General features: G+C 38.0%; 5 protein-coding genes across 5 annotated transcripts in view; 1 reads left to right on the top strand and 4 right to left on the bottom strand.

Moving 5' to 3' along the window:
• vat1l (vesicle amine transport 1-like) overlaps positions 1-4879 on the bottom strand; it is a 55372-nt gene extending 50493 nt beyond the window's left edge. Inside the window, exons 1-4 of the mRNA XM_079597836.1 lie at positions 4563-4879; positions 3715-3844; positions 3222-3437; positions 812-954 (exon numbers count right to left, since the gene is read on the bottom strand). Coding sequence (XP_079453962.1) covers positions 812-954; positions 3222-3437; positions 3715-3844; positions 4563-4771 — 698 coding nt within the window. The 5' untranslated portion in view covers positions 4772-4879. The remainder of the gene's footprint in view (positions 1-811; positions 955-3221; positions 3438-3714; positions 3845-4562) is intronic.
• A 125-nt stretch (positions 4880-5004) lies between these two features.
• bola3 (bolA family member 3) lies at positions 5005-9332 on the bottom strand. The gene is made up of 4 exons (XM_079597849.1): positions 9124-9332; positions 8785-8914; positions 8614-8702; positions 5005-6144 (listed from the first exon to the last, which is right to left on the bottom strand). Exons 1-4 carry the CDS (start codon positions 9151-9153, stop codon positions 6079-6081), a joined length of 315 nt encoding a protein of 104 aa, XP_079453975.1. The 5' UTR covers positions 9154-9332; the 3' UTR covers positions 5005-6078.
• Positions 9333-10251: 919 nt separating this feature from the next.
• Positions 10252-20754, bottom strand: bco1 (beta-carotene oxygenase 1). The gene is made up of 11 exons (XM_079588835.1): positions 20184-20754; positions 17413-17541; positions 17098-17227; positions 15697-15844; positions 14903-15044; positions 13056-13276; positions 12690-12941; positions 12396-12498; positions 11536-11630; positions 11253-11364; positions 10252-11094 (listed from the first exon to the last, which is right to left on the bottom strand). The coding sequence occupies exons 1-11, from the start codon at positions 20245-20247 to the stop codon at positions 10940-10942; spliced, it is 1551 nt and encodes a 516-aa protein (XP_079444961.1). The 5' UTR covers positions 20248-20754; the 3' UTR covers positions 10252-10939.
• A 3983-nt stretch (positions 20755-24737) lies between these two features.
• Positions 24738-34307, bottom strand: bco1l (beta-carotene oxygenase 1, like). Its single transcript, XM_079588824.1, has 11 exons — positions 34105-34307; positions 32734-32862; positions 32458-32587; positions 32229-32376; positions 31973-32120; positions 30639-30859; positions 30247-30513; positions 27771-27876; positions 27589-27683; positions 27353-27464; positions 24738-25392 (listed from the first exon to the last, which is right to left on the bottom strand). Exons 1-11 carry the CDS (start codon positions 34166-34168, stop codon positions 25235-25237), a joined length of 1578 nt encoding a protein of 525 aa, XP_079444950.1. The 5' UTR covers positions 34169-34307; the 3' UTR covers positions 24738-25234.
• A 4068-nt stretch (positions 34308-38375) lies between these two features.
• On the top strand, positions 38376-71590 carry pkd1l2a (polycystic kidney disease 1 like 2a; the record flags this gene model as incomplete). Its single annotated transcript, XM_079605009.1, has 42 exons — positions 38376-38694; positions 40588-40746; positions 41154-41345; positions 42407-42517; positions 44417-44564; positions 45920-46146; positions 47599-48006; positions 48743-48858; positions 49762-49924; positions 50512-50620; positions 50721-50829; positions 50947-51111; positions 51708-51843; positions 52946-53467; positions 53933-54078; positions 55360-55542; positions 56904-57041; positions 57131-57286; positions 57371-57495; positions 57898-58018; positions 59340-59471; positions 59560-59785; positions 59872-60062; positions 60386-60616; positions 60745-60846; positions 60934-61112; positions 61210-61356; positions 61475-61674; positions 65703-65947; positions 66032-66245; positions 66434-66888; positions 67056-67152; positions 67234-67374; positions 67444-67629; positions 67736-68066; positions 68282-68415; positions 68842-68969; positions 69056-69216; positions 69347-69557; positions 70331-70432; positions 70520-70651; positions 70743-71590. The coding sequence occupies 42 exons, from the start codon at positions 38376-38378 to the stop codon at positions 70866-70868; spliced, it is 7824 nt and encodes a 2607-aa protein (XP_079461135.1). The 3' UTR covers positions 70869-71590.
• Between the last annotated feature and the right edge of the window lie 499 nt (positions 71591-72089).

The following is a 72089-nucleotide window of genomic DNA, read 5'->3' as shown; positions in this document are numbered from 1 at the left end:
TGGAACGAAAATGATTATAAGTCTGACGTTCACAATGTAATTTCTGCCTATTTTGCGTGAAATCGGTCTGTTTTGAGCTAAAAAAAAAAGTATCAGCAATGCCGCATTCTAATCGTTGTTGTACGATGTACGATCAATAATGAAAAAAATCCCATAATGTACGATAATTTCAGAATTGCCCGCAAATCTGAATCTCTCGGAATCTAGATAGAGCGAGCAAGAGCGCGCATGTGTAGCGCGCGCACAGCCAGAGAAAGGGAGCGAGAGACCTTGCGTGTGTGTGCTAGTGTGCGTGTGTGTGCTAGTGTGTGTGTGTGTGCCTCACGAAGCGCATGTAAGGACCCAACCAATCGAATTATTCAGAAAGTCTAGTTTATTATGCAAAGGTTTTAAGGTTAACTGTTGTTTTATGAATTGCAACTTGCTGCAACCTGTCAAACCTAAGCCCATTTCCAATACTTTTTAACCTAAATTAATTTATTAAAGACTACTTTTTTTCTTTCTTTTTTTTTTTTTACTAAAATTGACTAAAACCTTTTTGTGTTTTCGTCGACTAAAACTTGACTAAAACCTTTTTGCGTTTTCGTCGACTAAAACTTGACTAAAACTATCAAGTTTATAAGTGACTAAAATGTGACTAAAACTAAAAAGCATTTTCGTCAAAAAGACTAAGACTAAGACTAAAACTAAAAGGGCTGCCAAAAACAACACTGTCTCAGACTTGCACTGGCCTCCCAGTATGACTCATTTAGATCACCAATCTACCATTTATGTTTTGCCCCTACGTTTACGTACTGAGATTTGTGCTTACTTCTTAACTTCTGGAACGTAGTCAAGGTTTCTGTCAAAGAGATGAGTAACTGAATGCTTTATGGCTTCGTGTTTGAAGGGCGAGGCGGTGCCAAACACAGTGACGTTGGGGACAGTGGAACAAAGTTGAGCGACTGCTTGACCCTTATGTGGAAAAAGAGGACAAACAGAACAGAATGTGATTAATGATTTCTGTCCCTCTATTAAGATGCGTTTTGGTCGATCGGATCACAAGTGGACGACGCTAAATACAGCTGTAAACGGGGTCTAAAGCGTTTTGAGCTTGTCCACTTTTGACCTCTTCTGGTAGTGGAAAACACATTTGATCAGATTGCTTTCGTAGTGTAAACGCTCATGTGGTCGAATGTGTTCAAACCGCCACAAAACACCGTCTTCTCTCCGTCTACTGATCTAATGCGGGAACATTATGGGAAGAGCTCTAGCCAGACGGGATTTAAACTTTGTCGGCTGAAGACTCAAGTTTGGTTTGAAGATGAAAAACGTACCGAACACAATGTTCTCTCACCATTCCTGATTTCTAACACACACTCACAGCGTTCGGCTTCTGCTCTCCGTATGTTTTTCTGTCGTCTCTGGTCGCGATCATATGTAAATTACGTGAGCTTATTTCATTCATTCGATCGAAAGATCTGAAAAAAGTGGTTGAAGAAGTGGTTGAAAGTGGACAAAAGAGACGGATTAAAACACCAGGTGTAAACGGGAATGTGTCTTTCTCGTCTGCTTGTGATCCGATCGACCAGAACGCATCTTAATACCAGGTGTAAACAGGGCTTTAGGGTGTGTTCACTCTTGTAGTTCGGTTCTCTTGTTTCATTTGGTCCGGACCAAAAAAGAAAATGATACAGTTAGTCCTGGTTCGCTTAGCGTTCACATCATAATTTTTAACACTAAACCTAAAGATACAAATCAAGAAAACGGCATTTATGATGTATATTTTGCGACAGAACTTAACAAATATCCAAAACAATGCTGTGTGCTAAACGCTTTAGTTATATGTGTGAGTACATATGCTGGTATTCTGACCAGCTAGGAACTTGTGAAAAGCTTATAAAATGTGTAGAGGAGTCAAAAGAGCAGCAGGACTATCCTTCTATCACTCACTCACTCACACACACACACACACACACGAAGATCTGCTGCAAGGAGACGTGGTTCTGATGCCTGTACCGAACTCTACCGCGACTATGATGAGAAAAACAGGCATGCTTGAGCATTCTTGTGACTTGTGACTTCATGTCTGTTTTTTGGTTTGTTTACATGTCTTTGGTTTGGTCAGTCAAACCGCACTAGAGTACATTGGAAGGACAGGTGGGTCTCGGTCCGCTTGTTTGTTGCGCACCAGGGGGCTGTGCGATATTGAAGAAAAATGCGATATGCGATAACTCCTTAAATAATGCGATATTCGATACGATAATGCTTAAAGTGTGTAAAATAAACTTAAATTATCTTCAAAATATATTTAAAATGATATAACCTACATGTTTCACATTCTTTTTATGACAAGAAAACATCCTTTTAACTTCTGAAAGTGAACATCAGCGTTTTACTGTAGCATAAGAAGTGTTATTTTAACATCAGTGTAAACCACAGGGTTTCAGGTTATCCTACATTAGGTTTATTAAATAAAATATACTGAATCATAAAATATAAAAATAAAACATTGCTTAGTTTTCACTGTATGAATTAAATATATCCTGATACTTATTAAAGCTAAAAAAAACTGTCTTTTATTCATGACCCCATTTATTGCAAGCTGTTGCGATATGCATATTGCGATATATACATTTGCGATATTTCGATAAATTGTGCAGCCCTACGGCAACGTTCAAACTTATTCAAATGAAGCACACTAACAGAGCAATCACACCAGAATTCGTTTTAATCAAACCAAATCTGCACAAGTGTGAACACACCCTTAAACTCATTTAGATATTCCACCAAAAGCCATATAATGAAGCTGTAGATTTGCATTTGTTTAAAGGCCCGTTTACACCAATGATGATAACTCTGAATGTAAAAGAATAGCAGAGTCCTACTACGATAACGGCACAGAGAAACTATACCGCTGGATTCACACTTTCAGAATGGATTTTACCAGCTGATGAACAATAAAAACAATGACAGCCAATCAAAATCCATCAGACTTTAAAGAGCTCGAGCATTTAAAGCGGCAGACGACAAAACTGCATTGCGCACTTATAGTAAACAGAACGATAATGCTGGTGTGGACGCTAATATAGGCTAGTTATCGTTCTTAGTGTGAACGGGCCTCAATATGGGATCAGATATGTTTGTCCAAATTCCAATTTTTGTATAAGCTAAAGTAAACATCAGGATATGCTACTTCAAATTTTCTTTACTAACCCCATCGCTCAAAGCAACAGACTTACCACCCCACCTCCTGCTGAGTGAACTAATACAGACATCCCCTCCTGGAGATTGGCCACTTCAAACAGCATCATGTAGGCAGCCACAAAGTTCATAGAGAAGGCAGCCGCCTCTGAGAATGTCATGTCGTCTGGGATCTTATACACGAAATCCAACGGTGTGCAAACCACCTCTGCCCAAGCATTGTAATTCACAAAGGCCATCACTCTGTCACCTATCTGAGAGAAGAAAACACACGTTGTTAAACTCCATTACTATTCAGTTTCAGATTAAATGTGCTGATATTGGAAGCATATAATGTCAGGGTTTATTCTTTTCCAATTCAAACAATGAATTATTTTTTCATGCCAGGTAACAAATCTTTCCCACCACCCGCAGAACGATACATTCTAGATTGGAGCTCTATTATGTCCACCAGAAAAGTAAATAATGGCCATCACCGTCTGAAATTCTTGAATAAGTGCACAACCGACATAAAAACATTTCTGCACATACCTCAAAGCCTTGGGTGTTTTCTCCCATATTCTCTACAATCCCAGAACACTCAAATCCAGGCACAAGAGGTGTTTTTGGAGCATTATCGATATTTCCTTGTCGTACCATTAGATCAAGAAAGTTCAGTCCACTGTAAAATTAATTAAAATGTAATTTTTCCATTCTAGCTCATTTCAATTATAAATATAATATGGGAAAATATGCTGAAATGCACCTATTTTATCAAGTTCCCAACTCAAAATAAAAATATAATAATCACATATATAAATACACATATAGGCTATATTATGTAAACAAACTTTTGTTAAATGTGATTTATCGATTTGACAGCACACACACACATACAAATATATATATATCATTTTTAATCAAAGAATTTTAATTAATTTTAATATAGTTTTATGATTCAATTTATCACTATTCCCACAATAATAGGCTACACTATTTAAATGTCCTAAGCCGTCAAGCACATCAAGAACCAACCAGATGGATCTGCTCGTGTTACAAAACTGTTAAATAATGTTTTATCATCATTTAATAAACCAAAGTCAACCTTTAAGTGTAGCCTAATGTTTCAACATAGTCTGTCAGATATCATAAATCTGTCAGATGCAACAAAACACGCGTACAGCAAAACGGATTTACTTGCATCTGCATCTAACCACCAAATCCACCGAGATTCATATCATAAAGTGCTTTAAATCCTAGATAAATAACTAATATGTATTCTAGGTGAAAGCACCTGTTCTTCTTGCTGCAACATGTTGCTGCGGCTGCAAGTCGCGCGGAGTCTCCGATATGACATGGCATTTTGATAAATAAATGACTATTTAAGCAGAGATATTTACCATGCTTTCACGCGAATTTTGACTTCTCCTTCTTGAGGCTCTGGCATTGGTTTCTTGGTGACTTTGAGTTTGTTTAGACCACCAAAGCCCGTCAGCACAACAGCCCGCATTTCTTTCGGATCTATTACCGGAGAAACGGGATTCTCCGGCTCCTTCTGGTCCATCATTTGGTCGGTCTCCTCCGCAATCTCCGTCCCCTCCTTTGCCATGTCTGAAGATGATGTGAACAGCTGCTGAAGCCCTGCTGGAAACTGCGCTCTCTTTGCTGCTCCTGTCGCACCATCCACCACTAGTGATGTCCGAATCCTTCTTTTGAACCGCTCGTTCGAACCGATTCGCACAGCATTTATAAATCATTGGACTGTTAAGGAGAACATGTGACAGTGTAGGAGTCATTTTAAAGGGGAAATTAGCTAAATAAAAGTATTTAACTACTTATGTACGCACCAACAAAAGGTTTATGTCGTAAAATGTTCTTCGGTACACTTTTAAGTGGCTGAGGAGAGACGATAGATTAGTTCGTGAACAGGCTCGCTGAAATCAGAGACGGTATCGTCAAGCGATGTATTGGTATTGGTAAATACAAATACAATGATAAATAGCTATATTTAACTAAACATTTATGTCGATACAAGGAATTACACCGACATTTGGACTCTGGCATATCAATGAATCACAGTTTGAACCACTGAAACGAGCTATCCGAACGAACCGATTCGCCTAAAGGAATCAGATCGAATGCTTTCATCCACACTGGAAAGCAGTGCATCATGTCACATACGGTACACAAATAAACTACAGTACCGTAAAACTAGTAATAGCATACGTAATGTAACTAAACTTGAGGGGAAGGAGGGTTCAAATAAGCACTTCCAGTAATTAGTTCATAAAATAATTATACATGTTGAGTTAATGCACCTGTATTCAATTGGAGATACAATTCAAAATACTTTTAACACTTTCTGTGTTAAACACACAAATTACATCTAGTGGTGAAAATGGTTTCTGTAGATCTAATATTAAAGAAGGATTTGGTCATTTTAAAAGTACAATCAGTGAATCAATTACATATTACATAATAATAATTGATTTGCTTGTCCCTACAATCAATCTTGTGCCACACAAGTTTGCTAAGGAAAGGGAAGTGACATAATTGAATGGATCAACAGACTTAAAGACAGAACAGGAAAAAATGGATAACTTCAAGTGCAATTTTACACAAACAATGAACGGTGACTGAAGATTCAAACAATTCACACGTATTTTCTTGCACACTCATTTATAGGCAAAAACAATATTATTACATTCTTTTATCTTGTGCGTTTACAGCATTCGTGAACCATACCTTGTATATCTTTTTGTAACTGTACAGCTTTTATTCATAACATCTATAAAGTATTTTCCTGCCACTGTTATAACTCTGCTTTATTTATTAAGGAGACAGACAGATGTGTGTGATACAATATTGTAGTGAGACAGCAGACTGACACAGTGTGAGAATGAAGCTGAGAAGCTCCTACTTTCTAGGAACATCAGTGAATATGCGTAGACCGTGCATGGCTTTAATCTCATCTTTAAGAGCCTGTTGAAAGACAAACCACAGATTATAATTTACACATAATAAATACTACTTTAAAGTGCCCCAATTATGCAATTTTAAAGATCATGATTTTCACCTCTTTTCTGATGCTGCGTCCACACCAAACTTATAACGAATTAAACGTCTGGAGCGAGCGAGTGATTTCCATGTTAAGTCAATGTAAAGATGGTCCTGCGGCGTTTTGAGCGTCTGGCGCGATACGTGCAAGTGATTTTAATTGGTGCTTTTGAAGCGTTTGAAGCGAATTCGCGTCTGACACCCGAGTTGAAAAAACAGAACTTTGGCGTCTGTTCGTGCCGCGTTAACCAATCAGGAGCCTGCTTGCTGCGGTCACGTGGTGAAGTGACGTGATAAACGGGTGCAGGCCCGGCCGGAGTCCCTCATTCAACAACTCAGAATGACAATATGGCATGTAAAGAACAACATATTAATACAGTTATTTGTTTTATTGGGAAAATGCCATATACATAAAAAGAAGCGGGCTCAAGGTAAACCAAATTTTCCACATTTTATAAATGACTTTATATTACATCTTTTGGAACAAACTAAAAACAAAAAAGCAATAAAAACATGTAATGCTTTGAAAGCACTGGATTTTATGTAAAACATGGGATATAATATGTAATACCTCTCGTTCTTGTGGCATTGAATAAAGTAAAAAAAGTCACTCATTCAACATGAGCCCCTTTCACACAGCGCGTTAATCCCGGGAAATTGCCAGAGTGCCTTCTGTGTGAACGCAAACATGTCCCAGGATTGATGTCGGCATCGATCCCAGGTTGGGGACCTAGTAGCATTGCCGGGATCAGTCCCAGAACGTGCTCTGTGTGAACAAAAGCCAGGATCAATGCCGTAAGGGGTGTGTCGTAGTGACGCACGTGCCATCGCGCGACTCTAGAAAGTTTGTGTTCGTCATCAACAAAGAAAGAACGAAAGAATCTCTGCAAACTGGAACGAAGCAGAGACCAGGAGCTCCTCACTATCCGCGCTGAAGCTGAGATCGTTCGCCAGCTTTGTGGAACGGTACGCGATGCGTTAGTGTACATGTTTTCGACGCGTACGTGTACTCATCCTGACGTCACGTGTCTTTACGGGATCTTACCGGGATGTGTGTGTGAAAGGGGCTATGGAGGAACGACTGGCAGTGAGCAGTCATACAGAGCTATGTATCTCCAGAGCGGAGACTCTCTCGATGAATGCTAGATCAACATCAGCCATCTTGTAGACAGGCAACCGCCTATCACTTCCCCTTCCCACAAGAAGTGAATTTCACCTCGAACGCGCAAACGCTCACTTTATACGCGCATCCAATTTGCTTTGGAGGCACGAGTTGATCAAAATTTTCAAGCGTCCAACTAGACGTGATAGACGCAAAATTGACCCTCAAAGTGAACGCAGCATCAGTATCTGAAATGGTTCAATAAAGGATTCGGTTTCTCTAAACCCCTCCTTTCCAAGAGCTTCCTCTGCTCTGATTGGTCAGATAGCCCAGTCTGTTGTGATTGGTCGACTGCTTACAGCACGTGGAAGAAACGAAACGGCCATTACCATATCTGAATTTCAGTTCTTCCTCAGCACTAGTAAACACAGCGATACGAACAGGCATGAGTGCGTCGGTTTTACCATATCAATGTGAGCCAGAGTCTCATCCTTTTGAAGTGCATCAAAGTGAGTGTCTTCTCGACACATTGACAACATGAACCAAACTCTTCCAGTCTCAGATACAATTACAGTGTTTGAGGGTCAAATTAGACGTTGTTCACTGGCAGCCAATGAAGACCATAGGCTGGTATTATGCAAATGTGTTACAAACCTAGTAGGTTCATGCAGGAACAGCAACTCTATTTATCTGCAATTTGATCTTTGAAACTTTGAACACTGAAGCTGAACGCTGAAAATTATGCTTTTCCATCACAGGAATCAATTACATTTTAAAATATATTTAAATATTAATATATTTTAGCTTTGGTGAGCAGGAGAGACTTCAATCAAAAATATGAAGAAAAAAAAACGAATTTATTCCAATCTTGTGACCGAATATTATATTATAAGAATATTAGGCAACACTTTAGTTTAGGGTCCAATCAGAAATGTTTCTTGAGGGTAAAATCAGCTTTTTGATCACAGGAATAAATTACATTTGACATATTTGACATATAATAATATTTGACAATATAACAGTTTGTTTTGTTTTTTTTAATCAAATAAATGCAGCCTTGGTAAGCATAAGAGATTTTATTTATTATTTAAAAACATTAAAAAAAAAACTTAGATTGCAAACTTTTGAACGGTAGTGTAAACGTAACTTACACACACACACACACTTTTATGTTAAGTGATATTAATCGATTTGACAGCAGTATAAAAAGCTAAAAGATACTAAAAGATAACTAATTACTGCTCTATTATACAGTATACTGAACCTAATTATGAATACTTCATTTAACTTACCTGATTGACTAGTTGGTGCTGTTGTACAGTTCTCTTTCCTTTAAACTCGTCAGACTCGATGTGTATTTCGTACATGGCACCACAGCCTCCTGAAATGAGCCCAAATATATTAATGCACATTACCTACCTGTCTATAAACACAAGATCAGATCATTTAAAGTCAGGACTCACCTGATATATCCACAACCTTGAGCGCCGAAGCCTGAGGAAACTTCTCCTTTAAAACTCGTTTGATTCGCACCTCTCCATCAGTCAGACTGGACGAAGACCGCGAGATTACATGTCTACACAACGTTTGAGACTAAAAACACAGGGAAACATAGCGGTAAACTATTACAATATGACATTATGTATGCCTGGTATTTGACAAGGCAACTTTAGCTCACTGCGTGTGTTCACAAACGAGTCTCACATAAACACATTGCTACTAAAACTGTAATCGTGACGTAACGTTATAGCAAGCAAAATATACGAGTTAAAATAAAAACAAGACAAGATTCAGATATTTACGTTGTATCTGAGGGCTCTGAGCAGAGACATGTTGGTGTCAGACAGGTCCTCAATTCATCAACGTATTAATAAAATATAAATATACTAGCCTACTAAGCTGAAAACACACTTGACAAAGTCATGTCCTGTTCAATTCAATTCCAGCGCGCGTCTCAGGAATATGCCGTCATCACGTTCAGGTTCTCACCTCTGGCGCCCCCTAGCGATCCAAATATTAATAATCATATACTGGATTTATGTTTTTTTTTTTTCATTTATGGCATTACTACCACCACCAGCATTTATTATTATAATGGGAACAATAATATGCATATTGCAAATATACACAAATAACATGTAATCAAATAATTGTGTGTATATATATGCTTTCAGGTTCGTTCGTGTGTATAAAAGAAAAAGTATATTCAGTACAATAAAAAAAGCTAAATTTTTAGACACTTGAGGGGGGGTTGCGAGGAAAAAAGTAAAATAAAATTGAAGCACGTACAAAATCTTAGAAGAAAAGAGACTCATACACGACTTTATACAATTCACCAGGGGATTGATTATCTTTGGCTATGTATTATATGGATGATAAATAATTTTTACATTCGTTTCTAAAACAAGTTAAAGAGGGTTTACTGTTATTTCATTTGCTTTTATGTAGGCTACATGATATTTACCCAATAAAAACGTGTAACATCAATTACAACTTTTTTTGAGAGACCATCTGCATAAACCAAGACCTGAAATAAATTTAGTGAAGGAATTTCAGGACAAATATTTAGCGAGGTGTAAAGATCCTGCCGGGCAAGAAGAAGAAAAAACATGTTCAATGGTTTCAGGCTCTTCTAAGCAGAATCCACAAAAATCTTTAAAACTGCAGGATAAACATTATTGATGATTTTAAACTGAATGCACTTCATTTTAGGTACAATTTGCCATTTAAGATAATAGCAGTGTTTGTTTCTAAATGTGTCATTATCACACACATTAAATGTGTAATTATCACAAAAAAGAAAGTGCTGGTGTGTACATTTTAATGCATTTCCTATTACTTTGTTATTGCACTTTTTTAATCCCCAATGTACACTTCGCCAATCTTCAACTCGGGCAACTTAAATGCATTTGAATATGTAAGAGTGTTTTGTATTAGATGTTTTAATATAAGACGGATTGCTCTACATACTATTAAATTCTCTAAAGGATTACATTTCTCCATAAATGAATTATACTGTATAAATTTGCCAGCTTCATGTATCAAAACAACATATATATAATAAAAAAAAATATCATACCACTCTTGTTGAATAATGTATTCCTGTTTATAGTAAGGGTCATGTTATTTATAAATGGGGAACAAAATGGTGAGAGGAAGAAACAAAAACAAAAAAGGGCTTGAATCGTCCTATTGATTCAAATCTTTTAAATCGATGTCCTAAAAAGATTCATACCGGCTGGTATCTAAACCACCCTAAAGTTCTCACAATTCAAACACTGGCTAGCACCATAATTACAGAATAATATCTTCACTTTATGATTGCTTTAAAACACAGCACAACAGTTAACATTTGTTTGTTACTAAATGCAATTAAAGACATTTCAAGCAGTACATTTTTTTTTTTTTTTTTTTTACACATTTATATTATTCACAAACAAGCAAAGCAAAGCACGATTTGTAGAAACATTTTTACAGTTATATATGCATGGTCCACTTCACAGCTGGTAATACAGAACATTTTTGACAACTTTGTAACTAGACCATCAAAATATCAACATTTACAGGACATTCTCCATCTCTGTCATTACACCTAGACAGCCGGCAGACATGAAACTCTTAACTACTGTCTGGGATGAAGTAGCCATGCATGTCCATGTGAATCTCTACATCTACACAAGCCCGGGCAACTTCTTTGAAAGACTTGCCATCAAGCATCAGCAGAAAGCCACCCACCCTTGGTTTGGCGTTTATGATAACGGTCAGGACTACACCTAAAAATTAAGAAGAAAAAAAGAGACAAGTTGAGCTAAAAATGTATAAAGCATTTAAAAAAAAAAAAAAAAAAAAAACACCATTAACATTTAATTGAGGCGTACATTTTTTTAGACCGTTGAAGCGGACATATTTATTATGAAAGGCAGTAACTAACCATCATCTTCATCAACTGCATCAGGTCTGGGAATGAAAACGGGCTCTGATGCAAATATGTTCTCTTCAGTCCACTCAAGCTGCTGCTTTGTTTCAGCATCAAACTTTATAATCTGTAAAAAATTAAATAAATAAAAAGGAGCTCAGTGCTCAGTTCTGATTCACAAAAATGTGTTCCTGTCGCTAGGCCTGGGTTTGACTCTCATTGAATGCTTTTACTGATAAAATGTTTTAAAGTCCTGCCAAGTTTATAAATGTATTGTAAAAATGAAAGAGAGAAATACCTTTGTGGCCACCGGGGATAAGTCCACACAACACATGTAAGAATATCTGTACTTCTTTCCATTGAAATTGTAATTAATTCTTGGAAGTTCGACACCTAAATGCAAAACACAAGTTTAGAGGTTAAAAGAGTATAACAAATAAAACTGAGACAGACAGACAGACAGACAGACAGACAGACAGACAGACACTGTGCACAGACAGACAGACAGACAGACACTGTGCACAGACAGACAGACAGACAGACAGACACTGTGCACAGACAGACAGACAGACAGACAGACAGACACTGTGCACAGACAGACAGACAGACACTGTGCACAGACAGACAGACAGACAGACAGACACTGTGCACAGACAGACAGACAGACAGACAGACAGACAGACAGACAGACACTGTGCACAGACAGACAGACAGACAGACAGACAGACAGACAGACAGACAGACAGACAGACACTGTGCACAGACAGACAGACAGACACTGTGCACAGACAGACAGACAGACAGACAGACAGAGTGCACAGACAGACAGACAGACAGACAGACAGACAGACAGACAGACAGAGTGGCATGGGTTTGGCGGGCGGGTAATTGAGAATTAATGGGGAAAAGTCAAGTGAGAGATGGCAATGCCTCCATCATGCTATGATTGGCCTATTACGTTGTTTCCACAATAAATCCTGCCTTTCAGTTTTTGAATGCAGATTCTGCGTCCATAAATTGGTCTGAATAAATAAAGGTTGGTGTTAATGGGAAGACTTATTAACAGGCAAGTAAGAACCCATGTCACGTCAAAAATTACACTTGACAGAGAGAGACACACACACACACACAATAGTCACCCCAGTGTCATTAGCTTACCATCACAGAGTACTTCGCCCTGACACAGAACTTTCCCATCTTTCTCCATCACAGCACTTGCTCTTGTGTATTTAAGTTTGACCAGATCTTCACCTGTCTCGCCCTGAGTGTCCAAGAAAAAAATATGTTCATTGTCTATGATCAGAGGCTTTAAGTACAACATAATAAAGTAGATTTTACATTGATGGAAATGCCAGTGTTTGCATGGCAGCTTAAAAAACAAACCCTAACCAGAATGTTTGACAAACATGAATACACTCCTGTCTAGCAAACACCGTTACCAACGTAACGTACCTTGTCACTAAGTGGCAGCACAAATCTTCTGCACTTGGGCTTGATGTACATAGCACTATTGCCAACCGGGTCCTTCAGCTTGTCCAGGTAAAACATATCATACAAGCTGTTGTCATTATAGGCGATCACGTCGAACACAACATGTCCATCATCTTCAAAGGCATTGACATGATGGAAGACGGCCATTGTACCCGTGTAGAATTTGGTCCCAACTTCCTTCTTTGTCTTTCGGTCAATAAGATGAATCAGCGTCTAATGAATAGAAGAGGTAAAAGCAGTTTAGAGATGCGAAGTAAACGTCAACATTGTCCAGCTGACAATCGAGTGACCAAACGTGCATTCGAATGTGAAAGGGTTTGTCCTTACGCTGTCTTCAGGATGAAACTTCATGCAGCTGGCCCAGCTTACCCTCCTCAGGTAAGCTGTGGCCATTTTGAGGATATCCAGCTTCAAGGGCTGTTCGATGAAGATGAAGTAGTTATCAGTCATGCCAAAGCTGTGGTAATAACTGGGTGTGAGGAGGGAGCGGCAGGGCACGGTGCACATGATCTCAGCGTTTTTCAGTGGTGGAGACCCGTCTGAGCTACCTGAGAAAAGAAACAATTGTTGTGGGTTGGTGGTTCTTAGCATGTCATATAATGAGTCGTATGAAAAACTGAGCTTCTCTAAACTCAGAGCAAGTGAATAATTTTGCGAAGCAATTGACCGTTCGCAAAGACCCGCCCGCCTTAGTTACTGTCGCTATGTCCGACAAGCTACGCTGCTCTCACGCCACACCATATTCTCACGCAGTGAAAAATACACACGGAGCAGAGAGGACGCTGACAGACCAGCTTACTCTTCAGTTACTTTTGTAATTAAACGTATTAAACAGTCTCATCTTTCAAATTTGGTCATTTTTTTAAAGAAATTTAAACAATAAATACCGTTTTGTGGCTCTTTAATGTGTCGTGACAGATCGCTGTAGAGCATCAGTTAAAGCTGCTCGTGAACCGATCATCTCTTCCTTCTAGTTCATTTATAGCATCAAATAAACATGAATGAACATAAGAAGGAATGTTGTTTTAATCGCGGAAAGACGTCAGTACACTCCGCTTCTCAAGTTCAAATCCTCTCATGTTAATCTACTAACTCTCCTGACTGCTTTGTTGGACAAATTGGCGGATGGCGCAGTATGATTGGTCAGATCACCTGTCAATCAAGCTCCCTGCGAAGGGTCAATTGATTCGATTTATTCAAAGTTTTTGAAGCGCATGCTCGACACCTTTTACAAACCAATTGTGAATGGGATAGTTCACTCAAATGAAAATCATATTCGAACCAAAATCAATTATGAAAATTTTCATAATTTACTCCAAGTTCCAAAGCTGTATGATTTTCTTTTTCTGTTATATTTTAAAGAATGTTGGTAACCAGACAGTTGACGGTAGCCATTGACTTCCATGGTATTTTTTTTCTCTACAATGGTAGTCAATGGGTACCAGACTTCTACCAGACTCTCGTACATTTCATTTGTACAGAGAGTCTGGCTTCTCTCCATTGACAAGCGTTAACTTCCTTCATGTAAACGTCGCTCGCAGCGGTGTGAGTGGCTTCATGATGTTTGCTAACAGCATACCGCTGAAAAAGGCATTTTAAACTTCTTTTCACCCCTAAGTGAAGAACCAAAAATAACAGGCCATTATGGAGGGATTGACTAATTACACCAATAAGAGACAATTAACTACTACTACCTTTTATTATTCAACAAATGTACTATTAAAAAAAAAATAGTCTACACTATCCAAGATCAGGTAAAAACCATAAAGACACAAATTCTGAAATCACCCCTAGTGGCAAACCATTTAAATTGACATATTTATGACAAAGCCATGCTACGTTTACTGAAATCATGTGACTATGGCAGTTTGATACATTCTCTGTAGCCTACTACTGGTTTAAAGCAGTGTTTTGAAAGCTCCCATCACTGTAATGCTTAAAGATGAGGCATGTCATGTAGCGGTCACTGGTAGCATTAAACGCTATTGCAAAAACAACCATTTTACATGCGAGCCATTCTTGCCTCTGCAAAACTCAAAATTAGCTACTCCCAAATCTCTATGAAACAGTTAAGTTTAATACTTGGGGTTATGGATTGGAACAAACCCCTGAGATGAGCAATAGTAATGTGTACCGTGAAATAGAAAATGTAGAAATAATGGCAGCATACTTACTTCCTCCTGCAACCTTAAACAAAGTGTATTTGGTTTTGCCCTTCTCTGCAATGCATGTTCCCATACTGTAGCTATTTCCCTCTTTATCATAATGCGTATGTGATGCCACAATATTGACAGGAAGGTGTTTCAGGTAGTCCACCTAGAGGGGATAAAGCAACAACAATATCCTCTGAGAACGTGTAAACCGCAATGAAGAATAGCAAATAATAGTTTTAGCATGTTAATGGTTGTTTACACTGTTAACGTATTTGCTCTTGGACTAGATACTGATGAACAAGTATTGATTTGCTACTGCCAATAGATACACAGACACTGCTGTGAGCATGTTAGATATGCTGCTGCTACATTAATAGACATACATAAACCCTATAGCAGATCTAGGCAGGTGGAGCTGGAGGATTTCAGAGGAACTCTGATGGCGCTGTAGGACTTCCATAAAGCTAACACTGAACCAGACCATTTAAAGTCCCCCTATAGTCGATAATTTTATGCCTTAAAACTCATCTTTGATCACCAAAATGACATATTTAAACGTTTTTTCCTTGTAAAATTCTTCATACACTGTAGTTTTAAAGAGAAAATACTCAGCAATGGTGTTGACTTATGAATTTGCACATGGTTTGTCTTAAAGCATATTAAAGACACCACACAAACAAACAACATGTTGAGCAAGAAATCTGATTGGCTGCAGATTCAACAGAGGCCAATCAGCTTGTGCGATGTACTGTAGAGTGATCAGCCTGTGCCAAGTTTCAAGACTAAACTAATATATTTACAAGCAGTATTTTTACCTTTTCTTGAGTCTCTAAAGTGATGGGGTCAATCTTACGAATATAATTGGTTTCAGATGTAGCATGGTAGTCATTTCCATATTTGATTATGTTATTGGCACAGTTGTCAGTGAAGTCCGGGATGGTGTGGCTGAGGAAGGTGATCACTCTAAAAAGAATTAAAAAGAACAATTAGTTAACAAATAACACAGTGCTTATACACACATAAACCTAGCCTGGGAAAACCCTGACGAACTTCAGGCAAATTTGAGATTTGCTCTGCAAGTCCGTCTGGCCAAGAGTCCATTTCCAAATTTTTCCAAATCGAGGCACCAATCACAAACCTTCGCTCTGACGATCGCTCTGATTGGTTTTAGCTCTATCCAATAGCACCCCAAGGCATTTGAGCGACATCTGTTGGTGTCGCCCCTTTGGAAATGGGCTGTGAATTAACTTTCCCACAGTAGGGCTGGGTATCGATTCAGATGTTCCAATTCGATTCAAATTTCGATTCTAAATTCGATTTCGATTCCTGATTCGACTCAATGAATATAGATTTAATACACAAAAAAAAAGTGAACATAATTTCTTTTTATTAATTAACCACTTGTAAACTTAAGAGGCACAAACCTGTACATTAAACTCTTTTTATTTTAGGTACACTTGGGTACATTAAACCCCAACTTCAAATGCATACAATCAATAGACAGGATTTTGATGCAAGATGAAAAATTGATGATGAAAATTGGAAAATTCAGAACAGTCGCATGCCTTGATCAAACAGGATCAGGTTATTTTATGTTTAAGAGAAAACTAACATAAAATCTCACATTAGCTGAAACATGGGGACTGCAAGCATATGAACTGTAGGAAAACTAATACTGGCTTTTGGGTGATAGATAAATAAATATGTGGGAAAAAAATTGATTTTTGGCCTTTGAGAATTGATTTTGAATCGACCACATTTTAAAATTTTATTTTTTGCCCAGCCCCACTTTTAGTGTCAATCAGGCTAACATACACCAACAAATTTGACATTTTATTACTTAACATCTGATGAGCCGTTTTAGATGAAAAGAACATTAAATTCTAACTATTCTTATATATATTCTCACTAGTTGAATTTTAGATGATTGTGATAATAGGTTTTTATAAAAAAAAAATCAATTCTCAGTCACATTGGTTAATTTGAGTGTGGTCCATGAAAATGCTTAAAACTCATTGGTAAGGGGGAAGTACTAAATTTGAGATCTAGTAGTATTCCTCCCTATAATAAAATGAAACCTAAAATAAATACACAAGAAAATAATTAAGGATAGATTGCTTTTCATTATAGGTCTAATGCATTGCAACTTTCCATTGAAGAATCAAGTTTTATAAATGCATGATTCTTTCTGAATCATTTGCAGTAACGTTACTTACTTGGAGAATATATTTTTGCATGGGTCTGGGTACGCCATGGTCCCCATCTCAGACACCACTATTCTGTTGGCCTCCATGTTGCATTTGTAGGTGTCACCTTGAAGATATTTGCTTCTGTATGTTACCTCCCCTGAAAATTAATCAATAGTCAAAAAAACGTTAATGTGGATCACTGAGGTGACAAATGTCCCTGATGACAGTATAAACTCAAACAGAAGGAGACAAGAACTGATGAAAGACCACCTGTGCATCATTTTCAGATCAAATGTTTATATCATATCTTAGGCTTTAACTAGTAAGCAATAAAATAAATACCTTTATTAATTGTGAAATTGTGCAAAAGTGCCATTCCATCAAACCAATGGTTGTATGACGTCTCTCCCACTGAGAAAAGGCCGGGTCCATTGCGTATAAGCGTGCCCTGGAGCCATTCAGGAACCGAGCCTGCAGAGAAGAAGATGAAACATGTTTAAACTGGCGTTAAACTGGAGCGGTTTGGTCTAATTAGCTGATTATGTGCACTTCTCGGTCCAAACCATCTGCTAGTAAGCTAACAGAACCATTCACAAAGAGAAAATTGCTAAAGACCTCCTCCACAAGCACTTCACTTAACCAGAACCATAAAGAAAGACACTCCTTAAGGCACTTAAAACGAATTAATCTTATCTCCGTTTTCTGGCCTTTTCTGTAATGTACTCTCTGTAATCTCTTCGTTCTGTTCTGCTTCAAGTTGTGAACCATTCAGGTTTACTGCTGAAATTAATTCCGTATTATGATTATACTAAAATTGCCTTTTTATGATAAATTGATTGTATTTCTCCCTCATTTTTAAGTGAACATCTGCTAAATGAATAAAAATAAATGCAAGTGAAAATATTCAGAAAGACTTGTAGGAGTGGAATTCAAACACTTTTCTGGCACTTTTAATGAGCTGGTGTTTTTCAAAGAATGGGGAAGTGGTATAATAATAAAAGTTTGCAAAACCTGGCCTATTTAAGAGCTCATTCAATCATCAAATAAAAAATCCAGTCATCTCAAGAAAATAAATAAAAGTTGAATGAATAATTAGATGTACATTACATGCAAAAACAGCCCAGTAAACTTTTATATGAATGGCAGACCATAGCAAATATAATTTTTGTGCTCCAATTTGCTCCGGCAAAAAAAAAAAAAAAAAAAAAAATCCACTATTGCATTGCTTATTGGAAAAAAATGGAGAGAGATTGTGACAGTCAGTAGATAAAGACGTCAAACTAACGCTCACTCCCTCACCAGCTCTATTTAAACCCACATTACATCTATATAGTTCACATACAGGGCGCCACAGGAACACCTATCAGCAGCAATGAAGCCATCCCGGATATCAAAAATACAGAATGCAAGAAAAGCAACACTCCAATTTTAGCAATTAAATTTAAAAGAAACTATTAAATCCATAAAATATGTTTGCATTACTTTAAGTATAGTCCATTTAATGTTTGCATTTCTGTTCAGTTTGTAATGAAACAAGAAGTCTTTATGAGTGAGCCATTGAATCAAACATTCAAACCAATTCAAATTATGATTATTTTCTGAAAAAGACTACAGCAATTAACACGTTGTCATAACCTTTAGTAAACGTCAAGTTAGATACAGAATCGTGCAGCTCGAACTTACACTAAAATTAACTATTTGTTAAGGAGTAAAAAATGTTATCGCAACTATTTTAATCTTTTGACTGGTAAAGTAATATAATACAAAGAGATATGAAGTGAATGTAAAAAAATGTGCCTTAGGTGATGTGGTCACCATGTGAATGACATTACGGGTTTCAGTACAATGATGCATGTTCAAGTGTGGATTTTAACGTATGTTTCACAATGCAAATATTTGTCCTAAGTAAATGAGTTATTACGGAAGATGACGCCATGTCCAGCAGATACCTAAAAACGCATTGCCTCAGAGATAGTATTCCACACGCTTGTGTTTATATCTAATCATTTCAGGTTGATAAAAAGGTTGCTTTAAAAGTGGTGGAGGAGAGCTGATCAATCATATGACTGACATGTACTTTTGTTTGTGCTTGCACTGCCTCAAAACAATGAGACTCACGATACACTACTTGATCTTTAATAAACGTTACTTAAAAAAAAAAAAAACTTACTGGACGTTCTAATGAAAAAAATATCAAGCATTTTCAAGATAAATATTCAAAATTCAAAGGACAAACCTTGAAAACACCAAACATTAAAATAAAGATTTTTTTCAAAACTATGTACAAACCCTGAAAATAAATAGGAAGAAATCCAATGAAGGTACAAAGAATATTAGATTGAAATTCTTATTTTCCATTTTCATCTGGAGGCAATCCAAAAGGTTTTGTGATGTCTGCTGAAATTACATTTTCAGGTTTTTTTGTTTGTCTTGTTTTTTTCAGTAGATTCTTATTATTCAGTGTTATCAGGCATTCTCAACTGATAAGACTATTCTTAGCTCAAACTTGCAGATGGAAATTTTACAACAAAATTTGGAGTCCAAGCACAAAGATAACTGTTATAATTCCTCTAGAGAGAGAAAAAAATGGTAGGCCACATAATTATTGCATGTAGAACAACACATTGGGCAAGTAAGCCTGATGATTAGACTTAATAAAAAATATATAGTGTATATTAAAATTACTTTAGAGTTTATTTCGAATTTGTTACAAAGAACGTTAACATGACACGAAGTAGCATAACGTTACTGCAATGCATTTTGTAGCAAAAAAATTAACTGGCTCTAAAATGTAACATAAAATTGTGCATTTGGATCCGTTATGTTGATTTCTCGTTCAGTAGTTATTTCTCTGATATTATGGCCAGAGGTAGATATAAAAAGCACATCGTGAAAGCTGTAGTAATGTTTACAATATCAGTGCTTTACCTCAGACGTGCAGCCTCATGAAAATAGGCCTGCAATAAAACTCTACAGTCAAAATGCATGAATGTTTCGTGTTTCGCGCAAAAGGTTTTTTAGTAGCCTATAACGTTACTTGGTTTATCAATAAACAAACGGTAATGATTCACTACAGGCGCGTGACATTTGCCACCGACCTTTCCTCCACATACCTTTTACTTCAGTTTTGATGGGCTCCGGATGCTCTTCCTTGTTTTTACTATACTCGTACTGCATTTTCCCGGATTTGTCCAAAGTTTCTCCCTAGAAGAGTGGCATTCAGTTTTCGAACACAAACTCTCTATAAAGCTTCAGGAAGTTGAAAGCTCCGCCTCTCGTTACTCAGGACTAATACACTCATGTTTACAATGTGCAAACTCTTATTCTTATCCTTATCTCCTCATTACTGCCGTGGCCTCAGCATTGTTCTTGAAATGTAAACAAGTACAAATTGTATTTATCCAATTTCAGAGATTACAGATAGATAAGCAGGTCAATCTGATCAAGGAAAGCATGAGAACTGCAGAATTGTTAATGGAAGAAAGCGAAATTAAAGGGGATATTGCCTTGTTTGAATTTTGGATTGTCCTGTTCATTTAATTGCAAAAAAAAAAAAAAAAAGATGAATAAGTTAAATATGAAAAAGTAAGGTCAGTCAGGTAGGCTATATATATTTGTAGTTGTGTTTGTATTGTGCTGGGAACTATATTCTCAGAAGGCGAAGCACTGCTACTTCTTTGGAGTGATTAGCGCAACACTGAGCGAAATCTCATCTCCTCACCACGCGGCTTCTCAGGCGCTGCGAGCAAATTACTCCGCAGAAGTAGCAGTGCTTCGCCTTCTGAGAATATAGTTCCCAGTATGTATACGGTTGGTCGGAAGATGGTTGTGTCTCATGTGACCTTGTTATTTGTACACGCTGTGACTATACAAATCACAACATGTAAATAGGAAAATGTTGGCGTTATTTTGTCACTTATTGGGAGCAGTATGCTAGCTGGAGCCGTTTACCTCCAGTCTTTGTGCTAAGCTAGGCTAGCGGTGGGTGCGTCAGACAGAGTTACGGCACGCACGGAGATCAAAAGGGTATGTATGGACTTATCTAACTCTGGGGGATTCCTTTAAAGAGACATGCACCGAAACAGGTCGAGCTGTTTTTGAGGTAAAAATGGTGTTGTTTTACACAACCATTGAGAAACTTTAACCAAAGTATGTTACAAACTTTACACGAAGACCCTACATAATCATACCAACTTGTGGAAAATGGGCATCCGTGACCCCTTTAAGAAAGGCGTGCAGCACATATTTACATATTCATCCCTCTCAGTAGTGTGGGCAGTGTCAGATGTTCAATAACCGTACATCGCTGCTCACATATTTTGAACTTTGTTTTACCTGTAAGCTAAGAACGAAAAAGAGCTTCGCCGTGAGGATATCGGGGCCTTTAGGGTTCTTAACTCAATTTATTGTTCTTAACATAAATCAAGATAAATGACAATGTGATTTGAAGAGGAAAAACAGAAGGTCAAGTCCTGACAAGGAGGAGCTGGGGATGGAGGAGGGAAATTAGCTCCCGAGTAATGCAATAAAGCTGCTGATAATACTGAATGGACATTATATAGGGATATAGGCAAATTCCTATAGACGTGGATCAGTTAAGAGTCAGCCGTTGCGAGCATGACTGAGAACTAACACTACGCTTGATATCCATAAAATGATAACCCCTAAAAGGTACAAGTGTATAAGCGCCTGACTGAACTCTGAACCTTTATTTTTTTCTAAGAGTGTGCTTATTTAAAATGCTTTTCACAACATTACAGAATGGTATTTTGGTGCAATTGTAAAATTCACATAGCCATGCAGTATATAATTCACTGATATGTTACAGTTTTTTACAATCGCTATGACAGTTTTTTCAATACATTTAACAAGTTTTCTAAACTCTTAACACGGTTAGCACAACATCCGTCTTTGTAGGCTATACAATTAACACATTTCTTGTTGCTTTGACACAAAATGCATACAGTTAACACAAATTTAAAATGCTTGAACTTCTTTTACACACAAGCTCAACCAAGACCAAAACTATGTAATTTTACAGTCAAATTTGCAAATGCTTTCACACTGTATGTCAGATGTAATATACCAGCCGCGTTCTTGACCTTGACCAAAATTTACTGATAACCACCATGGTAATACAGATAGTGAAATAAGGCCACATGATCACTGCACTGAATGATCATAAAAATTGGCCTTTTCATAGAGCCGTGGCCATATGCAGACAGAGGAGAATGAAGAATCTGAATCAATTTGCACCGCATAAGAGCCACTACACTAACCTTTAAGCTTCAACAGAGTTTGCTGTTTCAAAAATAATTTCATTGAATGCATGCAATGATGCTGCTCATTTCTCTGTAAGCTCCCTTTGTATTCATTACTGGAATGGAAACACATTTCAGAAGGAATTTCCCAGCTAACAGTGAATGTTCTCTTAACTTTGGCTAACCTTCTGACAACGTTCTCTCAAAGAACCTGGTTTACCTTAAAAATTTGAGTTCATTGACATTAAACAATTGAGTTAATGCAATGAAGGAGATTGGTTTAATCAATAGAAACACAAAATATGATGTTATCTGATCTACATTAATTATCTAAGTTGATTTGACAAAAGAAACAAGTTGTGATTACAAATAATGAAAATATTTTTTTACAGTGTAAGTATAACATTAATAGAATGTTCATTTCAAAGTTATGGTCTTTAATAATGTAACAATATATATTGTTCATGCGTGTTTTTTTCTGAAACATTCACTTTAAATAAATATACTGTATATATAATCAATAAGTTATGACAACATATGTTTTTACATTGCTTTAACTCATCAAAATTCAAATCAAACTACTTTTTTTACTCACCGACTCATTTTTCACCGACTCAAGTCAGTTTAATGCATGTAATTTAAGTCGAAATGACTTAAACATTCATGTTGATTAAACATTTAAGGCAGCAACTGTTCTTTTCACAGTAGGTGGACCTTCGTTTCAGAACGTCCAGAGAACATTTAGAAGTAACATTCCCATAATGTTTAAAAAATTATAAAATTGAATGTTTTCTTAACATTCGCATAGCTAAGAAAACCCATTTTTAAACGTGTACTTGTTTCATGTACAAACTGGATGTTTAAACGTTCAGAGAACTACAAATAGTAATGGTTTCATGACTTAAAGGGAACTTTAGCAAAACTGTTGTAGAACCAAAAAACATTTTTTTACAGTTTTGAACAATGATTTGTTATGAAAACATCCTTTCATGCAATCTGATTGAGGACTGTATTTATGAATTAGTAATTGTGGTAAAAAACAGTATGCAAGCTGTCTTTTGAGCACAAGTAAAACATTTACTGCCAACGACTTTATCATAATTGTAGTCTTAGGAAACATCTTGTTTAAAGATAAGATCAAGAAGACTGGAACGGAGTACTGTATGACCTCATCTTTTATAATACCTATAAAATGATGCATTTATTTGTATGAAAAGATCTCACACCATGTGTTGATGTTTCAACTGACAAACTAATAAACCTAAGTACTTGAACAACCTCCATGGACCCATGTAAAATAGGCCTATTAAAGTTTGGTGACATGAATAACTTGTGATATGAATAATGACTCGGATCATGTGGCTTGCTGGAAGATGTGCTGATACGTTTACCCAATCAGAGTCTGACCGAGCATGAAAAGATCATTTAGACTCATATTCAAGGATCCTGCATGTGGGGAGACTTGAAGAAACCCTAGGCACCGCATAGTGGCGCTCTGGAAACTATTGAAACACACCATTGGCTGAGTCCAATCAGATTTGTGATTAGAAATAAACAAATTAATTTATAGTTATCCAAACTGTACATTGCTCTTGCTGAACTTTAGTCTCAACATTAGTCCAAAGTCACTGCATAATCAGCATCAGAAGTTCGCTGCTCTTTATTTTCTGGATAAGATGTCAGAGACGATAAAACATAAAGGGGATTTCTGTAATTTGGTGATACACATCGACATCATTTAACTCATGATAATGCTGAAGGATGAATATTAATCTATTTTGCTGTGAAAACATAAGCACCTACAAACAAGAAGGTATATGGATGCACGTCCACATGGACAGTAGATTTATAAAGTCTTGCCTCGTGATTGGTCACTTGGTGGCAGTGTTGTCTAGAAACAAGTAGACAAAAAATATAGGCTATTTATAAATGTTTTCTGACAGTTTGAGAGTCAAAATGTGAAATATGGTGAATTCTGTTGAGGTTGTACAAATTCCACATATGTGATATTATTGTACAGACTATATAAAACATGAATTTACTGCATTTAAAGCTGTTCTATAATTAAAACTTTTTTTTTATAAACAAGAAAAATGTCCTAATGTGGTTCAAATATACATAAAACGTCGTGTTTTTATATTTATTTCGAACTGTGAATGTTATATTAGCAAATTTAAATGGATAAATTGATGGTGTAGATGGTGGTCATTGGTGATTTTTCAGTATTGAAGTTAGATATTGAATTTCTGTTTTTATTTTAACATAACACTTTTTTGAATTTATATTACAGAGAACCAGTTTAAATGCAGGATCTGTATTCGGTTATTAGGCACACATTCATAAAGACACTAATACTGTACGTGAAACATGAACATGAAAAAAATTCAAAAGATGCAATGAACAACAGTCCATACTAAAGAAATCGTTCTTTTTAATGGCACCACAATACACAGAATTACAGTAAAATAATGTTTTACAGCTTTAAGGTCAATGAACAGATCATATTATTAGTCATTTAAATTTCATGCATCACAATAGCCTGTTTTATAGACAGAATGCGACTTACAAATGAGAAACATATTAGCGCCGCTAATACATTTGTGGCCAGGTTTATGAAAAGGGCAATATTAGGAATAATAAATTACAGGATTTACAGTCCACTCAATTGTCACAAACAATTAAGGAGAGATAATTTTATATAATCATGTTACAATGTAACAATAGGCTGTTTTACAGAATGTCTGTAAAAATATAATAGAATTTACAATAATTAAAAAATATATATATACTAATTTCTCTTTTTAGATCTCGTTTCTTCTCGTTTACATAAATGTACAAATATAAACAAATAATTGTTCTTTAAACCCTGCACAATGGGTTGGTGCATCATTTTGATGTACATTTTAGGTAGACTTCTCAGGGATGAAAAGCCCATGCAGGTCCATGTGAATAGCAGCATCAATGGTAGCACGAGCGATCTCTTTAAAGGATTTAGCATCCAGGACCACTAGGAAAGGTGGCTTTTGGGGATTGAATGAAACCACAGAAGACAGGATAATACCTGAAAATTAGGAAAAATCACTTACTGTATGTTTTGTCAAGACAGCATCATAGCCTCATAGTCACATCCGTCAGCTGGAGAACCCTTAATCTCCACCAGAGGGCACTCCTCCTGACTCCTGCCCCTTCCCATTGTGGACTTCATTTCCCAGTATCCGATTTAAGCCCTGTGTTTTCATTCTCACTTTGCATAGGCTTGTTTTGTGTAACACAGCTATTCTGAGTGTTCCTTTCCTTTCCTTTCCTTTCCTTTCCTTTCCTTTCCTTTCCTTTCCTTTCCTTTTCTTTCCTTTCCTTTCCTTTCCATTCCTTTCCTTTCCATTCGTTTCCTTTCCATTCCTTTCCTTTCCATTCCTTTCCTTTCCTTTTCTTTCCATTCGTTTCCTTTCCTTTCCTTTCCTTTCCATTCGTTTCCTTTCCTTTCCTTTCCTTTCTCTTCATTTCATTTCATTTCCTTTCCATTCCATTCCTTCCCATTCAATTTCTTTCCTTTCCTTTCCTTTCCTTTCCTTTCCTTTCCTTTCCCTTTATTTCATTGCCATTCCTTTTCTTTCCTTTCCATTCCTTCCCTTTCCATTCCATTCCTTTCATTTCCTTTTCTTTCCTTTCCTTTCTCTTCATTTCATTTCCTTTCCTTTCCATTCCATTCCTTCCCATTAAATTTCTTTCCTTTCCATTCCTTCCCTTTCCATTCCATTCTTTTCATTTCCTTTCCATTCCATTCCTTCCCATTCAATTTCTTTCCTTTCCTTTCCTTTCCTTTCCTTTCCCTTTATTTCATTGCCATTCCTTTTCTTTCCTTTCCATTCCTTTCCTTTCCTTTCCATTCGTTTCCTTTCCTTTCCTTTCCTTTCCTTTCCTTTCTCTTCATTTCATTTCCTTTCCATTCCATTCCTTCCCATTCAATTTCTTTCCTTTCCATTCCTTCCCTTTCCATTCCATTCCTTTCATTTCCTTTTCTTTCCTTTCCTTTCCCTTAATTTAATTTAATTTAATTTAATTTAATTTAATTTAATTTAATTTAATTTAATTTAATTTAATTTAATTTAATTTAATTTCCTTTCCTTTCATTTCATTTCATTTCCTTTCCCTTCATTTCATTGCCATTCCTTTTCTTTCCTTTCCATTCCTTCCCTTTCCATTCCATTCCTTTCCTTTCCTTTCCCTTAATTTAATTTAATTTCCTTTCCTTTCCTTTCATTTCCTTTCCTTGTTCTTCTGTCATTGTCCTAGATTTCCTTGATTGCCTGTGTTTTTGGACTCTATCATAAGTTTGGATTGTTCGCTCTATGGTTTTGCCCTTATACCTGTTATATAGATTTACATTCTGGATTGTCCCAATAAAGCTGCATTTGGATCTTCAACTCAAGACTCAGAGCAGTTCGTTACACTCATCTTCATGTGTCACACAATTTGAACACAGAAGAATCAACTTGCAATTGATTAAATAGAGTTCAGTCATGACAACACTCTGAATACTCGAGTCTTAAGCATGTTAATGTATTTGGTCTTGGCAGACTAAATATGCTTCGCTGCTGCTGTTTCAGAGCAAGTATGGACTCGCTACTGCCAATAGATACACAGACACGCTGCTGTGAGCATGTAAGATATGCTACTGATGCATAAATAAATCTCATAGCAGATCTAGGCAGGTGGAGCTGGGGGAGGTGGAGGGTTTCAGAGGATCTCTGATAGCATGCAGCATGACTATCCTACTGCAAACACTGAGCCAGAATATTAAAATGTTGAGCAATAAATATAATCGGCTGCTGAATCAGCTTGTGCCATGTGCTAATGTTGTGATTGCTAGCAGATTGCATGTGAAGGACTTGAGCCATCTAGAGTTTCATGACTGAACTAGTTAACTGTTTTCAAATCTTTTATTCTTTCAGCCTGCATTACACAGAAACATTCTTCATATTTAGCAAAAAAAAAGTCCGATGTTTCCCTAAAATACTCACCATCATCTTCTTCAACAGCATCCGGGGATGCCACAAACACTGGCTCAGATGGGTAACATTCCTCCTCTATCCACACTTTATGTGTCCTGTTAACTATGTCCACTTTTGCGATCTATACAACAAGAGACACTATTGCTAAATCATTGCATTTTTTGCAAAAAAATTTTAATGTGGTCTTGTAACTGGCAAAAAAGATTCAAATAAATGCCAATGTCCAGAATGCTAGAAATATTTACCTTGCTTGGATAGGGTGACCAATCCACCCTGGTGCCATAAAAGTACCTGTACTTCTTACTGTTGAATTTGTAGTTGATACCTGGTAATTCTAAACCTGTGATCATACAAGCAACATAGGTCAACATGAAATAATTTTTTTTTATCAAAGAATGACCATGAATGAAAAATGAAAGATTTTCACCCTCAAAAATAGTGTCAGGGGAGCAGTAGAGTGAGCCGTCCTCCTGCAGAACTGCTGTGGCTGTTGTGTCCTGCAGCGTGACCAGGTTGGTGCCTGGTGGAGTTTCCTGTTATCGTGAGAGAAAAGGTTTGTTGTCTTAAACGAGTGGTAAAATGCCCTTTTCACAAGATGTAAAATAAATCTCTGATGTCCCCAGAGTGTGTGTGTGAAGTTTTAGCACAAAATACCCCACAGATATTTGTATATAGCATGTTAAAGTTGTCACTTTTTGAGGGTTTGCAAAAACGCACCGTTTTGTGCCTGGCCCTTTAAATGCAAATGAGCTGCTGCAAAGGGCGGGGTTTCAAGAGATCATGTGTGTGTGTGTGTTAGCAGCTACGATTACCTCAGGCAGACACACTAAAATTACAGAAACTGTTCTGCCTTTAATGTTAAACCGGAGTCAGACCAAGATGGAGAGACTCAAGAAGAAGTGACAACATGTAGAAGCAACAGGACGTCTCTGAATGGTTAGTTGATGAATTTATTTTGCTGATGTGGAGTTAACTATTGCCAATTAGCATATTCTGTCATGATAATCTATAAATCGCTCGTATAGTAACTGTTGTGTGAGATGCACACAGAGTGACTTTCTATTGCATGTGAAAAGATGGATGCTAAAGTTTGAGCTCACATCAAATGTACTCTTATACAACAACTTTTCCTCTTCTCAACATGGACTGCGTGTTCCCGGGGCGGGGCTTATGTACATTTTAGGGTTGGTGATGTCACTAACCCATGAGGAATGCTTTGAACTTTGAGCGTTGTAACTTTTCAGATGTTGTTTATAACACTAACTAAAGTTAGAAAAGTGAAATCATACTCAACCACCCCTTTAAGACAAATCAAATCAAATCAAAGACTTTAGGTATGCAAAACGGTGCACTGATATCACTATGAAAGGGGAGAAAGTGCAACGCGCAATATGGTGGAAGTCCCGCCTTCTAAATAAAAGAGCCAATCACCAATTTGTAAAGTCATCATGTCACTGCGGCTGCCGGCTGCTTTAAAAACAGTCAAGACGACGTTATGACTGCACATGCGCAGTGGCTGGTCCAGCCTGACATTTTTTTTTTTCGTCATGATTTGAGCATTTAGAAACAAAATTTATGAGACAGTTGTCTTTAGATTTTATTGGTCATTTCAAACATAAAATGTCATCGTAGTCTTGGTGAACAGCTTTGGAGAATTTGATGTTTCCCCATTCAAAGAGATAGGAGCTGTACTGGCATGACTGAAATAGCTGCCCGAGCGGTGTTTAAAAAAAAAAGTGTTTTGGCTGCCGAGTGAAATTAAAATTAGCCCATGATTTACTCACCCTGAAGCCATCCTAGGTGTATATGACATTCTTCTTTCAGACGAATGCAATCAGAGTTATATTAAAAAATGTCATGGCTCTTCCACGCTTTATAATGGGAGTGAATGGGTATCTTTTTTTGGAAGTCCATCAAAGCGCATCCATCCATGATAAAAGTGCTCCACACGGCTCTGGCGGGTTAAAGGATTAGTTCACCTCAAAATGAAAATGTCCTAATAATTTACTCACCCCAATGCCATTCAAGATATCCATGTCTTTCTTTCCTCAGTGAAAGAGAAATTACGTTTTTTGAGTAAAACATTTCTGGATTTTTCTTAAAAAAATGGACTTCAATGGCAACCAACGTTTTGAAGTCCAAATCAATGCAGTTTCAAAGGTCTTTGAAGTGCTTCAACGGGCTGTGCACGATCGCAGCTGAGGAAGAGGGTCTTATGTTGAACGGTCATGCTCGATGTTGATGTTGCCGGCGCCGGCGGAAGTACTGCCCCACTGTTTACACAGGTTCACGACAACGACATCGAAAGGTCACGGAAGCGTGACCTTTCAACGTGATGACGTAGTTCCCGGCGCGTTGCAAATCAGCTCAATCCGAACAACTGTAGTTAAAAAGTATATTATTATCATTATTATTTTTTTGAAAATTACCTATCGATTTTTCGAAGAAAAATCCACAAATGTTTTCCTCAAAAAACTTAATTTCTCTTCCACTGAGGAAAGAAAGACATCTTGGATGGCATTGGGGTGAGGAAATTATTAGGAAATTTTCATTTTGAGGTGAACTAATCCTTTAATAAAGGCCTTCTGAAGTGAAGCGTGTTCGTGTAAGAAAAATATCTATATTTAAAACTTTACCGACCAAAATAACTAGCTTCCGGCAGACGGCCGTATACGCAGGTCAACTAATTAAAATTTTTGATTGAACTATCCCTTTAATGGGACTTTGATCAAATCTAAGTGCATATGGAATCTGAAATGTGGTCAAAATTTGGTTTGATTTCATTTGATAAAATTCATAATTATTCACAGAAAAATGCTGACGAGTTTTCTTGCAACTCATCCATAAAGACTAAGAAATTATGCCGTATGTAATTCAATCCTTTTATATATTTCCTGTTTTACCTTGTCTATGTTGAGAGGAAGGACAATCCGCTGGCCTGTTGGTCGAGCGAAGTCCTTGTTGGTCTCTATAAACTTTGCAACATCTTGCTTCATGTTGTGTATGTAGAACATATCGTACAGATTGCTGTCCTGGTATGCAATCAAGTCAAAGACGACGTGACCATCTTCCTCATAAGCATTGATGTGATGGAAGACCACAAATGGGTCTGCGTAGTACTTTCTGCTCACAGTTTTCCCAGTCTTCCTATTGATCAGATGGATCAGTGTCTATGTGGTGATCAAAACCAATAGTTGTTAGATTATTGTGGACAGTTACTGAAGCATTTAAAGAATGGATACAGTATTTTAGATGGTGAAGCAAAAAACAAAAACAAAGCAGAAGTTTTGCTCACAATGTCATCTTTGTCGAACTTCAGGCAACTGCCCCAGTTGACATCTCTGAAGTAAGCTGTGGCCAGTTTGAGGATATCCAGTTTGAAGGCCTGCTCCACAAAGATGATGTAGTTCTCCGTCATGCCAAAGCTGTGGAAGTAACTTGGGTACAACGAGGAGCGGAAAGGAATGGAGCAAACTTGTTCCACCTTCCTGAGGGCCGGCTTATTCTTCCCTTTATCTGCAATAACAATTGCGTACATTGTGTAGGTGTTCTTTCTGAAATATGGCCCATCTAAAGTATTCCTCACTTTTAGGGGTCACACTTTTGAATATAATAAGCGTAACAATTTTTGTTTGTTTGTGTTAATTACAGGTGAAACTCGAAAAATTCGAATATTGTGCAAAAGTTCATTTATTTCAGTAATTCAACTTAAAAGGTGAAACTAATATATTATATAGACTCATTACATGCAAAGTTAGATATCTCAAGCCTTTATTTGTTATAATTTTGATGATTATGGCTTACAGCTTATGAAAACCTTTTCACAATATTCTAATTTTGAATTTGGGGTTTTCATAAGTCTATAAATTTTCTATAAGTCATAATCATCAAAATTATAACAAATAAAGGCTTGAGATATCTAACTTTGCATGTAATGAGTCTATATAATATATTAGTTTCACCTTTTAAGTTGAATTACTGAAATAAATGAACTTTTGCACAATATTCAAATTTTTCGAGTTTCACCTGTAATGTACTTCATTTTGTTTCTATAATAATTATTCTTTAATATTTAAGGGGGGAGGGGGGATCTGCGTGCATATGGTGACGCAAAAGTGTGTGAAATTCGATGTAGTGTGCACTCCAGGCAGCTAGGTGGCAATTTGAAGCACTGCCACAAAACAACACCAAGTCTGCGCGCCTGCGTACAACCTTCCTTCTACTTCTCTCCATAGTAGTGCGAAATCAAAACACAACATGAATTGGTGCATCAACAATTTGATGGAGGTAATTAATGCGCCTTCTCTGACACCCTGGCGTATGGAAATAATCCGACATGTTTGTTGTTATTTTCCTGTACTGGCGCATGCCTGTGATGTAAACGCGTACAAATCGGTGTCTTCACTGTATAGCAGACTTTTGCGTTTTTACCCTTTAGACGGGAACGCGACGGTGGAGCGTTTTTAAGATTTCCACACTGGAGGGTGGTTTCACTTTTTTGCGTTTTTAAGCCCCAAAAACGCCGTCGCCGTCTAAACAAAAGGCACATCTGATAAAATATTTGTACGTTTTCACCCGCGAGCGTTCTCGTTTAAACAGGGCCTTTAGGAATGCTATTTCTCTGGTTACCTGAGGCATTGGCGGGCACCTTGAAAATAACATATTTCGGTCTGCCAAAGTTCATAATGGCAGTGCCCATGTTGTACGTGTTCCCTTCATCATCATAGTGAGGGTGTGCGGTTGCCAAGTTGATGGCGATATGGTTCCTGTAGTTTGTCTGAAAAGATAATAAAGGACAATTTATCAGCAGCAAGTTGAGATGTATATATCTTGAGATGTAGTTGGTAGAACAAACAATTAAAATAATGAATACATTTGGACTCACTCTTCCTAATGTGTCGAGTGACAGTGGGTCAATTTTGTTAATGTAGTTCACTTCTGATGATGCGTAATAATCTTCACCATATCTTATGATGTTAATGAGATTATTATCTGTGAAATCAGGAATGGCGTTCACCAGGTAACTGAAGGCTCTATAAAGCAACACAAAACAATGGAAATTTGATTGGATTTAATACAAAATGGAAAAAGTCCAGAAAGAATGATCTTTTTACTTGGAGAATATATTCTTGCAGGGATCTGGGTACACCATGGTCCCGAATTCAGACACAACGATCCTATTGGCTGCAGTGTTCTTTTTGAACGTTTCACTCTTCAAGAATTTACTCCTGTAAAATACATCCCCTGAAAAATGACAATTGAATTGTTTATGGGTCATCTAATACTCTGTTATAGTAAAAATATCACATGCACCTTGCAGATTTCTGCAACAATGTTCATTGTAGTACTTTCCATAAATGTCATTGAAAAGGTTCTTGCACCCGACGTACCATCTTTAAAGGTGAAACTGTGAAGGAGTGCCATTCCATCAAACCAGTGCTTGTATGAAGTGTCACCGACTGAGAACAGACCAGGACCATTGCGCAAAAGTGTCCCCTGAAGCCATGGTGGGATGGAGCCTAAATAAAGCAGACAATTCAGTGTGTGAACTGAACAGGGCATTGAGGTTATTGTGTAATGTGAAATTTGCAAGCAAATTACGCAAAAAATTTACGGTGAGTCTCAATATGCCGGCAATAATTTTGGGGTTAGTATCTCAAAAATGAATGGTATTTTCATATTTACTTCTGGAACCGAACTGTTGCACTCTATGATTGGTGGATATTTTTCTGCAGGATCATAGGTAGTGCAATTTTAAAAGTTTTATTTTATTTGTATTATTATTGTATTATTATTATTATTATTATTTATTTTTTACATTTTAATTAAGATTAAATAACGTGTAGCAATGGCTTCAACAGAAAGTATAAGATATTCTGAATTTAATGGCTCACTGAAGTGCCTTGAAACGAGCAGCGTTATTCAATAATTATGTTTGGTCTAATTTCCACTGACATATCCACGGGACATATCGAATGGCTATTAGATTCTAGAGAGCATTTGATTGCACAGAAACTTGATTGGACAGATGTCATCAAAATCATTTATCCATATTTGCGTAAGTGAGATAGTCTACTGTAAGCTTTAAATGCTTATATCTTCTAAATGCACATTTTGTCATTGTTTTGGAGCACATAGATTATAGATAACAGTAAGGCTAACATATTGAATACTTAAAGCCAAAAAAACTTATTTAATTGGGACTTTAAAACGTACAAATAAAAGTTTTTGCACGTTTAAATAAGATGCAAATATATTAAAACCAACTCTTTCCCCATATCTATACATGTAGCCTATTAAAAAAGTTTTGTGAACTGTGACCTGGTTCAAATGATTCATTGAAAAGGTCCACCCCAGAATAACGATCCGGACGTATTGTTAGTACAAATTCTCTCATCATTTACTCACCTTTAAGTTTCTTTCTTCTGCTGAACTCAAAAGAAGATATTTTGAAGAATGTCGGTAACCAGACAGTTGATGTAGCCTACACCCACATTGACTTCCATAGTATTTCCTTTTTCCTACTATGGAAGTCTATGGGGTATAGGCTACATCAACTGTCTGGTTACCGACATTCTTTAAAATATATTCCTTTGTGTTCAGCAGAAGACAGAAACTCACACAGGTTTAATACAGCTTAAGGGTGAGTAAATGATTTTCATTCTGAAGTGAACTATCCCTTTAACACCCGGTCTTGAGGAAATAGCTAGCTCGTCACAACAGTGTTCCTTACATGAAAATGTCCACTGCAGAAACTTTACCTGACACGTCTGCTTTCAGCGGTTCTGGTGTCTCCACTCCGTTTCTCCAGAAAAAAGACAACATGCTGAGCTGAGCTGAAGCTGAGCAATGTCAATGACATAACTGTGCTGCCACAGGCTGATACCACACACACACACTACGGTATCTCATACACTCCGTCACCATAGTTGCGTTTCTGAATCATTATGTAACAGCTGCAGACGTCCTCTGATGACACATGGCAGTGTAAACTAGGGCAAGTTCACCGAAGTTTGTACTCTACTGAACATTTCATAACATGGTCTTAGTGGAGCCTTATAGCACTGCTTTTGTATGCTTCAGATTAATCTATATTCGTGTTACTGAGAGCTACAGATTTAACAAATTACACTGAACAGTTGACGTAACTCACTAATGGAACAAGTTTGTCTGTTTTCATTTCAAATATTTGATCATAAAGCTAATGTATAGACATTCACAGATCTGATAATAAACAGATTAATTCAAAAGTAGCCTATAGGAAGAATTCAATGTGCAGCTCTATATACAGATGGCTGTTGCCTGTATAGAACAAATAGTAAAGCATGGAAAATGAATGACGGCAAATTGTTTTATCAATGTATGTGTATGATAAACAAATAAACAGAGCTTGCCAGTAGCCTACACAAATATCAATGCACTTTTACCTCAGTCTAATAGAAACACGGTTTTGATAAGGGTTTAGTAAAATACCCTAAGCACTCTTTACCGACGACTGCTCTCTCGGGGCACACAGAGCCTGATCTCCAGTGCATTTTACACAAGTTTGCGGAAGCCTCCCGTCTCTTTGGTCTAACCATCAGCCTGGGCAAGACAGAGGTCCTGTTACAACAAGCCCCCGTTTCCAATGCCCTTCCTCCCTTTATCACCATTTATGGGACAGAACTGAAGACAGTCGAAGCCTTCAAGTACCTTGGTAGTGTTATCTCCTGCGATGGAACGAAGGAGATCAGTGTCCGTATATGCGAAGCAAGTCAAGCCCTTGGCCGCCTAAAAATATGTGTATTGAACCAGGACAACATCAGACTAACCACAAACTGTACAAGGCTATTGTTCTCACCGGCCTCCTGCATTGATGTGAAACCTTAGAAGACATTTTAAACAGCAGGAACAGTTCCACATACGCAGCCTGAGGGTCACTTGTATGCATCTGCTGGCAAGAGTGCAAAACGAACCCAGAGGTCCTGGACAGACCCGAGACAACCAGCATCGAAAGGCATGATCTTGAAATCTCAGCTTCGATGGACAGGGCATGTCATCCGCATGTATGACAGCAGATTGCCAGAACAGCTCCTACATGGTGCATGGGCTTTGCTCAGGCAAATGCAAGCAAGGCAGACCACGCGAAAAGTTCAAAGACTGCGTGAAGTCCAACATGACACTTGCTGGGATTGCCCCAAAAGAGCTAGAGCACCGTTCACAAGACAGAACTGGCTGGTGTACTCTCTCAAGGCAGGCACAAGGCACCTTTGAGGTGAGACGCCGCGCACACATCACTGAGGCCCGAGCTAGGACGGAGATTGTTGCATCTGCACTTGCTGAACTAGGACAGTTCCCATGCCCCTACTGTTGGACTCCACAGCCACCTACGAGTGCACAATAGGCCCTATGCACAGCTTCACTACTTCCTGAACTTAAGCAGGGACCTTTGTTTCCTGTCTGCCAGGATTGGCCAAACTGATTAATCCAGGTGTGTCTGACCAACAACAATAATCAGACACACCTGGATTAATCAGTTTGGCCAATCCTGGCAGACAGGAAACAAAGGACCCTGCTTAAGTTCAGGAAGTAGTGAAGCTGTGCATAGGGCCTATAGATGAGCTGTGCAAAGTATTGTCATCAGCGACATCAATGGACTGCCAAGAGAAGAGTCGTGTGCCAGCAATTTTATTTGTCATTTGTTGATTGTCAGTTGTTGGCTATGATTTTTTAATTGCATGAGATATTAAAGTGCCCCTATTATGCTTTTTCAAATATAAACTTTTGTTTGTAAATCTAAAAGGTCTGCAAAGTATTAAAGATCAAAGTGCACGACAAATAAAGTAATATTCTCCTAAAAGAAAGAATCGATTCAGAACTGCCGAAATGAGTCGACAGTAATTCCGGTCTAACTTCTTGTTATGTATCTGCGTAACAATGTAACAAATTTACATAATGCAAGCCTATGTTCTTCATTGGCTGCCCGTGAACCACGTCTAATTCGACCTGCCCTCAAACACTATTGTGCCTTGGTTTGTGTTGTTGACATGTCGAGAAGATGCTGTTTTCAGCGCTGCAAATCCACTTTGCATGCACTTCACAAGGATGCGGACTCACGCTGGGATTGATACGAAATAACCAACACGAAGGAAGCCTCTGGAGCTGAAATTCAGATATGGTAACTGGCAGTTTATTTTCGACACAAGCTGTAAGCAGTAGACCAATCACAACAGATTGGGCCGTCTGACCAATCAGAGCAGAGTAGGCTTGCGAAAAGTTTGCGAAAAGGCTTGAGTTTAGATAGACTGACAGTGTGTCTGAAATTGCATACTGAGTAGGTACTACATTTGAATTGGAATTTACTTTGTGACCGTTAAAAAAGTATGTTCTATATAGTATGAATGAAATTTGGACATACTGCATCCAGCATGTTGTTACTGTCACGTGACCTATACCAGCATCACTTCACTACCATTCATAAAACCTCTCCTGTGGTCTCATGGGATAGTAAAGTGTCCATCGAATACACACTTTAAAATCTTGAGAGAAGTAGTACTTTTCACCAACTGTTTTTATTGAATATCATGTATTTGGACATTCTGTTGGCCTACGGTTTTTCCCCATATTGCAGGGAGGTATTCGATTTTGGATGTAGTGTGAATCTTTGAACATCAGGATCATACTGAACATCAGAAGCATACTGAACATCAGGATCATACTGAAGCATACTGAACATCAGGATCATACTGAAGCATACTGAACATCAGGAGCATACTGAAGCATACTGAACATCAGGATCATACTGAAGCATACTGAACATCAGGAGCATACTGAAGCATACTGAACATCAGGATCATACTGAAGCATACTGAACATCAGGAGCATACTGAAGCATACTGAACATCAGGATCATACTGAAGCATACTGAACATCAGGAGCATACTGAAGCATACTGAACATCAGGAGCATACTGAAGCATACTGAACATCAGGAGCATACTGAAGCATACTGAACATCAGGAGCATACTGAAGCATACTGAACATCAGGAGCATACTGAAGCATACTGAACATCAGGAGCATACTGAAGCATACTGAACATCAGGATCATACTGAAGCATACTGAACATCAGGAGCATACTGAAGCATACTGAACATCAGGAGCATACTGAAGCATACTGAACATCAGGAGCATACTGAAGCATACTGAACATCAGGAGCATACTGAAGCATACTGAACATCAGGAGCATACTGAAGCATACTGAACATCAGGAGCATGCTGAACATCAGGATCATACTGAAGCATACTGAACATCAGGATCATACTGAAGCATACTGAACATCAGGAGCATACTGAAGCATACTGAACATCAGGAGCATACTGAAGCATACTGAACATCAGGAGCATGCTGAACATCAGGAGCATACTGAAGCATACTGAACATCAGGAGCATGCTGAACATCAGGATCAGGATCATACTGAACATCAGGATCAGGATCATACTGAACGTCATGAGCACAGTGAACATCAGGAGCATACTGACCATTAAGAGCATACTAAATTGAGGACAAAGTATTCATTCCTATTTTTGATTGGTATACATTTTGATCAAAATATGTTTTTCTCTCACATTTTCCTCAATTTGTTTTATTAATTGTATTTACTGTTGGATTTTTATTGAATGGATAGTAGAAACAATAAGGCGATTTAGATTTTAACTCTATTAAAGATTTTTGTAATTGGTCATCAGATTTCAGCTTTGTTTTTGGATTCAACACTTGTCTTATCTCCCTCTGCCCAGGCTGTGGATGTAGTCAGACATCAATGCTTCTAGTGTTATTTACACAGGGGCCTGAGGGGCACAATGCAGTGAGATGCTTTGTGTCAATGCATCTAAGAGCACATCACAAAGGCCAGCCGTCTAGCAGTCAAACCATTGTTGTGAACAAGTCTATTGGTGGCATCAGACTCTCATTTTGGGGGCGGACGTCGGTGTCCTTTAAAAGCGCCGGGATCAGGCTGCTTCTGTTCATGTACAGGGTGAAGGATGAAGATGGACAATCACACTCTCTACACTCTGCTTCTAATAGTGAGTTTTCATGTAATCTCGATCTGGAGTGACGATGAGGAGGTTCTCTCCTGTCCAGAGCACCAGAAGGCCTTTGAGAGCTCCTGCTATGAGTTTGTGGCTCTCCAGCGCAGTTTTCTCAGCGCTCAGGCTTGGTGTGAGCGGGGCGGTGGGCACCTGGCCTTTATCCAGATTGATGAGACCCAACAGTTTCTCCAAAAACACCTGCAGGCGGAGCAGGACTGGTGGATCGGACTCGCACCCGCTTCCACCAACCTCACTCTGGACTCTGCTGCCACTGAAGGTATATTTAGAAAGTTTCCTTGCTATGCTTGTCAAGACATATGTGACCCTGGATCACAAAACCAGTCACAAGTCGCACGGGTATATTTTAGGCAATAGCCATTGTATGGGTCAAAATGATAGATTTTTCTTTTCTGCCAAAAATCATTAGGATATTAGTTAAAGATCATGTTCGATGAAGATATTTTGTAAATTTCCTACCGTAAATATATAAAACATTTATTTTTGTGAGTGAATGCAGCACAATCGCGAACATAAATGCACAACTTTAAAGGAGATTTTCTCAATGTTTTGATTTTTTTGCACCCTCCAGATTTTCAATTGTTGTATCTCGACCAAATATTGTCCTATCCTAACCCACCAACTACATGTCAACTTATTCTAACCCTAACCCTACGAGTCTACTAATGCTCTACTAACACTCTAATGATAGTTAGTAGACATGAAGGGGCAATGTTACTTATAGACAACAGAATGTGTTAAAGGGACCATCCAAATAAGTGAAACCCAAACGATTAATGGAAAACTTATTTAGATGATGTATAAATCTCAATTTAAAAAAATTTACCCATGTGACTGGTTTTGTGGTCCAGGGTCACATGTTGTCTTTTATGACAGCTTTGAAAATATATCTAGGCTGTGGCGATTAAAAAATAAATAAAAATAAATATATGGACTATTAATTAGTAGCTGCACCTTAACTTTTTAACTGTTTTTAAGCATGTAAAAAGCCATTTAAGTAATTTAAATGGCCGTAGTTCATGAATTCTTCCGAATACAGACCTAAGGTTGGTCTCTTTAAAAAGAAGACTTCTTTATTGCAGAAGTGAAAGCAGCTTCACAAAATTAATGTGTATAAAACTTATAGAAGTTTATATTTCGAAAGTGTCCTTACTGTGCTTGTCATGACATGAAAATATATCTAGGCTGTGGTGGTTATGACTATAATCAAAGCCATATGTCTAACCAAGTTGTTTTCCAAATTTTAAGTTCATATTTCCCAAAGCGAGCCCACTAAAAGGGTTTGAACTGAAGTACAATTATGGTAATGCAATGTCCAATTTTAAAACGTTTTTCACAGGATTAATTTTGAGTGTTCAAGCTTTCGAATTGATACTTAATTGATTATATTTGGACCCTACTTGTCAGTGATGCTTTGAATAAACCAAACCAAGGACTGTTAAAATGTCTTATCTCTCCTGTCAGCTGCGTTTCACATACAGATAAAGTATTTTTCAATCATGCACCGTAACATCTCCAGCATTACTGCCAGCTGACTCGGGTTATCTCTACACAGCAGCAGGTTGTTAATGGGTCTGTGGCTTGACACCAAATCTCTGGCTCTGCATAGACAATTTTTTTTATTGCCATGTCTCCTTTTGTGCTAGATTTGTCTCTGTTTCTATGGATGGCTATTGTAGGCATGACGGAAAGGGGAGTACAGCCTTTTGTTGCGCTGGTTATATCCAGCACAGTTAGGTTATATGAATGCTCAGTTATCATCATGATGTAAATATATTTGTACTTAACAGGGTTTCTATCATTTTGCTTTCAAATTTTTTTTATTGTACAATTCAAATTCAAATCAAATACCTCTTAACACATCCTTAACACAGACTTGCTCAAAACAAACTTGGATCATCTTATCTGATTTCTGACACTAAAACAATTGGTCTTTAGCAATAATATGGTTTGTGAGAAGTGTTTGAATTCGGTTCATATAGTGAGGAAGGCAGACCTCAGTCATGTTAGACACCATATTGAATTTAACGTGGATTTGTCCTACAAATGGTCTGGAAAGGCTGTGAGGGAAAGATGTAGGGCTTCACGACATAAGCAAATAATCTCCATTATGATCTAAACCAGATTTTTTTTTTTTTTTTTTTGTTCCCAGGTCCCTTGTCCTGGTTGGATGGCTCGGATGTTAGTTATTCCAACTGGCTCCAGGATCCCTCGCTGAACGCATCCTGTGGCTCCATCAGAAGAAATTCTGGATTTCAGTGGGAGACCACCAGTAACTGCAGCCAGGAGCTCTACTTCATCTGCGAGTTTGGTTGGTCTCTTTTTTATATTAAAATATTTGGTATTTTACACTTTATTTTGCTGGTCCACTTTAAACATAAGTACCTTTGCAACTTTTTTGTCAGATAACTCATTAGTGTTAGTAGACTGTCTGCTTAATATCTGCTAACACTTTATTGTGATGCTCCTCAACAGACATGCTACTGACTACAAGTAACTTTGCGATGTCAACTTATTATACCAACCCGAAACCCCTTACCTAACAGTCTACAGCCTACTTATACTCTAATGAGAGTTATGTAGTCGCAAAGCTACTTATAGTTAGTACAATGTCTAAAGTGGACCATCAAAATATAGTGTAACCAAATATTTCCCTCCTTAACTTTCCTTTTTTATTTGTTTTGCGCCTGAGTTAGCAATCAATCAATGTTTTTTTAGAGTCTGGGCGCTCTTTAGCCTGCGCGGACCACAACGCTACGCTTCAGTGTGGCTCTGGTCAAGTGATAGAGATTGACGACAGCTTCTACGGTAGGAAGACGGTGCATTACTGCAGGTCCAGCCACGCTCCCTCACACGCTCCTCCACAGCAGGACGAGTGCAGCTGGATCGATATAGTAGATACTGTGTCAGGTACATCCACTGCAAGTCTCCCACTATTATACGACACTTTCCATGAATAGGTTACACTTAGGTGTCCCATGAATTCAAACTGTTCGTTACGGCATCCATTAAGATCAACCATTCAATACCCAAACTACACACTTACAGGTGTTATCTGTTAACTGTTATCCCTTCACATATCCATTGATCTTAATGAATTTATTAAGTTTGGTCTTTTTGATGTTTATATTTATTTACTGTTTATTCCTAAAAACCACATATTAAAAATTTAAACTGTATTTACACGTCCCACTATATTTTGCAGACGTGTACTTAAAGTGTACTTACCTAAGAAAGTACTGGTAATATAAGGCAACTTCATGGGTTAAGGTGAGGTTTAGCGGTAATTTAGTATCTAGTTATAACCCAGTTATTACCATTACTATAATGAGTACATGTACATGGGGAACAGGACCGTGAAATAAAGTGCTACCCAAAATTTGGCAATATGTTTGTGAAAATTGCAAACGCCATATAAAAATGGAAATTTCAGCAGCTCACATAATATTTAGTTTGACCTCCCAATGTTTAAAGTCAATAGCAATGTGTTACAAATATCTTGCTAACCATTTTTTACTTTTTTTTAAGAGTTACATACCTTCTTTTTTTTTTTTACCTTACTGATTAATGGAAAATGCCATAAACAATAAAGTACATTTTATGATTTCAGGCTTTTTCACTTAAGATTGATTATATAATTGCAAAAGTGTTTCACGCAACCACTCCCTAATCTATACAGTTTATTATTAATGGGGAACATATGGACTTTGCAAAGCGTTCTTTTTTGTGACTGAAACCATGAAGGGCAATAAAGCGCAAAAAGCTTCTTTATCATTTACAAAAGCACTCGACAACTATCAGATTACATGCTTCTTAGCCTTAAAAAGGCTCGAATTCAATATTTACAGAGGTATTCACACAATGGTTTATTTGTGCATGTACAATGGTGTGTTCAGCAGCATATAGTGATTAATGTTCGAGATTATTTGCACACTGAATGTAAGCGGTTCTGTTTCTTGTCTTCTGTCAAGCGCACTGCCGCGGGCTGCAGCTGTGTCAGGCCGCCGCCGATATATCATCTTTTGGAGAGCCGTGCCCTGCGCTGGGAAGCTACTTATCAGTGGAATATCATTGCAAAGATGGTCAGAACTCTTTTGTCCTACAAACAGTGTAACATGAAATCTCAATATTACAGTTTCCTTACATAAAAAGCATCATATCTGATGTTGATAATATGGTGCATATGTATTACACACTGTGGCCTTTAGACACTTGGTTTATTACCCCAGTACGTGACTGATTGCATGGATTCTGTCATCTTATCTGTTGCATAATCCTCCATTTATTTAGACATGTCGGTCGAAAGAACATTTAAGTTACACAAGCAATACTTAAAGGTACACTATGTAACTTTTTTTTGGTTTTAAAATTAACTACATTTAAGTCAATTCATCATCAATCCTTCTTCCAAAACATGTTTTTGTTTTTCCCTGAATCACTACAGTGAGCCTATTATAAGAGTGTATATCTTAGACAAAGTTGACTCTTTGACGTGTGTCTGGTGTGGGAGTGGCGTAGGTTAGTTGTGGAAAAATGTTGACATGGAGCCGCTAAATCTCCAACCTCCGGGAAATCACCCGTTTTAAACAAACGCCGAACAGAGGAGAGAAAAGAGAACGCAACAGAGCTCGTAATAAAACAAGAATCAACATCAGCTTGGCTTTTTCGGGGGTGTCGAGAACTGAGAGATTTGAAATGTCGAAAAGCGACACGGAGATGATGGTGTTTTTACACTCGACAGGTTAGCCCCTTATATTGGCCACAGCCATTACATATTTAAAACAGTAATATCCTATACTAAACCTAAACTAATCTTGACAAACTATATGTCATTTGAAAGCTTACAATCTCTAGTTTACATATTTGATTGTAACTGATGACTGATTTTCAAAATATATTACAGAGGAGCCGTAATTGATCAATTTGCAACAATAATATTTTCATACTCCTAAGGCGTGTTCAGACCTTTATTTTGAAATAGTGATGAAAGAATGGTAGAAACCTCAATTTGTTTTCATGCCAAGAGTTCAAAAGATAGCATCGATTCAATTCTTTTAGAAAAAAAGGTCTGAAAATGTTTTGAATATAAAGAAAAAAATTATAGATTCACTTCCAATACTTCTTCTGAATAGGATGTCTACTTCATAAATTGTATGAAAATTGTAAAAATAATGGTTCAGATCACTCAAACAACATATGGAAATGGAGGCGCCCTTATATGGGCAGTAATGTCAACTAGTGAAAAAGTGTGGTACTGCGCCCAAACTAAATCTCACTGAAAGCTTATTTTTTGAGATATCAACCTAAAATTTGAAACACAACTTGTTCAGATTTTTGTCTTTGATTTTATTGCATTTTTAGAGTCCACCAGGTTTTGAAAATATATATTTTATATAAAATATGAATAATTACATTTTTAACATTGTACATTTTCATAAACTCAAACTTCTATAACTTTTTTCTCTTTAACTTCCTTAATTTATTTCACTTCTACAAAAATCTGCCAAATGTCTTCTTTAAAACAAGACCAATCTTACATCTATATTCCAAAGCATTCTTGAATTACAACCATCTAAGTTCGCAATGTGCATTTTCATGTCTATTAAAAAAAGGGGGGTGCCGCTTAAGGGATAAGGTATTTTATTGAACAGATAAATTCCCATATGTAGCTCTCAGACAGAGGTCAATGCAAAGCATTATCTATTATGAACGAACGGTCATATTCATCCGCACAGTCACGCAGAGCCGAAGCACAACTACAACAATGTTCTTCTAGAGTTACATAGTTTATTGAACTTTTAAGACAAACAACTGTCCTGAGACTTTTATGAATCAAAAGTTGACCATGTTTAAATAATTCTCAATTTAAAAAATGTCTTAACATCTACTCTAATCTTGAACTTTTTTATGATTTGTTTTTATTTCCAAATTTGAATAATGTTGACAACTTGATATTAAGACATTGCGCTTCTTGTTATCAGCTCTACATCTGCTGATGAGCAAACTGGCTGCTGTCTTTGACAACATTACCATCACAGTGAAGTGGTTGCTGCATCCCTTTCAAGGCAACCTCACGTGCACTTTGAGTGCTGGAGATGGACACATCATTGATGATTACAGTCCAGAGGAGTGAGTGTTGCCCTTCTGCATGACATGATGAACATAAGAGCACTGAGTTATTAAAATAGCATTTCAATATTATGTACATGTTAACCCTTGTGAAAAAGAAATACACTTTAGCATACTTTTAAAAAGATTACTTATTACGGAAATAATATATTTTAAAATAATGTAGACTGAATAAAATTAAAATGTATTATAGTTGAAATTATGCACTACTCTTTCAAAAATGAAGGTTCCAAAATGGTGTTTTGCCAGAAATTCCATAAAAGAACAGTTTTTGTCTCTCCAAAAAAGGAAAGTTCTCTTTGTCTCTTCAGTGAAAAGTTCTTAATAGAACCATTTTCGAACCCAACCCAGAACCCTTTGTGGAACAGAAAAGTTCCATGGATTCTAAAGGTCCTTAACCATCAATGCCGATAAACAACCTTTATTTTTAAGTGCTTTTTGGACCCATTTATGTAGGACATATTTATATATAATTATATCTATTGTCTTCAGAATATGGTCATAGAGTATTACTAACAAGCATTTATGGTAAACTCAAATAGACTTTTAATGCCATTTCTGTTGAAACATGCATGTCATGTTTGTAATTAAACATTTGTAATGATGATGTTGTAATTAAGCACAATTGAAAACATGTAACTTATCAAATAACACTTCAGTTAAAATTATAATCATGTACGTTACATGTGCTTTAGTATGTTCAACACATCAGAATAAGTACTTCACTAAAGCATGGCAAAAGATTATTCAAATATAATGAAAAAAGTGTAAAAAAGTGTATTTAAGTGTGTTACGAAACATGAAAATGTACTTTCTTTAAGTGCACTTAAGAGGTCTTTTATTTCATTAATATTATATTGTCTAGTATAGCATAGTTTTTTATTCTTTCAAGTAGGGCTATTAAACGATTAATCGCGATTAATCGCATCCAAAATAAAAGTTTGTGTTTACATAATAAATGTGTGTGTACTGTGTATAATTATTTTATATAGTTAAATACACACACATGCTTTTATATTATATTCCATGTATATATTGTATATAGAAATATATAATTTATATTACATATAAATTATAAATATTTTATATATAAATAACAAATTTTTCTTAAATATATACATGAACGTGTGTGTATTTATATATACAAAATATATACAAAATACTTCACAGTACACACACATTTATTATGTAAACACAAACTTTTATTTTGGATGCGATTATTCGCGATTAATCGTTTAACACCCCTACTTTCAAGTATAAAATATGCCTTTAAGATTTGAAGTATACAATTAAGCACACATCTTTTTCACACGAGAACTTTGACTGACTAATGCTCGACTGTGAGAACTCTTTAGGATGGAGAATGTGGTGCATAAGTACAGTCGCGCTGGAGTATTCACTGTCGGAGTGGAGTGCAGCACCAGTGAATGGCATGTGATGGCCCACAAAATCATCACTATCCAGGAACCACTTGGAGAGTTTGGGACTATAAAGTGCCACAGCATGAATCAATCCACAGACTATACGAACTGCAAAGCACTTTATAATAACCCTCTGAAAATCCAAGTGGAGTTAGACGCAGGTAAAAAATAAATGTGTTATTGTTATTATTGTTTAATTACTTTCCGATGAAAAACTTGTTTTAAAAATAAAGAGCAAAAAAACAAAATAAAAAGTTAATTGCGACTTTTTATTTCACATTTCTGACTTTTTTTCTTGCAATTGCTAGTTTAAATCTCACAATTCGGACTTTATTTTTGTAAGTTTATATCTCGCAATTCTGACTTTATTTTTGTAAGTTTATATCTCGCAATTCTGACTTTATTTTTGTAAGTTTATATCTTGCAATTCTGACTTTATTTGTATACATTTATATCTTGCAATTCTGACTTAATTTTTTTCACGTTAATATCTTGCATTTCTGACTTTATAAAAAGTCAGAATTGTGAATTGTGCAATTCTTACATTATTTCTTGCAATTGTTGCAATATTTTTAAGTCTTATTATCCATTTACTTACAATCATTTTCAACCACCAGATGAAAAAAACATGTATAGTGATTCAAAGGACATTAAGGGCTCTATCTTGCACCCAGCGCAATTGACTTTGTACATCGACGCATGTATCATTCCTATTTTGCACCCGACACACAGCAGACTTTTTCCGATAAATTAGGTAATGAACTTGCGCTCGCGGGGTGGTTCAGCAAAAAGAGGAAGTGTGTTCCGGCACAAACGTTCCCTGCTGCTATTTTGCAGTTTTAGAAAACAATTGCCACTGACCAGGAAAATCCTAGTCTAAAGTCAGTGGTGTGTTATTCAGATGCTATTTTAAGGGCGCATGCTTGGCCATAATGTAGCGTGTGCACAACACACATACACTTTGCTTCTCTCATCTACACAGACACAGCAGTTCATATTTTTGCAAAACATACATAATTACAAGGAAAAATATTACCACACAGGGGAAATCATTGAGGTGTCCATGAAGATGTGAAAAAATAGGCATAAATCTAGCTTACACATTTACCCAAATTATTCAGGCTAATTGTAGTAATGATGGATCAAACCTGTTTGTTCAATAGTGGCAAGACACATCGGTATATAAGGACATCTGACAAAGTGGGTTGTCCGTCAAGAACCAGGAAACTAAACTCTGAAGACTGCGAAATCCCCTTTACCATCATGTAAGTTGCGTGCGCTGGCAAATCCGCCGTTATAATAGCAATCCGCCATGGAACAAGCGCGTCTGCTCTTAAAGGGAATGTGAGAGGACGCTCTGATTGGTTTATTGCACGTTACGCCCAAACCACACCTATGAGTAATGAGGCTACTTCAGACCAACCCATTTTAGATTTGTGTCGGGCGCAAGAGTCATTTATCCCGCCGGTATAATAGCAACAGCACCCAGGATCCGCCCACAAAATTACTTGCGTTTCGCGTTTGATACTTGTGTTTCAGATCGTTCAAATAGGGCCCTATATACGTAAGTGTTAAAAACTGAGAAAATCTAAATTAATGTTTACCTCCGCCAGGAACAAATGTGACCTACAAAATTCAGCATGGAGATACAGAGCTGGTCTCCACATCTGCTATCAGAGGGATCGTTCCCCATGACATCCCTGTATCTCCAGAGGTCCAGCAGCAGCTCGGGCCAGGCTGCCACCAGCTTACGGTTGTGGCGCTCAACGGGGTGACGCCGAAAGATGTCTCCACCGTCCTGGATCTGTGCTTGCTGGAGCCAGTGGAAGGCCTCATAGCAGACGTGGAGCGTGAGCACGAGCAGTGTCCGGTGCGTGTCCTCCATGTCAACGTGACTCTGGCTCGGGGAGCTCCGGTGCAACTGCATTTCATGCTGTCTGGAGCCAATCACACCTTCTCTGAGATGCATGAGATGCTGCATGGAGGTCCACAGCTTTTCCAAGTCTCGCACACAATACAAGGTGCTGCCTTTTGATTGACACTTACTTTGCATGGCCAAAAGTGAATGTTTCACTCTAAAAAATCCTGGGCTGTTTTAACCCAATTTTGGGTCAAATATGGACAAACCCAAACGTTGGGTTAAAAATGTAATTAAAAAATGTAACCCAACGGCTGGGTTTGTCCATATTTGACCCAAAATTGGATTGAAACAACCCAGCATTTTTTAGAGTGTTCATTTCAAAACATTTATAGTTTTCACGTGACGTCACGTGCCCACCTGAAGGACAAAACAAGGCTTTCCTCTGCTAACCCACACGTTACTTTTTCCAGGTTTATCCTAACGTACTAAGATATTGTTATTAAAATACCAAAATCAGTATCTTATTGATGACACATGCAGGTAAGCAGATGTGCACAGAATATGAATGTGACACATTAAGCTTAGTTGCCCTCCATATCTTCGCGCCACTGAAAATATGAAAATGGATTTAGACTGACTCTAAAAAAAGCTGGATTGTTTTAAACCCAATTTTGGGTCAAATATTGACAAACCCAAAAGTTGGATTAACAGTGTAATTTAAAAATTTAACCCAACGACTGGGTTAGTCCATATTTGACCCAAAAATGGTTTGACTTTGAAACAACCCAGCATTTTTTAGAGTGTTTTTATATTACACTTTTGGTCATGTGGTGTGTATTTTGATCACATAGCTTGCAGCTTCTACAGTCTGATTGTTTCTCTGTCCTATCATTTAGGCGAATTTAATGTTGTGGTCAGAGCAGATAATTCCTTCTCAAGCATGGAAACGGACGGTGGAAACACAACAGTTTATTGTCACAATGAAACAGTGAACCAACAGGATGGAGACACAGTATGTGATCTAGAGTCAAACACATATGGTTCAATACTTAAGCTCAAAATCCAAGAGCTCTGTGTGAGATGCTGTTAATCACCACAGAAGATCATTTCAACATCATTAGTTTGTAAAAACAAATCGTGTTTACTATAATGTAATGTATAGAAAATACATGTAAATCTGTGTTTATTTTGGTTAGACCTTGTATTTTAAATCATTTGTCTGTATTTTGAAATAATGTGTAATTTAGCATTATTCCACACTGTAAAAAAAATGTTGGTTTAACTTAAAAAAGCAAGTTACCTTGTTGCCTTAACATTTGGAGTTAGTTGTAATTAAAAAAAAATTGTTAATACAATGAGGAATGGTTAAATAAACATAAACTCAAAATAGTATGTTATCTTAACACATTAGTTATCGAAGTTGATTTGACAAAAGATAAAAAGTTGTGATAACAAATCATGAAAATATTTTTTTACAGCGCAGTGCAACGACTTTAGAGTTCCTCTGTAAATGCATTATTTACATACATTGTTGTGTCACACTTTAGTTCAGGGTCCAATTCTCACTATTAACTACGACTTTTGCCTCAATAAACTCCTAATTACGGCGTATTAATAGTTAGTAAGGTTGGGATTATGGATGTAGAACAAGGTCATGCAGAATAAGGCATTAATATGTGCTTTATAAGGACTAATAAACAGCCAATATCCTTGGTATATGCATGCTAACTAGCAACTTTTAATAGTGAGAATTGGACCCGAAACTAAATTTTTACCCATTTTTGTTTGTTTTTACAAACTGATGGTATTCAAATTATTCCTGGATGCATATATGTTGTCAATACTTTTACTTTTAACCCAGAACATTCCTGTAAAAAAAGGCAGCACATCCATTACACTTCTGTAATTTCAACAGATCGGTGAGCATGTGAGAATTCCCAGAACCTTCCCAGAACTTTCCATTGCAGATTTCAAGAATCTGCATATCACTGTAGATCCAGAGATCCCGCTCATCGGCACTACCAGCGTCAAACTATATGTTGATAAACTTGAAGATGACGACGCTGTCTGGAAATGCAGTAAGTACCACTTTAACTCAATCCCAAATATTGTGTTTTGATCCAAGGAGGTCTACAATAACTGAAGAAATCTCAATAGCAGTTACTTCTAAAGAAACTGGCCAATGATGAAACATGGACTATATTATTGTGAAATACTAGCAATTGCTTGCAATCAGTTTAGTCTGAATACATGGATACTTTTGAATAGCCAGAAATATGCTTTTTGTCACGTCTGTTGTTAGGACAACCAGGATCAACATGTTTTATTGATCCTGACCTGGAACAACATTCCTGTCCAAAAATGTAGTCCTATCCCTAATAACCCTGCTCATAAGTTATCCCTAAACTCAGAGGGAAACAATGGTGAATTAACACAGATGTAGAAGCACCTAACCCTGGTTTTAAGCCTAAACTTGACAAACTGTAAACTTGTCCCTCAAATCTGATTGGTTGATTGGAATGATGTTCCAGGATCAACAAAGTTGGACTTGGTGAAAACACGTTCACGCTTTCTTTCCCTTGTCTATGCACAGCAGGTGTTTGCCCCTGTCGGGTTGATGTGAAAACTAGAGATTATAAGATATCCGAAGTTTGTCTTCCACCAGTATACAGTTTCTCAGTGTATACTGTAACTTCCAAGTCAAAGGGTTTCGAAAAAAGTGGAACCAGATGCATCACTGTGATTCCTAGTGAAACTATGAAGCTCACTCTTACGTAAGAAGAATGTAACCAATTGGATTATTTTGATCAAAATGTATTTGTTGTCATTGTGCTACTTTGAAACCGGTCTATACTTGACCTCCTGTCTCTTTAGCTGTACCAACTGCGCTCCAGTGAACGTTGCCGACAGTGTGACGTTACAGGTGCAGTGTGAAGGATGTGAGAAAATAGTTTGGTTCTTCGAGAGCAATGAGGATTTTACTGTAAGTGTTTATATTGTAACGTGTTCAAAATGCTGTTCTGTTAGAAATAAGGATGCATGTAATGTTAGTGTTTTACTTTATTCATGTTATGTGAGTAAATGTAATTTGTTGCTCAAGTTCAATAGGGAACAAGGCTCCGCCCCTTGGGGGAAGTCAGGGGAAAACTGGGAAGTTAGAGAGGAGAAGAGTGCCTCGCTGGTTCAAGTGCGGTTCTCTGTTAAGTCGGGTGTGTACGGCGTGGGCTGTGGCCGACAACAGCCTTTAATAAACACCCTGGGTTATGTAAAACTGTCTCGTCCTTGCCTGAAACGCTACAATATTTTGTGTTATGACATGACAGTTATTAAACCTGTAGCTTTAGAGTGATCTTTCAGTGTGCTTTACGAAAATAAATACAGTTTTGCATGTAATCCCTTCTGAAAATTAGTTACACTTTAAAATAAGTTAAAGGGCACTTAAAGGGTTAAAATTAAAGGGTAATAATTTTAACACTACAGTTAAAATTATAATCAAGTACTTAACATGTACTTTAGCATGTTAGCCAACACATTAAAACAAGTGTACTTCACTAAAGCATGGCAAAAGATGGAAAAAATAATAATATTTTGTACATTATTACAAAGTGTACTTAAGTGTTGAGAAACATAGTCATGAAAGCATACTCTATTTAAATGGCCTTTATTTAATTAATATTATAATTATAATATAGGCTACCATTAATTTTATCTGCATGTATTTTTGTTTTAAATATCTAACTAAAAGTGCACATTCAGTACAATAAATTTCACTTCTCTTTCACAAGTGACCCACATCAGTCTTTTTAAACATGACACAATGTGCTTGGATGGTGTATTCAAATACAAATGACTTTCTTGCAGGGTTTACTACGCCGCTGTGACTCAGCGATTGTGAAAAAGCCATTGGTAAAGCAGGCAGAGGGCAGAAGCTCCTCTTATACCATAGAGAGTGATGTACTTCGAAAGGAAAAGAAGGATATCACAGTGGTGGTTTATGGTAAGAGTTGCTTTACTTGTAAATTGTACCCATTCTTCTGAGGAGTAAAGGCCAAAATGACTGAAGGCACACTTAAAAAATATGAATTTTAATGCACAGATAACTACATATCAAAACCAGCAGCACCTGCACATGCCATTTTTGGTTACTTCTACATCTAAATGCTGTTATAGTGATTTTAGTGGATGTTTAAAGTCAGTTCTCCCCAAGTTCACACAGTTTTACTTCATCACAGTATCTATACACATGTTTCATGTTTTTCAATTAGAAAGTGTTAATTTTATCTGTGTTCACTTTATTTTTGTAAGTAATTTTACCATTTGGAGCTCATCTTTTTTTTTTTTTTGCTTGAAAAGAGTATTTGTGCTTTAAATATAAATAAATGCCACTTGGTTTGATATTATTATCTAATGTAGTGACATTCACACATCTAACTGTGGCTTAAGTGCTCAAATACTTTTTGGGACCACCAAATTAGGTCACACTTTATTTTACAGTGTCCTTGTTATGCGTTACATGTAAATATATTAAAAAAGGTAAGACTTTATTTGACAGTCCTGTTCCCCATGTGCAAACTATGTACGTATTGTAGTAATTGCAATAACTGGGTAATAACTTGGCACTAACCCTGAACCTACCCCTAAACTTAACCTTAACCCATGTAGTTACCCAGTACTTTCTTAGGTAAGAAAACATACACGCAAATGCACATACAGTAAAATAAAGTGCAACCCTAAAAACAGTAAATTATGCATAATTACATGCAACTAAACCAAAACCCTAACCCTAAAATGTCAATTCTGTTAATTAACCACTCAGTACAAATTTGTGTAATTACACTGTAACAATGACACCTTAAAATAAAGTTTAACTCCAAATTATTTGTGTGATTACTACTTACTATATGGTTATAGGATTAGGGATTGATATGGTGTCCGTTGCATGTAATTATGCATAATTTACTGTCATTACTATAGTAAGTATGTAATATTTGTAACAAGGACACTGTAAAATAAAGTGTTACCAAATAAAGTTTAACTCCAAATTATTTGTGTGACTAATATTAATGAAATTTGAGACCCCGATTTGTGTTTTCTCTTAGCTATCAAGGACAGCTTATCTGGATCTGCTAGATACACTGTTCCCATTGATGGTGTTTCTGAGTCCTCATCAGAAGACCTTTCGCCGACTACAGAGTCTGAATCTTCTCACCCTGCCGACAAACCCCTCGAGCCTGAAACGCCCCCCAACAAACCCCTCGAGCCTGAAACGCCCCCCAACAAACCCCTCGAGCCTGAAACGCCCCCCAACAAACCCCTCGAGCCTGAAACGCCCCCCAACAAACCCCTCGAGCCTGAAACGCCCCCCAACAAACCCCTCGAGCCTGAAACGCCCCCCAACAAACCCCTCGAGCCTGAAACGCCCCCCAACAAACCCCTCGAGCCTGAAACGCCCCCCAACAAACCCCTCGAGCCTGAATCGCCCCCCGTCGTCTTGCGTCCTCCCTCCTGCATCATCAGTCCTATCGTGGGGGACGTGCTCTCTCCCTTTAAGATCAGCTGCTCTGTGGATCCATCTTTCTGCAAAGCCAGGCTCTGTGTGTTCTGCTTCAAAACTGCCGGTGGTGAGAAGTGTGATTTTTATTCGAAATTTTGTTCTTCCTGACAAAAAGTAGAAATCAGCCTATGCATATACAGGTGAAACTCGAAAAATTTGAATATGGAGCAAAAGTTCATTTATTTCAGTAATTCAACTTAAAAGGTGAAACTATAGACTCATTACATGCAAAGTGAGATATTTCAAGCCTTTATTTGTTATTATTTTGATGATTATGGCTTACAGCTTATGAAAACCTTTTCACACTATTCTCATTTTGCATTTGGAGGTTTCATAAGCTGTAAGCCATAATCATCAAAATTATAACAAATAAAGGCTTGAAATATCTCACTTTGCATGTAATGAGTCTATATAATATATTAGTTTCACCTTTTAAGATGAATTACTGAAAAAAATTTTTTTGCATAATATTCAAATTTTTCCAGTTTCACCTGTAGAAGTTACACTCCTTGTACTTTGACCTATTTTGCAGGTAATTATTTTTACTGTGGCGCCGAGCACACGGTGGAGTCGCTTTACCTCCCTCTAGGGAATGCACATAACAACTACAGTCTGGAAGTGGACATCACTGTTAGGAACGCAGCGGGTGTTACTGCGGACACTGCTGTCACCACTCGGGTTTGTAGTTGAGCTTATTTGTTTATGAGCATCTTTTCAAAAGAAAGTAAAAAAAATCACTTACAATTCAGCTAAATTAATTAAACAGATGGCTCATTCTCATATAACTCTGCCAGTAGTCCCTCAAACATGTAACAAATCACTGCCAAATTTCAAGAAATTATATTTTTTTCCGCTTAAGGCCCAAAAATACCAGATCTAACGACTACTGAAGGACCAGCACAGAAAGACGAATATTACAGATAATATAACAAATGACCAAACCTACATGTATGGCTTGTTTTAGTTTTTTTTTTAAATCATTACTAATCTTGACCCCAATTCAGCCCTGTCACACACAGTAAGTTTGGAATCTATATGCGTATTTATGCTTGATAATATGATTATATATCTAAGTAAATTCTAGTAGTTAGGTTATTCAGTTTTGTCTTGTATTAAATCAAACATTACAAATGAAAAACTAACTGAATTCAATATTTTGTACATTTAGTATATGCCTTGGCCTATTTTGTCTCAAAAAAAAAAATCAGTAATGAACAATAATCATTGATCATAAAAAAAAACGATATAGAAAGTAAACGATGAGATTGTAAACCAATAAATTCAATTAATGCAATATTTAGGTCAACCAATTCTTTTTTAAAAACAAAATCTTTTATTTATTTATTAATATGTAATAGTGATGAATGGGAACATGCAAATTTGCACAAAATTAAATAAAATGAATGTTTATATTTTATTTTGCATTGCATATTAATGTCATGGTTTTGTCTTGTCTTATTTTTCATTGTGTTCAGTTGCTATTTTCCTCCGACACACTTTTCCCGTTTGTCTCATTGGTTCAATTTATTCCCCTGTCCCGCATTAATAAGCTTGTTAGTTCCTTTGTTTGCCTTATGTATTTAGGCTCTCAGTTTCAGTCTGTCCCTTGTCCTGTATTGTTTATGTACTGAGGTTGTGTTTCTCCATGTTATTCTCCTGTTTCTTGTGTTGGAAGTTATAATTAATAACGAGTATTTAGTTCATTCCTTCATCATGTTCATACACATACTGTGACAAGAAAAGAGTGTAATCTATCAATGGATGTAGTATAAAGCCTATATAATGATTTATCGTGTTAATCAAATGTCAGTACTAGGTTATGGGAACCATGTGACCATTTCGTGAGAATTAGTCAGACAGATAAAATGAAAAGAGTGATATATATACAAAAAGAAGGACATCCAAGACAGACAGAACGACAGAATTGTGGAAATGAAATTGTTGTGCATGATATTCCAGGTAACGGACACCAGTACTAAGCACACAGTTGAAGATCTTCAGGCACTGGTTTCCAATCAGGTGTCTCAGCTGCAGCAACAGGGTCGACTCACTGGGCCAGCGCTGGCGCAGATGTTCCAGTCCGTGTCCGACAGACTGAATGATGCATTACTCGACGAACAGCATGACAGTCTCAAAAAAGAGGTATAGTCTATAGGGAATATGCACATTCAGTTATGTTTTGTTTTTATATTCCCACCCATCTACCTTTAATTATTACATTGTTTAAATGAATACATTTTTAGCTGTGATTTTGTATATGTACATTTCTGAAATACATAACTTAAAGGTGGGGTATGTGATTCTCTTTTTTGTCCATTTTTTTCAAAATCACTTGAAATCCTATTCCTAACCCACTGAGTTAGAAGCTCTGAAATGAAAATTAAGCAATTTAATAATCTGCGGAACGGGCAGGACTCGAAAAACTCAAGCCAATCATTTCCAAGACCACCTAGAATCATTGGACAGTAAGTTCGTCAATCAAACGGTCGTACCATCCCCCCTCCCCCCATCCCCCTCGCGCGCGTGACCCCGTCGTGCGCATACTCAAAGTTTGTGACCCAGGCCTCATCCACACTACTGCGTTTTAGTTTAGAAACGGATAATTAAAACAAATACGATCTCCGTCCACACCAGCGTTTTAGCTGCGTATTAGATTTGATCTCCGTCCACATTAAAACGACTGAAAACGTGGATCACGTGACCATTCACCAACACTGGTAGCATTGTAAAATGCAGAATTTACTTGCACAACAGCTGCTAACAAAGACATCAAAGTCAGTAACGCTTGTAATTCGTTATCCATGTTGCAGTCACTAACGTTACGTAGTCCAGGCCGTCCTGGGGACGGGTCATGTGATGGGTGGCTGACGAATCAGGGAGGGATACGGCATGACTGATGAAACCCAATCATAGAGCCGAGCGTGAGCCTCTGCTTCATCGTTTCTAAAGTCCTCCCTTTTGACCGTCTTCACTAAAACGCCCTCCGGAGATTCAAAACGCAAAACGGGGTCGGCTGCGTTTCTAAACTTCTCCGTTGTAGGTCTTCGTTTTTTGTAGTTGTAGTCTGGACGGGAGGTGCAAACGTAGCAAAAGGTCTCCGTTTCTAAACGAAAACGCAGTAGTGTGGATGGGGCCCTAGTCACAGTAAGTGCAAGTCGCCCCGGTTCAGTAGTTGCGCATCTGAGTTTTCACTCGTGCATGATTGCGCGTCCATGTTCTTCGAATGGGTGGAGTCAGGGCCAGCGTTGGAGGAAAGAAGGTAGGACCATTTGAGTTGTGTATTTTCAAAATTTGCCGGCCGTTTTGCAAATCCCATACCCTACCTTTAAGCATTAACCTACGATAACAGATCACTCTAAATTGTAATGTGGACTCATGCATTCTCTGTAAAGCTGCTTTGAAATGATGTGTATTGTGAAAGGCACTATACAAATAAATGTGAATTGAATTGAATGTGTTGTAATTCTGAATAACCAAATACAGTATGTCTCTTCTGATTAAAGCTGAGACAAGAGATGTTGCTGAGTTTGAGTGTTGCCACAAGCTCCATCCCCCCAAAGAATCCAGCAGAGGTGCAGATGAGTGCTAATGTGGTTGCCGGCCTTACCACACAAGGTCATGAACTGACAGGCACAGCGCAGGTACTTTGAAACAGTCGGGATGAATTTAGATGGTAGTAATACCTTAGTGGTAATACACCTCTTTCCTAACTTATCCATATTGGCTACAGTTACAGGCAAGTTCTCTGCTGACTAACCTCAGTAAGTCCCTGGTCTCTTTGACGCTTTCTGGTGAGGAGTCCTCTGAACATATACTGCAAGCATCCACACCAATAATTGACGCTGTTAGTAACATCCTCAAAGTTTCCTCCAATACTTCTGAACAGGTACTTCACAACACCCGAGCCCTGATTCACGTGCTGATACAAAACCATCATTCTTGACACTGTTTTCATTCCCCTCTGTTACAGAGGGAGATCTCCAGTCATTTACTAAACACTGTGGACAATGTTCAGAGTGCCTTGTTGGCTGGGAAAAAGGTTAACCAGCAGCCCACCATACTGAGCACTTCAGTTTTTGGTTTATATGTCAACAGGTAAGAGAATAATGCAAATAAATTGTACAAATGTTAATTTTATGGGGTCTTTACACTGCAGCCTAGCCTCGTTGACACCAGACCCTTCTCAGTTGTAACTGAGAGTGGGTCTGGGGAAGGTTCATTCACAGCCAATTTCCAAAGAACGGACGTCACTCAAATGCCTCTGGGCGTAATTGGATATAGGCCATAAAACCAATCAGGGTGATCGTCATCGTGTTAGCCCGCCTCGACGTTTGTGATTGGTGTCTCGATTTAGAAAATTTGGAAATGGGCTTGAATGGGCTCTTAGCCAGACGGACTTGCAGAGCAAATCTCAAATTTGCCGGAAGTTCGTCTGGGTTTTCCCAGGCTAATTGCAGCCTAAACCATAAGACAAATCATTCTGCTGTGATCTTTCAGAATATCACCAGATGGTCTTCAGAAACAGCCCTTTAACATTCAGAAGAACAGCTCTGCCAGTTTTATGCTCCCATCTCTGGGCTCTGATGTTCTGTCTGCAGATGAACCAGTAGATGTACGGGTGAGTTGTGTGAATTTATTCATTTTGCAGATGCTTTTATACAGTGTGATTATAGAAATGTGATTCATCCTAAGAAGGCAATAACAAAAGAGTCAACATAAGCAGTTCAGTGCTCAATGAAAATATTTGTTTTCGTTTTTTAGCTGTTTATTTAATATTAAAAGGAATTTGGCTGGCCGGGTAGGGTTGTGAAGATCATTCCACTAGTAAGAAACAGGGAAAGTGATTTTGTGCTTTTCTGTGATGGCCACTCAATCACGACCTCAGGCTGCTGGAGGGGATGTAAATTTGTAAGAGGGAGTAGAGGAAAAAAGGATGCCCCCTAGCCCATGATTGTTCTGTATGTAGGCATCAATCTCTTGAATCAGTAGCCAGTGAAGAGAGATTAAGAGATGTTTAATGTGGGCTGTCTTGGGCTCATTAAAGTTCTGTAGCATTTGTAGAGGTTTGATTATACATGTTAGACATCCTGCCAGAAGAGCATTATAATAGTCTAGTCTAGAAGTTGCAAGGGCTGGATGAAGAGTTGTGCTGCATGCTAAGTTAGGAAGGACCTGATACTCCTAATGTTGTGCAGTGCAAACCTTCATGACTGTGCTGTCTTTGCAAAGAGTTTTTTGAATGTCAATTGGTCATAAAAGATTACCCAAAGGTTTCTGGCAGATCTGGTTGAAATTATTGAGTGGCCAGAAAGACAAGAAACCTCTTTGATAGGTTGAGTTGGAGATTGTGTGCATAACAGTGGTGGGTAAAACCATGTGCCTGTACAGAAGTTCCCAGTAATGTAGTGTATATGTACTCTTTTTCCACCAAGGCAGTGCTGGTGCTGCTTCGGAGCCAGAGCCTAGTTTCAAATCAGTTCTTTGTTTTTCGACACCCAAAGCACCAGCTCTGAACCAGGAAAAGTGATTCTTAAGTAGTACCAAATCATTGCTGGTCTAGAAGTAAGAACCGCTTGCATCAGCGTCTGGGGGCGGTGCCACGCTGCCGTGCTAGATGTATACACTGACGTAAGACCTGGCTCTGTGGCGACTCTCTAGCCTGTGGAAAGGCAAACCGGTTCTTAGAAGGCACGTCAGTCGAACCAACTCCGAATTGGCAATAGCTCTGGCTCTGAACTAGCACCTGATTCATGCTGGTGGAAATGGGGTAATGGAGAAGAGTACAGGTCCAAGCACTGGCCCTTGAGGTACCCCGTGACTAGTTGATGTGCTTTGGACACCTTTCCCCTCCAGGCAACCTTGAAACTAAGACGTCCCTAAGAGGTAAGATTCAAAGATTAGATTCCTGTAATGTTATTTTACTCTTGAACCTATTACAGATGACAAGTTTTGGAATAAATCCGTTCTCGTGGTGTGAGGGGGACAGTATCAGTGGATCAGTGGGGTCTCTTTCTCTTACCAAAATGAATGGCTCTGTGATTACAGTGGCAAATCTCACTGAGGAGATTGAGGTAATAGAAGATTGTCAGCAAGTGTCCAAAAGCTTGGCTACTGTAAATATAAAACATCCAGACCTTATCTATCTTTATCATTTTCTAGATTCTCCTACCAAGGACGGATATGGCAGAGGTTAACCAAACCCTTCTGGAACTAGGAAACTTTAGCACTGTGGTCATTAATGTGACTGCACCCAATATATTTCTTGTTTTCAAGTTAGACCCCTCAGAGGAGATCCCTCTGCAGTTGCTCCTGGGTTTTCAGGACTACCCTAATGATACAAATTATGAGGCTCGGATCCAACTGCCTCAAGGGGGAAACTCTGAAGGTTATTAACAAATATAAACAATTCAACAGAATTTATGAAATAATATTTGCAAAAGATAATTATTATGTTTGTTTTTTGTGGCGCAGAGGAGAGGTACACATGGGTGCTTAACCCTAGCGAGATGACAGTGGAAGTAGGCGTTTACTATCTTCTGGTGAGGCCTGTTGTTGGTGCAGGGGTGAATTCGACAAATGCCTCAGTTTTCATCACAACCATTGCTGCTCACTGTTTGTATTGGGATGAGATGAAGGCCAATTGGAGTGGTGATGGCTGTAGGGTAAGCTGAACAACCATTGTCTTTTGAGGACCGTTCACACTGACAGTGATTTTATCGCTGGACGTCACCAAATGGCTATACTGTTGGTTTTGAGGTGTCACTTCTCATCTCATAAAGTCTTTCTATTTTGTTGAATCACTGCCCACGTTGCATTGCCAACAATCACTGGTATCGCAAATTGCCAACATTCATTGAAAATAAGTCACTTCCAGTTGGATGTCGGTGCAATCACTCTTGGTGTGAACACCCCTTTAAACTGAATAAACATGTAATTTATACAGAGGACATCATGGTTAGAGCCTTACTTTTTTTTTTTTTTTTAGGTTGGCCCTCGTACTACAACATTGGTTACTCAATGCCTATGTACCCATTTGACCTTTTTTGGAAGCTCTTTCTTCGTAATGCCCAATGTGGTTGATGTGTCTCGCACTGCTGAACTCTTTGCCACCTTCGTCAACAACCCGGTGGTGGTGTGTTTTGTAGGTGCCATTATCCTGGCTTACCTGGTTGTTGTGATGTGGGCACGAAGAAAGGACATTCAGGATGCAGTCAAGGTTTGCTGGTTTTCTTAAAGATCCAATTTGAGATACTTATATATAATTCCATATTTTGATTGGGAAAAAAAACTATTAATAAGAAAAACTTCTTTGTTTAACTTTAATGTTAATCTGCCAATTTAAAGGTGAAGGTCACAGTACTTGAGGACAATGATCCCTTAGCTGAATATCGTTACTTGTTGAGTATCAACACAGGACATCGTCGTGGGGCCTCCACCTCTTCTCAGGTTAGTGTCGACCATATTTTGTTGCAGCATTTTTTCCGGGACACTTTTGTGCCGTTTAAAATGAACACTGCCATAACATTGTTCCAGGTGACAGTGACTCTACAAGGCACAGAGGGAGAGAGTGAACCTCATCATTTGACTGACCCTGAAAAGCCCGTGTTTGAAAGGGGAGGACTGGACATATTCTTGTTGACCAGCCCTTACTCACTTGGAGAGCTACAGAGTATCAGGCTCTGGCATGACAACTCAGGACAGCATCCTTCCTGGTAAAGTTAATGGGAAATGTGTTACACAGTACAGCATGTTGTTTTCATCTGTGTAATTTCAGTACTTCCTGTATATGACTCTTTCTAATTGTTACAGGTATGTTAACAAAGTAATGGTACAGGACATGAAAACTGGGCAGAAGTGGCACTTCCTGTGCAACTCATGGTTGGCCATTGACTTGGGAGAATGCACACTAGATAAAGTATTTCCAGTTGCAACAGAAATGGACTTAAAAAGGTTTAGGTATGTAGCTGTGATATGACAAAAACGTTTGGGACATGTTTGGTAACAAAAATAACTAATTATAATGTTCACAAAATGTGGTATGAAATGCTTAATTTATTCTCTTCAAATGTTACAGTAATTTGTTCTTCATGAAGACAGCAAAAGATTTCCGTGATGGTCACATCTGGTTCTCTGTAATCAGTCGTCCCCCAAGTAGTAATTTCACACGGGTACAGCGTGTCTCCTGCTGTTGTTCGCTGCTGCTCTGCACCATGTTGACCAGTATCATGTTCTGGGGTATCCCGTCAGACCCCTCAGAGCAGACCATGGACCTAGGTATGGCCAATAAAACATTAATCTAAAAATGTCTTACTTCAACTAGAAAGCTCTTATCAGCAAAGTAGAACATGTCCATCCAAAGCTGTGTCCCAATACAGAGGCTGCATCCTTCGAAGGGTGTGGATTTCAAGGGCCACGCCTTCAAAGTCTACGAAAGTCGAACCGAGCATTGTTCAATGTGATGGTCTAGCTTACGGAGGATTGCTCTTGTCTCCTGAGACAGCTGCTGTTGACAAGTGGCAGTATGTTTGTTCTGAACTTTTTCGATATAGTTATATTCAACTGTCTGAGAAAAAAAAAGTTCTCAACCTGTCAATCTTAGTAAGATATGTCAATAGTGGAACCACTTTAATGTTTTTGTTGTTGTTGTTGTTGTTGTTGTTGTTTTTACATCTGTATTGTTATATAGAGTAACTTGAAACCTGACTCTTACATTTAAAAGTGTAATTGCTATTTTCTCTCAAAAAAATCGAGTTATTAGGGTTGGGTATCATTTGAATTTTAGCGATTCCGATTCTGCTTGAACCATGAACACAAATCAGCAGCAACTAGACTAACTAATTGTCAATTTAAAGCTGCAATGAATCACACAACACAAGAGATTCAGAGAAATAAACTGTATTTAATCATATATCCATGGACAAACTCAGGAGAATGCAACAACATATAACATTGATGACATGGAACAATCAACTGAGGAAACTAATGTCTTAAAGGAGTCATAACCTAGTATTACCTTGGATACCCACGCTCTATTATAGTCTTTCAGGCCCTTCTAAAAAAGAAAAGTGGAAAAAAAATAAACACAGAGCTCCTCTGACCCTTATTTCTGAAGGCATTATTGTCTCGCGAGATCTGATGCGATATTTTGTCTGTCGTGGACGGTGATTTTAATAATGCAAATGAGGGGCGCGTTGATTGGTGGCAGGAAGGAGGGGGGTTGACACCGCAGGTAACTTCAGCATATCATTCCAAAATGACATCATGGCGCATGTTGTGAATGAACCCGACCTGGCCGCGACCTACGGGATTCAACCGTATGCACGAGCCGGACTCTGAACCTGAGCTGGAAAGGGAAGATGTAGAGTCGATGGAAGGACGTCTACATCAAGATGTCTCTGAATGGTAAAGACAATAATTTTGACTGAGACATACATTATAGGCTACCTTTTATTTAATGTAGATTACATTAACTGAGATGTAGTCTACTTTTTTTTTATCAGCTTACAGTGGTTATTGAGATCAACGTTTGCTATCATGTGGTGTTTTTGCCTTGTTTCACGTTGTGTTTTTTTATACATTCAAATTTGTGAACGATTCCGGCGTAAAATGATTAGCACAGACACCTAACGTTAAGCCAGTGGGAAGGGTAGGAACCGCGTCATTAAAAATGAATTTAATCCACTGGTCCCTGACAGCTTGGTCCGTTCTTGGGAGAGAAAACACATTTAAGTTACATGTTGATTCTGGCAGTCAACAACAGAGTAACTCACGTGTGCTCTACGTTTCTGCATCTTTCGCGACTGAATAATGAGGGGGAGAGGGGCAGGGCGGGCTTCCTGCAGCATAGGTCTGCGGTGTCCATATATGGTGTATCCGGCCCCGTCTTGACGTCAAGACGGGGGAGAAATTAAAATCTCGTGTTTGAGTGCGCGTGCACGTGGGCTGGTTTACGAACCCTGGGGTAAACAAACGCTTCACTTTTAAATATCGGCTTCCCGGCCATTGTATAATCGTTAGGCAATCATAACATACATTGATTCTCGTGGAAAAGTGAAAATTACAGGTCATGACTCCTTTAAATACAAGGAAGAGCTAATAATAAGTTATAAATCAAATATAGATTAATCCTTATTAAAGTTACAGAAGTTATTCAGTCAAGGTCAGTGAATAATTTTCTTTTGTCACTTTTTGGGATATAGGCTTGGGGTATAGGCTTTGTGGCCTGGGAAAAGGGCACATTTGTAGGCCGCATTTGAAGGAGCCTTTATAATTGGACATCCTTCGTTGCGCCGCTGTGATGCATTTGGCCTTTGAATGATGCAGCCTCTAACCTGGGTCACAGCTCATTATTCAGTCCGTACACTACATACTGCATTTGACTATGGGATGTTGTACTCCAACAAGGCTTGCTGAAGTCACCCTTGTCCACTAAGGGCACAAAGTGTCACATTTATGAAACAATAATGCAATTACATGTGCCTCATAACTCTTTTTTTTATGCCAATAGTTAATCACATAGCACCCCCTAGCTGCACTGTTAGTAGTAATTAAGTCATTAAGTGTTTAATGACTTAATTACATAGTAGTAATTAGGTGTTTCACAATATAACACAAAGTTTAAAATAAAACTGACAAATGTTAAAAAATTTTGTTTCTTAGCTCTCACATGTGGGTTTTGTCTAGTGATTTAAGACTCTCCGTCTGTGCTGATCTGGGGTGCGTTTCCCAAAGCCAACTATGTTCACAATTTCCGTCGTTACCAACACAATTCAATTAAACGACCACAGTTGGCTAACAATGATTTCTGGAAACGCACCCCAGGAAAATAAGTTAAAGGTGAGGGCAGGTAAAGTCCTTGAAGGACACAATGGCAGGGATCAATTACTATGATACAAAACACAAGAGGGTTGCACCAGCCGTTCATAAGTTCTTTCTTAAATTGGAATGTAAAGTCCACACTAGAGGCTTAGTAACTACTAGCTAGTTTGTAACCAACTTTGTACTTTATTCGTTTGCACCATTTGTTCTTAAGGCAAAACATAGCTAGTCGTAAGCTCTCCATAGTAGAGTAATGCGTAGTCGCATATTATGGCGTTTACCAATATTCCAATAGCAGCCTTCAAATATGTGAGCAGAAGTTGTGTTGAAATGCGGCGAATTTCAGTTTATCCTTCATTCTAATTATTTTACCTCACGTAACAAATGTTAAAAAATAAGTTTCCATTAAATACGATACTGTTACGGTCTGGTGTGATGAAGAGATTAACTTGGAGAAGTACAAAGAATATCACTACCAAAACCAAATACAAACGCTAAGGGAGAACACAGGGTATATATACATATGGCAAACAAAGGGTTAGGGTTAGGGTGGGGTTAGGGTTACAAAAAAACAACAAATGACATTTATTGATTATGACTGATTTTATATGAGAGACACAACACGGAGCGATGCGCAAACGTGTTCGTGTTGAAGAGCCGCTAACATGGTAATCTTTTCACATAATGTTCTGTCTATTCAAATGTAAGCGAGAGTACATGTCAGCATTATCATATACTGTATATGTCTAAAGAATTGAAGTCAGTCAAGTAAAACAAGAGCTTATTGATGCTATTATATTCCAGCCATTACTCCTGATCAGAGGCTTCCGTAAATATTTAGTTTATACGTAGAGTTATGCTTCAACTAAGTTTACTGGTGCAACGCAAAAATATTTAGTAGTGCGTAAGTTATAACTTAGTGCCCATTTACGTCAAAACTAGTCTAAGTTGTAACTTGCGCAAAGCTGGTGCAACCGTACCCTGATATCTCTATTTTCATTCTAGATTCCTATAGAGAGAGGGTACTTGGCATTATGTCAATGCCATGAGGGTTTCAGTGGGACCATGCCTGCTGCACACTTGCTTGTCATGCATTTCCTCAAATTCCTTAGACATTTTATTAGGTCGGCGGTTCTGTAATGGGGTCCCTGGTTTTGGATGCTCGGTATCTCGAAATAACCCCTTAGGATCTTTGGATTTGAGGGTTTTATCCCAGAGACTCTTATTAATACTCATCTAAGCCAAAAGCGTTGCCGATTTCCACATGGAATTGAGCCCCACTTAGCCCTTGATTTGGTGTAGAGTAGTAAAGGGATCTGCAGCAAGTTACTTGAGAGCACGATATCTTTTAGGATTGCCATCACTGCCCTCATTCTGGTAACAGCACTTACAGACATCATTTAAGTTTTTTTTTAAGTATTTGCTTGACTCAAAACATAATTACATTTATAATAATGTGATTTCTCTCATTGCATGGGTTACAGGTAAGATTGAGTTCACCTGGCAACAGGTCATGATTGGCATCCAAAGTTCCATTATCATGTTTCCTATCAATCTCCTTATTGTGAGCATCTTCAGAAATGCTCGTCCAAGAGAGCAAAAGTCTGAATCGTCTTCAAAGCAGCAGTCAAAGACAGATCCTACAAAGCAAGGCAAAACTGGACGTGTGTCTCCAAATCGGCCTTCACACTATAATCACAAGGATATCACACCTGACACTGTGATAAAGGCAAGTCCTACTCAAGAATTTTACCCAGGATAGGTCCATCTCTCACTCCTAACGATTGCGGTTTTATGACTATTTTTTTTTCAGGACATCAAACGAATAGCACAGTCACTCTATAAGGTCATGAGAATACCTGTTCCAAGGATAGAACTGGACTCCACCAAAACAGATATTAACAATCTGCTGTCATTGGTTGAAGAGATCATTTGCCAACACAATCAAGTTGGAAATGAGTTTTACACTGACTCTTCTAAAAAGGAGCAAACCCTTGTGGCTTCCCTAGGGTGTGTAAATCTGAAAGGTGAGTCCACCCATAGCAGCCTGTATAATATGTCTTATTTTCAAATGAAGTTGGGAGTATTCCAAGTTCCTATAGTTGTCTGGAATGCTTTAAGGTTGGAAGTGGAGTATTCCCACGTCCAACTTTGAATGGATTTCAGCATACATACATAATCATATGTGAAACAATATTTTTTGTTCCTCTTGCAGAGAGCAGTATTTGTGAGAGCTCAGAGCGAAATGAAAAACACAGTATCTACAGCCAGTATCTTTACAAACAACTCCAAAATGTGGAGAAAGAGCTGAGACTGCTGGGGCCTTCATCCTTCTCTAAGCCAAATGGCTACAACCGGGCTGTATTGCAGGTCCAAGGCATGAAGAACCTACTTGAACCTAATGTCTCCTCCTGTTCTGCCAGTGGTCTGCATACTCGTAGCTCCAGCCCAACAGAGGGCAGCAGTGGAAACAGCAAAAAGTGTTGTCAAAAAGGCTTGCCCTGGTGGTTTGTGTTCGTTGGTTGGTTTCTTGTTGTAGCCACCAGTGGTGTTTCAGCATACTTCACTATGATATATGGGTTGACCTATGGCAAGGATCGTTCCATTAGTTGGCTCATCTCAATGGTGGTGTCATTCTTTGAAAGCCTCTTCATCACTCAACCTGTAAAAGTAAGGAATAAAAAATACAATTCACGAGACCTTCCATTTTAAATTTTAAGATTTTACATTTATCTGTATTGTACATTACCAAATCCTGTAAAGCTTGTGGTTACACGATTGTCCGTTAGTTGTTTTGTTGCTACAGAGACTTCTTGACCTTGTATTGGTTTCTTTAGGTACTGGGCTTTGCAGTCTTTTTTGCTTTGGTACTCAAAACTGTTGATCAAGAAGAGTATGGAGATGTCACGATTGACGGGACTCTACCCAACACCGGTAACAAGTGCATTTACAGTATCTTTTTTGGTAATCACATTATTAGTGTGGCAAAACTTCAGATAAAACGTCTGTCCACAGATGATCCTGATGCAGTCAGAATTGCCAGAAGAGACAGCACATGTAGTTTCTATCAGCCTCCTCCTCCCACCGACATAGAAAGGATGAAAAACAACATGATCAAGGAGCAGAAAGTTTTCGCACTCATCCGGGAGATCCTCAGTAAGGACACAATTACTCTTTAATTAATTGAAAGATCCGCCGCTTATTTGACAGCCTTTTACATTGCAGTTTATGTGGGATTCCTGTGGATGCTTCTCTTGGTCGCATATGGTCAGCGAGATCCAAATGCGTACTACCTCACTCAGCACATCCGGCAGAGCTTCAGCAGTGGCATTTCAGAGAGTATGAACCATAAAGATATATTCAACTGGGCAAAATCCTCCTTGCTCGGTAATCTGTTTGGGAAATATCCAGGTATTTCCTTCAATATGTATTCTCTACATACTTGATCAATGTTTAAAACTGCTTGTTTATTTTACCCCTAGGCCTAAATGTACTTTGTTGTATGTTACCTTTTCAGGCTTCATAACCGATGGAAATTCAAAACTTGTTGGCAACGCACGACTCCGTCAGGTTAGGGTGAAAAAAGACTCTTGTAAAGTTGCCAAGACCATGCAGTTCGCTATTCCTGATTGCCATGCCCCATACTCCTGGGAAGCAGAGGACATGAGCTCTTATGGTCCAGCCTGGAACCAGACTAAAAATGTGAATGGCTATCAGACTGTACCCACACCGTGGCACTACCAAACTCAGGCCAAACTCCGGGCAAACTCTGTTTGGGGTGGATTGGCCCTTTATAGGGGTGGAGGATTTGTGGTGGACCTAGGCCCGGATAAAAAGAATGCTAGCAGGTAGCATAATGTGTAACAATATGTAATCTACAGTAGTCATAGTAGTACAGTAGTAACATTTGAAGTGGATCAAAAAAGTTAATCAAAGTTGTCCTAAGACAAGAATGGGTATTGTTGTAATTCATGTATAACTTTGATGAAAGGTTTTGATCCACTTCAAATGTTGACTACTGTAGCTTCAAGTAGAAGTTGATCTTTCCTTTCCCATCCTACAGACTTCTAAAGTATCTTCTTGACGACATCTGGCTGGACGTGTATACACGGGCTGTCTTTGTGGAGTTCACAGTTTATAATGCAAATGTGAACCTCTTCTGCATTGTGACTCTCATATTTGAGACCACAGGAGTAGGTAAGGCATCTCCTGTTGAAATTCTCATAAGATTCTCATGTTCTCAAAGTCTGGACTCACACTAATTTTCCGTCCCTCGGATGAGACGTTAAACCGAGGTCCTGACTCTCTGTGGTCATTAAAAATCCTTCGAAAAAGAGTAGGGGTGTAACCCCGGCATCCTGGCCAAATTTGCCCCTTGGTCTCTGTCCATCATGACCTCTTAATCATCCCCATATACTGATTGGCTTCATCACTGTCTCCTCTCCACCAGTAAGCTGGTGTGTGGTGGGCGTTCTGGCGCAATATGGCTACCGTCGCATCATCCAGGTGGACGCTGCACATTGGTGGTGGATGAGGAGATTCCCCCTTCCATATGTGAAGCGCTTTGAGAACCAAGAAAAGCGCTATATAAATGTAACAGATTAATTATTATTGTTTTTGCAGGTGCATTTCAATATCGCAGTGAGGTGCAGGCTGTCCATCTTTATCAGTCCACTGGTGGCTTTCATGTATTTGTTATGGCATCAGAGGCCATCTATTTCCTCTTCATTCTCTACTACATGTTTGTGCAGGTCAGCTCTCCCATGGAACAGTAATATAAGATGGTGTATTTGCATCAGTGAAGTTATAATGCACAATATCTTCTGGATTTCAACAGGGCAAACTAATGAAGCAGCAGAAATGGACATATTTCCGAAGCAAGTGGAATCTTTTGGAATTGGTCATCATCATTCTAAGTTGGAGTGCATTATCTGTGTTTGTCAAGAGGACAATATTGGGTAACCGGGACATTGACTACTACCAAAATAACAAAGACATGTGAGTGAAAGTCTTAAACTCTTCCAGATCAATGACTGTTCGGAAAGGAATGCTAGACTTCTACATACTGCACAAAATAGACTTGATACTTGAAATTTCTTCGCAATTTATACAACTGCTTCTCTAACAGGTTTGTCAGTTTTTATGAGACGGCCACGGCAGATGCTGTACTGGGCTATCTAATAGCCTTCTTAGTCCTGCTGGCCACCATCAAGCTGTGGCATCTGCTGAGACTCAACCCCAAGCTACACATGATCACCTCTACACTGCAGCGAGCATGGACAGATATCTCAGGCTTCATCGTGGTCATGACCATCATGTTTTTGGCCTATTCCATTGCTGTGAGTATCATACTTCCTCAAAATTTGTGGAATCGACAACGATCAGGGGCAACAACAGAGGCAGCTTTTGGAGGGCCACAAATCTACAGAGTTTAGTCCCAACCCTACTCCAACACACCTACCAATGGAAGCTTGTTTCCACCACAGAATAATAAGTAAAAAAGGTCATTGCAAAGTTTTACCTCGCAATTGTGAGAATTGTGGGATATAAACTAAAGTCTGTATTTTTTCCTTAGAATTGGACTTAATAACTTGCACTTCTGAGAAAAGATCGCAATTGTGAGATAAAAAGTCGTAATTATATTTTAAAAGGTCTTATTCTGTGGCGGAAAATAGCGTTCATACCTATACCTATAGTTTCCAAGTAATCCGGAAGAACATGATTTGATGGATCAGGTGTGTTAGGGTTGAAGCTAAACTCTGCAGGACTGGGATCCTCCTGGATCTGAGTTTGGCTCCACAGGCCTACAAGCTCCTGAAAGTACAAAGTAGCAGTTCACACTACTTATGCACTATATTATAAGTCTACTTAAGTCATACGATAGCAGCATGATGTACACACTGAAATGCAAGTTATTTGCTGTAAAGTTTGATTGGCACCATAGCTCTCATTTGTATATTACGCACATTTATTTTGATGGCGAGACATAAGAATGCCATTTGATGCCAATTTTGAGTATGCACAAGAACATTTACATGCGTTAGTCTGGCGATGTACATGATGACTGCACATTTACGTTTGTCCGAATTGTCTAAATTTTGTATCCCATTAGTGCAATTTAATGTACGGTTGGAGGCTCTACTCGTACAGAACTCTGCTTGAGGCTGCACAGACCATTATTTGCCTACAACTAGGTATCTTTAACTATGATGAGGTAAATATACTGTCCTATACTTAAATTACTCTGCCAGTCTGGTTAAGAACTTGTATTGTTCATTGTATTATTTTCTTCTACCTACAGGTTTTGGATTACAATCCAGTTCTGGGTGCTTTCCTCATCGGATCCTGTATCATCTTTATGACGTTCGTAGTGCTCAACCTCTTTATATCCGCGATATTGGTGGCTTTCAACGAAGAGCAACTTCATCCCACAGTAAATCTTTCATAATCAATTAATCCAGTGCTGTGCTAAATGTGTCACCTTTCTAAATCAGTTAATTGAATGGTCATGTCTTTTCCCTCAGCCCTCTGAAGAAGAGGAGATCGTAGATCTGATGCTGATGAAGATCTGCAGTCTCCTTGGCATCAAGTGCAAGAAAAAGCTCATCGATGCAGATGCTTCAAAGACTACAGCTTCAGTCATATCGTAGAAATAATGCTTATCTTTATAACCATGTGATAGTCAATCCAAGCTTTATTGTACAATGCCTCTTGGTCGTTCTTGTACATTACTATAATCTTAAAAAGCTTATTCCATTTATCTTACAGATTGTTTCCATTAGGTCGGTTGGGACGTTTGTCAATGCTATTATTAAAAATATTATGCATGAAATATGGAACTGTCTGATAATTTTTGCCCTAATACATCACTGAATTGCATCTCAGATTTAATCTGGATGGCAGATTAATTGTTTTTTTTCCCCCTGTGGCATAATTCTAGAACAAAACGAGTAATGTGACCATCTGGGAAATTGTTTAAGCTATTTAAACTAACACATTGCATACAAGTATTGACACACGAAGGGATCTGAATTATATACACCACCAATGTTTCTGCCATGCATTTAAGTCTCTTTTTTTAATGCAGCAAGTCAATCAATACAAATTGACTCAGCCAATGACTTCTATAAAAAAATTGGCCTTTTTAGGTGTCAACTTCAAATTACTTGAGCAGGACAGTAAGCTCATCCACATAACCATGAAAAAGGAGGAACAAAAAGGCCTTTGGGTGCCCAGCCATTATAAATGTCTAGAATGTACCAGACATAGCAAAAAGACCTAAATCAGTCAGTCTTACAAATAATTCAAGTTTGGAGACTTTTCTCCCCAGTGGTTTCATTGGCAACAACGTTTTTGCAACTATCAGTATCAGTAATGCATGTTTGTCAGCCTCTAGAACAACAAGCAGAACGGTTGTGAAATTTGGCACTCTTATTGGACAGGCATTACTCGTGGAAATTTTGAGGTCAGTTAAAAAAAAAAAAAAAAAACTCCCCAAAACTTTATTCAGTGTACCTAGTTTCACTTTCCACTCAAACAGAAGCACTTTCCTAGTTTAGTTTTGCGGTTTACCATGTTAAACTCAGATGATACGGTGTATTTTAGCTTCACTGATGTAAATTACACCATCTTATTTCTCGGTTTCATTAGAGAACTGACATACACACACACGTTATAGCGAATTAAGAGGAAACAGATGGCCTCTGATGTCATAACATTAACAAACACATGAAAGCCACCAGTGGACTGATGGGCAGTCTGCACTTCACTACGATAACTCATCTTAGATTTTTCTCCACATTTGGGTCAAGAAATTTTGAAAGAACATATGAAAAGTTATCAAAGCTTTTTGAATAACCAAAAAAATTTCA

The sequence above is a fragment of the Phoxinus phoxinus genome (genome assembly GCF_949152265.1).
Source record: "Phoxinus phoxinus genome assembly, chromosome: 2".
Classification (NCBI taxonomy): Eukaryota; Metazoa; Chordata; class Actinopteri; order Cypriniformes; family Leuciscidae; genus Phoxinus; species Phoxinus phoxinus.
This window is presented reverse-complemented; position numbering and strand designations above follow the sequence as displayed.

Excerpts from the sequence above, each read along its gene's own strand:
- bola3 (XM_079597849.1), bottom strand. The coding sequence starts at position 9,153 with ATGTCTCTGCTCAGAGCCCTCAGATACAAC. Across the intron at positions 8,915-9,123 it reads TCAGAGCCCTCAGATACAAC|TCTCAAACGTTGTGTAGACA; the intron begins GTAAATATCTGA and ends CTGTGTTTTTAG. Across the intron at positions 8,703-8,784 it reads CAAGGTTGTGGATATATCAG|GAGGCTGTGGTGCCATGTAC; the intron begins GTGAGTCCTGAC and ends GGCTCATTTCAG.
- bco1 (XM_079588835.1), bottom strand. The coding sequence starts at position 20,247 with ATGCAGTACGAGTATAGTAAAAACAAGGAAGAGCATCCGGAGCCCATC. Across the intron at positions 12,942-13,055 it reads AGTTTCATCCTGAAGACAGC|ACGCTGATTCATCTTATTGA; the intron begins GTAAGGACAAAC and ends TCTATTCATTAG. Across the intron at positions 11,095-11,252 it reads TGCAGTTGATGAAGATGATG|GTGTAGTCCTGACCGTTATC; the intron begins GTTAGTTACTGC and ends CTTAATTTTTAG.
- bco1l (XM_079588824.1), bottom strand. The coding sequence starts at position 34,168 with ATGTTGTCTTTTTTCTGGAGAAACGGAGTGGAGACACCAGAACCGCTG. Across the intron at positions 32,863-34,104 it reads GCTGAAAGCAGACGTGTCAG|GCTCCATCCCACCATGGCTT; the intron begins GTAAAGTTTCTG and ends TGCTTTATTTAG. Across the intron at positions 27,684-27,770 it reads CCCTGACACTATTTTTGAGG|GTTTAGAATTACCAGGTATC; the intron begins GTGAAAATCTTT and ends GTATGATCACAG.